This window comes from Triticum urartu, chromosome 2, assembly GCF_003073215.2.
Source record: "Triticum urartu cultivar G1812 chromosome 2, Tu2.1, whole genome shotgun sequence".
NCBI lineage: Eukaryota > Viridiplantae > Streptophyta > Magnoliopsida > Poales > Poaceae > Triticum > Triticum urartu.
In genome coordinates, this window is record NC_053023.1 from 30387328 (window position 1) to 30459416 (window position 72089).

General features: G+C 44.9%; 2 protein-coding genes and 2 pseudogenes across 4 annotated transcripts in view; 1 reads left to right on the forward strand and 3 right to left on the reverse strand.

The window, feature by feature from the left end:
- Positions 1-289, reverse strand: part of LOC125535405 (disease resistance protein RGA5-like) — a 9059-nt gene extending 8770 nt beyond the window's left edge. For 2 of the 3 annotated variants that reach the window (XM_048698457.1, XM_048698459.1), the window contains exon 1: positions 1-288. This exon is cut by the window's left edge and continues 136 nt beyond it. The gene's annotated coding sequence lies outside the window, so the exon portion shown is untranslated. The other variant, XM_048698460.1, reaches the window with a different exon arrangement.
- Positions 290-8366: 8077 nt separating this feature from the next.
- On the reverse strand, positions 8367-13300 carry LOC125534861 (annotated as a pseudogene).
- A 19727-nt stretch (positions 13301-33027) lies between these two features.
- LOC125540819 lies at positions 33028-36280 on the reverse strand (annotated as a pseudogene).
- A 9470-nt stretch (positions 36281-45750) lies between these two features.
- On the forward strand, positions 45751-47431 carry LOC125540820. Its single transcript, XM_048704370.1, has 2 exons — positions 45751-45903; positions 46081-47431. The coding sequence occupies exon 2, from the start codon at positions 46210-46212 to the stop codon at positions 47323-47325; it is 1116 nt and encodes a 371-aa protein (XP_048560327.1). The 5' UTR covers positions 45751-45903; positions 46081-46209; the 3' UTR covers positions 47326-47431.
- Positions 47432-72089: the final 24658 nt, after the last annotated feature.

Genomic DNA, 72089 nt, shown 5'->3' on the forward strand with positions numbered 1-72089 from the left:
CGGAGAAGGAGGCGGACGCTGGATCTCGCGCGGAGGGTAGGGGGTGGAGAGTGAAGCAGCTAGCGAGTGAGGCGGGCGCTCTCATGAGAATCTAGTTTGGCCGACATGAAATGGTGGAGAGACTGTTGAGAGCGACCCTTTCCTTTCTTTTTCTGATTAGTCTCGCAGCAATGATGGAAAGAAAGATTCCGTGTACGTATCTATCCATCCATAAAGATAGATAGAGCTTTGCGCGGTGGAGTGGAGTGAGGGACCAAGGAACACTGTTCTCCTCGGTCGGAGCAGTCAGGGTCACATGTGCACTCTACTTCATTGCGTTGCATGCACACGACGAGCAGCAATGTTGACACATGGGCAGCTGGGGAGGTGATGTAAGAGGAATTTTATAGCCCTCCTTGTATTTAATTACCCGGAGACTACACGTCTTCTTGATATCTGGCAGTACGACCGGGTCGTACGCACGCACACATGAGACCACCCCAAGCACTTGACATCTGGCAGTACAAATCTCAAAGCATGCAGCATCACCTTATCTAAACTGGAGACCACCCAACCTCTCCCACGCCCCCACTCCTACCGCCGGTGTGCTCTGCTCCGGCTGCTCAACACATCGCCGCCGGTGATCGATGCTCAGGACAAAAAAAGCTCCTGCCGCCGGTGATCGCCGTCGGTGTGCTCCTTGACGCTCGGCATACTCCATTCCCGCATTCGTTGGCGACCCAGGCCGCGGCACCGTAGAAGCTGCTTGCCGCCGTTCTCCTCAGCCACCCTCGCGGCGCGATCGACGTACTATGCAGAACAAGTTCATGTAGATTTTTTTTTGTGTGTGATCTGAGCTGTAAAATATGAATAAAGGTTGCGCCTGTTTATTTTTCTTCTGAATTTTATTCCCATACAAGATGTGGCATATGATGTAAACAAGATCTGCAATGTATATATTGGTGTCCACTCTTGGCATAAGTGTGGTGTGACGTTTCCATATTCTGCTGTCAACTCTTGGATAAATGTACAGATGCATTTGCATTTGCCCTGGTAATCTGATACAGTGTCAACTGTTTGGCATGAACAAACATTCATGATTTGCTACAGAGGAAAATGATAGCTTCAGTTTTATATTGTAGCAAGTAAATAGCACCATTTGCCAGGTGAAATACACACACAGCAGCAGAAGAAAATGATAGCTTCAGGTGAAACACTAGCACATAGCAGTAGAAGAAAATGATAGCTTCAGTTTAACAGAATATATGTCTGATAACAGATGTTCAGCATTGTCCGGTGACACACACACAGCAGCAAAATAAAAGGATAGCTCCAGTTTTATGCTCAACCAAATACATAAACCATATAGCTGACATGCCCGGCTAACTAGCATTGAGAAACCAACAGGACATTATGCATCGACGCACGATCGGGCTCGTCACGGCTGAAACCTTGATGTACTAGCACCATCGTTGAAATCCAGTTGACGAGCGGCCGGCAGCGTTGTGCCATCTCCATGAGCTTCAACTAATAGTCTTGTGAATTCTCCTTGGATAGGTGGACCTAAAAATAATGGATACTCTCCAAATGCCATGGATATTGATGGATTTATAGTACCACCAAAATCATATTCTGAAGGGCCAGCTGCGGACGGAACAAACATGGACTCCTTTACTGGATAGTTTGTATCTTTTCCTGCAAATTGTATGTAGATATAAGAAATAGAAATGAAACATTGCTACTTATTCACACAGAACAAGCAAAGGGTACCCTTTTTTTGCCTTTCTTTGCTCCCTCTAGAACATCTTTTGATCTTTTTTGCTTTGAACCTTTTATTCGTTCAGGAGCCCTAAATGGCACCGTTGTTTTTGCAACTTATCCAGTCATTTCGGAGGAACTTTCAGAGTCCTCATCTTCACCCAAGTTTAAATTGCTAAGTAATTCTAGTGCTTCCAAAGCCAACTTATCAATACCATTGTTGAGATGTGTAAGAACCTCCTTTGATGTTTTGCACTTCAATGCAAGTGAAATCATCTTTCGAGAAGTATGTGCAAACATGGATTCTAAGCTATCATTGCAATTCAGTTTTGATGTAAAAAATTCTTGTTTTGCATACTTCGTCCATCTGTTCGATATGTACTGACTTGGCAGGATGATGATATTGCAGCATGTGAAAACCTTATGAGCGTGCTTGCACAATATACCTACAACATTTAGAACAATTTCAGAAGAATTGCACAATATACATACAACATTTAGAACAATTTTAGGCAAATGAGGAAGCATGTATTACGTACCTACACAACCATACAATTTGCATGAACAAGATATCTCCAAAGTAGCTGGGTTGAAAGCCACTATGGCTTCATCATTCTTGTACTCGAAAGATGTCACCTTGTAAGTGCTAATTGTGCCGTCGGTGCTCAGGAAGATACATGATAAACTGAATTGCTTCTTGAATTCCTCTTGGAACTCGGAATAGAGTGTCCTAGTATATGATTCAGCCGCAGTCTTCAACAAAGGTAGGTTTGGTAGGCAGGGTACTGGAATGGTATGGCGTGACTTGTAGTCTTCATATTTTTCTTTCCGGCAAAGACGAGCAATGGCCTTATCATATGCTTCTATCAATTCTGAAAGACAAAGCCTTTTGCGGAAAGTTTTCTTGAACACGGTGTTCATTCCTTCACTCCTCCGGGATGATGTCATATATGCACTAAAAGAATCCCGGCGATAGCTAGTAGCCCCCTTCTCACGCAACTTGTACAGATTGCTTATCCAAGAATTATCCTCAATCTGATACTTAAGCAATAGCTCATGCCATCTATTCTCAAAATGTGCCAGTGATCTATCTTCATACACACACCTTTTGAATTCTTTAAGAAAATTATCATTGTCGCTGATTATTTGACTTAGATGTTTTGCAGCATTTTGATACAAATGCCATAAACAAAGACGATGTCGTGTTCTTGGTAAAACCCTTCCAATAGCATTTATAATGGCGGCACATTGATCGGTGAATATTGTTTCTGGCTGCTTACCAGACATAGCTTGTAGAAAGGTTCCAGATTCATTAGATAGTAGTGCTGCACCAAAAAGAATAGTCTGCTTGTGATGATTAACACCAATAAACGGAGCAAATGGCATTTGAAACTTATTTGTTGAAAATGTGGTGTCAAAGGAAAGGGCATCTCCAAAGAAAGAATAGTCCATGATAGCTTGTCCATCAGTCCAAAAGATGTTCATTATTGTACCATCATCATCATCTAACTGCATGGCATAGAAAAACGAAGTGTCCTCAGCTTGCTTGTTATTTAGATACTCCATTAATGTTTGTGCATCTTTGGTTTCCAAATACTTTGAGCGCTCACTTCGCAAATAATTGTTGCAATCCATTTGCAAGAAGGGTATAGCATCTTTACCATTCCAAAGCTCACAGAAATCATATATTTCGGCTTGTTTAATTCTCGATGTCCTCATTTGCTTAATCATGTGGCGATCGGCATCTAAGAGTTGATGCTGCAATCTAAGCATGTGCCTCTTATCTGGACTTACAAGCTGGTGATTGTGGTCGAGCGTAACTTTTTGAGCAGTCCAAATTCCCTCTTGGTTGATGCTGAATTGAACTCGAGCCATACAATTAGTCCTCGAAATAGCTTGTTCTTTTGTTGGATTAGCATTTTTCACACATGCCTTGCTACAAACAAAATATCTGGAACTTAAAGTCCTATCTGCTCTAAACTTCAAGTGGCACTTCCTTATGCTAAATCCCTTGGTTTGAGCATAAGAACTGTAAAATTGGTACGCCTCTTCCTCAGACTGAAAGCACTTCCCAACTCTTGGAGCATTATCTGCATCTTGTATGTCTTGATTATTCACTGGTGTGTTGCTCATTCTCGGCTAGCCATTAGTCTCAATTCTTGGCAATTGCTGCAAGGTAATTGAATCAATCAAGAGATGCTCCAGGAAGAGAGGATCGTGCTAGTTGTTGCATGCGTACTAGTTACTGAACTTACCATGGTTGGAGTATGTTAGAGTACGTAATGGGCCTAATGGCCTTGGCTGGCGGTATAGCCCGTTAGTCTTAGGGTTAATTAGAGATAAGGGTCGCTTGCTTAGGGGTCAAGTAAGTCTTGCTTGGGAGTCAAGTAAACCTCTCTATATAAAGAGAGGAGATGTATCAATCTAATGAAGCAAGAATTAAGAAGGAAATCCCTTCCCTATTGCCCGGCTGTGGGCAAAAAGGCCCCCGGCCGGCCCTCTCGCGCCCTCCTTCTAGCAGCGCCATAACAATTTAGTATCAGCTAGCTTCGGTTCAATCATGTCTTCCTTCGTCGCACCCGCCCCCGTCGTCCTCACCCCGGAGGAGGTGTCCGGGACGCTGCGGGACCTAACCCAGGCGGTGCAGGAGATCCACCTATTCTTGGCCGGGTCCTACGGGCCGCACCCGGCTGCGCCGCCCATCGCCGCCACCGTGCCGCCCTGGCTGCAGTGGCAGCGCCGCACCAGACGGCCTCCGCCGCGCTCACCGGGTCGCACCCGGCTGCGCCGCCCATCGCCGCCACCGCGCCGCCGTGGCTACTGTGGCAGCCGCCACACCAGGCGGCCTCCATCGCGCTCGCCGGGCCAGCTACCATCCACCGCCACCACCGCCCCGCCCTGGCTGCAGTGGCAACTGCCGCTCCTGGCGGCCTCCGCCGCGCCCGGCGCTCCGCCAACGCAGCCGTTGCCACTGTCCGGTGCGGCACCGCAGCAGCCGCTGCAACTGCAGTAGCCACCGCTGGTCAACTCCGGCCCCGCATCATCCGCGCCGGCGGGAGTCCCAATCCACCAGATCAAGTTCCCGCCGTCACCATCACCGCTTCCCCAGGGCGTCGCCATCCAGCAGATCAAGTTCCCGCCGTTGCCGTCACCGCTTCCGGCTTGGATCACTACCCAACACGTGTCGGCGGCGGTAAGACTGCAGGCTGTTGCCCGCGGCCCCCTAGCGCGTCGGCGTGTGCGGGAGATGCGTGATCTGCAGCTGCCGCTCCTCTCAGTTGCGCTTCACTGCGCAAAGGACCTCGCGATTCTCCATCGACAGCCCTCCACTCTTCTCTGTGCGGTCCAGACCAACAGTCGTCCGGTGGGGAGAAGGCATGGTGTCACCGACAAGAGCGCACCATGTAGCACCACTGCATTCCGCCGCTGGCCACCGCGAGGGCGCCTCTGCTGGTCGCTCTTGCGACCACTTCCAGGTGGCCATACACATGCATTCCTTTTGTCCAGATGGTGTCCATGGGATTCAGGCGGCTGTACACGTGCACGTCCGACGTGCGGATGGTGTCCACTTTTTGTTAAGGGGTCCAAAATAAACCACCCCAGTCCATTTTATGTTAAGAGTAATAAAACAAGTCAAGATGTAAAAGGCTTGCTTTTAGGTGTTAGGTTTGTGTTGCGTCGAGTCATGATTATAAGTTGGTTAGGCTGCAGCTCAAGGACAAGCTGCATGTCCAGGTAGGGTGTAGTGTTAGAGTACGTAATGGGCCTAATGGCCTGGGCTGGCGGTATAGCCCGTTAGTCTTAGGGTTAATTAGAGATAAGGGTCGCTTGCTTAAGGGTCAAGTAAGCCTTGCTTGGGAGTCAAGTAAACCTCTTTATATAAAGAGAGGAGATGTATCAATCTAATGAAGCAAGAATTACGAAGGAAATCCCTTCCCTCTTGCCCGGCCGTGGGCAAAAAGGCCCCCGGCCGGCCCTCTCACGCCCTCCTTCTAGCAGCGCCATAACAGAGTAGCTGTGGGCAGAGAGGATTCTGGAGCAGAAGCCGCCGGCGTGCTGCTCATCGAGGGCTGGCCATTAGTCTCAGTCGTCGGAAATTGCTGCAAGGTAATTGAATCAATCAAAAGAGGCTTCGGGAAGAGAGGACTGTGCTTGTTGTAGCATGTGTACTGATTATTGAACTTACCATGATTGGAGTAGCCGTGGGCAGAGAGGTGGTCTCCCGATCCAATGCCTCGTCGCCCTCGTCGGGCTGCGCCATCTTGGCACGCCGTTGCCGGCGAGATGGAAGAGACGGAGATGGGTTTTTTTGTTTTGGAAGATGAATCAGATTAGAAGCTGAAAGGACGGGGCGTGGGGCGCGGAAAACAGAAGCGGGGTGGGCTGGGCTGGAAGCCAGGTGAACGATGCATTGAGATTTGTATTGCCAGATGTCAAGCGCTCGGGGTGGTCTCATGTGTGCGTGCGTATGACCCGGTTGTACCAGATTTTCTTCCGATCATAGTGGTCGTACGTGGTTAGATGCGTGTCGTGTTCGTGTCTGCGTGGTGTTCCGCACAAACAAAAATAAAAATCAAGCTTAAAGTCTGTCTCCACCCTTTTCCGCGTCCCAAATTCTGGCGCCCGGGACACTACTTAGTAATCGAAAGAGGGAAGAAACGCCGAAGTTGAACAAAGAGGCGAACCGAACTTATCTTAGATGGTTGGATTCTATGTGGTCCAAGTTTTGGACATGGCATTGGTGGTCGCATTTTTCTTGATTTATTCCGGGCCTTTCGATAATATGTGTCCATGCCTGTGCGAAAAACACCCATGCGGGCGCGAGTGACCGGACCAACTGCGGGTGGTGAGCCCGCATCCACCGGTGAAGACGTGCCAGAAGGCGGCGAGGCTATAGCTGAGGCGGCGGCGAAGCGTGGCGCCGCGGGAGCCGAGTCCACGGGCGCGGCCGACCCGTCGGGCGCCAGCAATGATGAAGCGGCGGAGGCCACAGGGCCCACTGAGTCGGAGGGCAGCATCTAGGCAGGGCCCGCGGGGCTGGGAGAAGCCCAGCGCTGGACCCGGAGGCAGCCGCAGGTGGTGGGTGACGCGCCTCAAAGCCAGGGGCGGGCCGAGGGCATCACGCGAGCGCCCCAAGCGAGGCGCCAATGGTCCCACATCGGCAGTGACTGGTGATGGAGAGACGGCCAGCCGGCCAGGGGTACCTGCTGAAATGAAAACACATGCTCATCAAAGTGAACGTGCCAGGAAGTGAACACGCGATGGGATACGGGATCGTAGCACCAATAGCCCTTGGAGTTGGAAGGGTAGCCGATAAAGATGCATGCAACAGAACGTGGTGCAAGTTTATGAGGAGAAGTGCCGGCATTGCTAGGATAACATAAACACCCGAAGACACGCATACCATCATAAGAGGGTGGCATACCGAAGAGAGATGATGAGGCGTGTAGTTCCCGCGCGGGCGACATGGCTGGAGGTTAAGAAGCGACGCGGTAGCAAGTGCGTCCGACCAAAAGCGAGGCGGCACGTTCGCATGAATCAGGAGCATGCGAACGCAGTCATTCAGAGTGCGAATGACGCGTTCGGCTTGACCATTTTGCTGTGAAGTATACGGGCAAGTGAGACGAAAAATTGTGGCATGATGCGACAGAAAAGTGCGGAAAGCAAGATTGTCGAACACTTTTCTATTGTCAGTCTGAAGAGCAAGAATGGGATGCACAAACTTCGTGCTGACACAGGAGTAAAAAGCCGTCAAGATGGAAAGTGCATCCGACTTTTGTCACAAAGGAAAAGTCCACCCATAATGAGAATAGTTATTAAGGATAACCAGATAATATAAAAACTCTGATACCATGTATGATGATGGAATTGCACGATGTATTGATCAGGTGCAATCACACGTATATATGATGTACAGCGGTGGACAACGACCTGGACTATACAAGAAACTAGGAGGTGGACCCAATACACAATATGCGCATAACACATATACTCAACAACTCCCTCTGCCATGAACACATGCCTAGCCTAGATCAATCACAATTTCAAAGTGGTGGCAGAGTTGGAGCCAATGCACCACCCAAAGCACGCTAGTGTGAACAAACCATCTGCAGTAAAGTAAAGTATATATCCGGGAAAACAAGCTTGATCCCCAATGCTTCCCCCCTGTTTCATATTCAATAGCTATGCTCATGAAAATATACAAGTGCTATGCTTTGCTAGTAAATGTTGACAAAAATTGTTCAAGTAATAAGATGACATATTGCCCGATAATTCGCAAACGTAAGAAAATATAACAATACATGGGGTATTTTCAACATCAACATCCGAAAACAACTCAATATGAACGTGGAAAAATGACAATTGTGCAGTCTGGATGTTGGAACAGGAGCACGCAGACTGCTTCAGCTGAGCCCTTGAGGCTATCCAGGGGCGGACTTACATATAGGCCAGTGGGGGCTATGCGCCTATGCCCCCACTCCATTTTCAAACTTCAGTAAAGTTTGCTTTTATTTCACTGAAAATTACTTCAGATATTGTTCAAGAAGTGATAAAACGCTGATTTGCCCCCCACTCCAATTTTTTTCTGGGTCCGCTCCTGAGGCTATCTATTTGTCCAGGTCCGTCCCTTAGGCTATCTTGTTTTCTGGGTCCGCCCCTGAGGCTATCTGTTTCTTGAGCTGACCAAATGACAGAATTACGTCAGTGCCTTCATTTCCAGGAGCAAAGACAGGTTTATTTAAGCTTCGACAGCTACCTCTTACCTGTGCTCTTCGTAGCGTATCGCGATACCGCATTAATGAATCTATCCTCTGCTGCTTCAACTGACCAAACAACACAATTAGGTGGTTTCTAGATAAATACAATCTTAACAAAATTATTTGAATCCACAAAAGCAGGTGTACACAGTAAGCTGCTGGTACTACACTATCACTCTTTCGTTATGTAGGCAGGGAAAAAATTACAATTCGTTTATCATGCATGTTGTTCTTTCCTTCCCTGGGTGAGGTGAGACCCCTTGCATGCTTATAACAAAATGCAAATGACATGCGTGTTGTGACAATTCCCATATCGGCTAATTAAAATTTATCGGTTGCTAGGCAACTACTGTTACAATAGCAAGCCTCTACAAATAATTGAGAGGCTATGTTCAAGCTTTCAGGAAGTTTTTCTGGCACATAAAAGGCTAGCCATGTACGATTAGCATTTTTCAATAATTAAGGAATTTCAAATATAAAAATAGAGCTAGCCATAAAAGGCCAACAAAAGCCTACTCTCCGTGCATGGGGTTACAAGTGTTTTGCCCCGTATTTGATCAGAAAGACTTCATTTTGAATAGAAAAGCAGAAAAGCATCTTCTCCTTTTGAATACAATATAACTGGCTTGATTTGGATGTAATGCTTTGAGAGGTTGTTGAGTTGTACCTGATCTCTGGCCTTATTGATGAAATCATCAGCTCGTGCCTATCATAAAAAAAAGAAACATTATAATGTTTTGTAGTGTCTATGTTTTAGTGTGATTAGCAGAAAACATTTCAGCATGCAATCAACAACATATCATGACAGTCTGGTTACGCATGTGTACTTGGTTACTGTAGATGTGTAAATCTTATGTGACGAGTAAGAACTTAACAATGCTCTATGATACCCTTCATACCTCCTCAGGCGAATGATGAGCACTTAATCTTAATCATGCATTGATCCAGGACAATTTAGCCATGTAAGCACACAAAGTATAACATGTTTTAAAAAGAATGCAAACAAATTTAATTATGTCATCATAGTGTATATGAACGACTTCTCCGGTATCCCTTATATGCTATATCTAGAAATATGTTTTTCTTCACATAAATGTAGACCAAGCTTCAATGGTACAGTGACTTTGGCAGGTCCCCAAGAGAGAAACACTGGGGACGCGTCATCTCAGTGGTATCCAATCTAGCAGCAGCGTGTCTCCGAGCTTGTGATGGTGCTTCAGGGACCAGATATCAGGCAATAACAGCAGATCGAGCCCACAGCCAAGCTGTCTTGAAATCCATGTCTAGTGGTTTTATTGTTGCATTGTGATCTCCATATCTCGCATAGGTATCAATCATGGTTGTACTCATAACTGACAGGGATGTTCTAACAGTCGTGAAATCCGTCAGAGATAGAGGGTACTTCACCCATCACTAAAAGGTGTAAGTGTACCAGTGGTAATCACATGTTGCCTTAATATGCAGCAAAAAATGCACGATATAAGCATTATTTTATAAGTTATTTCCTTGTAACAAATCTCATGTAATAGAATTATTGTTTTCCTGTCTGATTAAAAAGAAAAGTTTTGCGCAGCAAAAACAAGTCAGAAAATAACTTCCTTGTTAGGACGATGTGCAAAGTCTAGTTAATAGTGAATAGGCTCTTATCCATAAGATATAACACTAGAATCATATTATCTCATTACAAAACATGTTATAGTGGGAATTTGCTAGTTGCTACCATATGGGCTTACAAAGGGTGGTCTGACTTCATTCTGGGTAGTTCACCACCCATTGTGCAACCAAGTCGATTCCAGTACAGTTTATTATTGTGGTATCATAGTGGATCACATATGATAAGAACAAATTGCATAGATAAAAAATAGAACACCAAGCTAAATTTATAGTGAACTTATAATGTAAATGATAGAAATATTAACTTATGAAAAAACACTAGATGACAATGTTTCAAATGCATAAATAAGTACCGTAATACGATAAAATTATATAAGGTTAAAAAGAATAGAAGCAAGCGTATACTTCCACTAATTGCATATAAGGTTTAGAAATATACACAAATGTAAAGAAATATTTTACATGTTGCTCGAAAATGTGAACAACTATACTTACATCTTCGTCACTGCCTGCTTCTGTGAATGTTAGTATGGGCATGTTTTGATTCATCTCGACCTCTTTCTGAATAGCATTTCTCACCTTTTGAGTCTCAGTGTCTTCTCCGTGGAAGGGTAGCTCAACAACAATATGCTCAAGCAAAGAGAGATTATTTAAACCAAATACAAGATCTCCAAACTGAAGCATTGTGTCATGCACATTCTCTAAACCGAACAGGAGGGTATTTAGACTTTGCATGGTTCCTTGTGCAAACTTCAACTCCATGGTGTCACCCTTGACACTAAACCTCTTTAGACACCGAAATGGATAAGCATTGTCAATGACCAACCGTTTGTCTCTACCCTGTGTAGGTTTCTTCACTTGTATGTACAGTTCACTGAGAGATGGTACATTCCCAAGTACATGAAGGTCCTCCTCTCCAAGTGTTTCAAGTGTGATACTTAGAGAGAAGAGGAAAGACATGGAGCACATCCACCTAGGCACTGCACAAGAGATGCTATCAGGCATGCAGAATAACAACAATTGTGTTAGTTGAATAAAGGTTGACGGCAGCTCTTCTTCTATTTCAGTGCACCTGATATCCAGCACTTGCAGAAATTGCAGATTTCCAATCTCTTTCGGGATCCGAGTGATACAAGTTCCCTTTAAACTCAAATATCTCAGGTGAAACAAATTGCAGATATCCTTCCAACTATTATTATCCACCTGCTAGCAGTCAGTTAAGTCCAACACACGTAGGACTGGAAAACCCGACAGTGTTGGCAATAAACTAAAAGCTGGACTAGACACACTAAGTGACCTCACATGGGCCAAGCCCATGGTTGACAACTGATTAGCTACTTCTTGAATGCAGGGCTGGATGGACAGTCGGCGGATCTTACTTGGTAGATACTCTGATTGCGGACCACCTATTGTTGTTAGGAAATTTTCCTCATTTGACAAGGAAATGATGAGGTCACGCACCATATCGTGCACACGACAGGAGCGCACTTTATTTGCATTGTCAAATTTTACAGGTTGGACCAAACTTTTATTAATGAGCTCATCCAAATAATCCCCTCCTACTTCATACAAGCTCCTCCCCTGTTCTTTTTTCACAAAACCTTCACCCACCCATTTCCATATCAGTTGTTCTGTTGCAATCTTATAATCCTCTGGGTATAGACTAAGATGCAGTAAACAAGTCTTTAGGTGTGGAGGTAGGTTAGAGTAACTGACTGATAATATCCTTCTCATGTTCTTCACATCATTATGATTATTGTCTAGCCCTGAACTGATAGATTTCTGCACCTTGGACCAATACTCAAGTGTATGTGCTCTTCCCTTTTTGTTGCACAGCAAGCTACCTATTGTAAGGATAGCTAGCGGCACACCCCCACATCTTTTTAAAATGTTCTCAGATACTTCAACCAATTGACTAGGTGGTGACTTGTTCTCCATATCATATATTCTATGATAGAACAACTTTCTTGAGTCCACAACAGAAAGGGGATTCAGCCGATAGACACCACCAGCTTGCTGGGCAACATCAAGGATGCGAGTTGTTGTGATTACTCTACTTTCATATTCATTGTCAATCAACGCATATTTGATGTTTTCCCAGACGGACTTATCCCATACGTCATCAATAACAATCAAGTACCTTCATTTAGTACCAAAACACATATATTATAAGGCTATTTAAGTTCTCATACATTAAGCAGAATTGAGATACATAATAAAGCTTAACTTTAATGGCAAAGCAAATAGAAAACTTGAGAGTTCTGCACTATTGTAGTTTTTATGCCGGTGACACATATGCACATACTTACCTCTTGTTTTCAAGAAATGTTCTTATTTCACGGATGAGTTGTTCTTCGCCCCACAATGCCTCATTGGTGTTCTGGATCCTATGCTTGTCAAGTTGATGGAGCAAGCTCTTGAAAATCTGCTCCATGTTAGGATTAAGAGACACGGAAATAAAAGCTGAACAATCGAATTGCAGTTCTTGATTATCTTCTTGCACTTTCAGCTTCTCATAGACTGCATTAGCAAGGGTGGTCTTGCCTAATCCACCAAATCCAACAATAGAGACCACCTTCAGCTGTTTCTTGGAAACCTCGTCTCCCTCAGTCAGCATCTTGATTACCTCAACGCTCTTCTCGTCAGTCCCAACGAGCTCCGTGGCCTTTCTATACAAGGCTGATAGGCGAAGGGTATCAGTAGTTGGACCAACGGGCTTGGCAGCGGCCACACCGTCAACCTTGTACCTATCACGCCACTCGCTGACCTCGTTGATGCGGCTCTTGATGTCTTTGATATCAATGCCGATCTTGTGGCGAATCTTGCCCTTGGTCAGCAGGCTGAGGCTCTTATCAATGAAATCCCTGAAACCATGGGACTTCTCTGGTCGGCCATGAGTTTCAATGCGCACCATGAACTTGTCGATGCTATCTTCCAGATCGTATGACAAGTCTCTCACAGCCTTGGCCCAAAGCTTGACTTGGATGTCCGGTGGCTCGTCGATTGGCGCCTCAGAAATCCTGAGGAGAGCTGTCTCCATGCTCTCCATCTCGGCTTTGAGGAACATGATCTCGCCCCTGACACCCCTCTGAAGGTTGTACTCCTTGGTTATTAGGTCGGCTAGCTTGGGCAGGAGGGTGCCCATCGCTCCAATCACGGCCTGGGCCATGCTCGGCTTGAGCTCTAGCTCAGCCTCTCAGCATGCTGCAGGTGTTTTCGGAAGCAGCAGGAAGGGAGATGGCCGTAGCAATCTGCTCCGTGGATGAAGCTTCGTCTAGCACTACAACACCTAAAGAATCACACATTGGGTAGTCAGGACCTAACAAGTCAAAAGTTCAGAATGAATTCAAACAGACCGACATCTTGCCTGAGAGAGAGGTGGAGAGTGAATGCACCGATGGAAAAAAATTGGGGAATCTAAAGCTCGGCCTTAGATTCAGAGAAGAGATAGAGCAATCAGAAAGAAAAGAAAAAGGTTGCAACTGAATCGGTTGCGAAAGCAATGATTTCAAGACATTCATCATATGACAAACTAACAACACTTGGGATCTTTCCTGGGTAACATGATGGAACTTAACAGCATCCTGAACATGATTAAGCAGCAGCAGCAGCAGCAGTTTCTTAAGTTAACAAGCTACAATCATGCAACAAGAGCATATGCAAGAGCACCCAACTTAGTTTATCCTGAGAGTTTTTCTCAAAGGGGAGATTACCTAGAGAAGCCCTGCAGCGTGTGAGCTCGGAGATAAGAGAACGGGCACTGTTAGAGGATGATGAAGCTGAGATCAGCCTCTCAGCCGGTTGCAGGTGCGTCAGAAAGTATCATTGGGAAGATGGCGTGTGGAAGAAGCGCGACCTTGGGGATGTACACCACACCACCTGAAGAATTGCGGCATAATCAATTGGTCAGCATGATAAATTAGTCAGGTTGGTAGCAACTAAGTCAAAACCTCTGTAAGAAATTCAGAACAAACGTCCTCTGGACCAAACAAAAGGGAGAGTGAGTGCAGAAGAGTTTGGGGAAATTTAGGGAACTTGCAGCAGATAGATATTCAGCAATTAATCTGTTTTTTTTAATATAGCTGGTAACAGAAAGAAAATTGTGAGAAAGCAGTGATACCAAAGACATTTTGCTTTGCTTAGCACGCCTGATTGGCAACAATATGGAACTTGACTGCATCCGAAACAGCAGCAGCAGATCTGGAGGAAAATTAGTAAGGGGAAACTTAAGTAAGAAGAAAAACGGTGCGATTACTTAGAGAAGGCCTGCTACGCTGCCATTGGATCGAGCGAGAGGAGCGCGCTGACCGGCGGCGGCGGGGATGGAGAGTCGGAGACCTCCGCTGGATCTCGGACCGAGGAAACGAGATGGAGAGTGGAGCAGTGGCTGACTGGAAGTTGCAATGATTGATTGGGGGAAGAGCAGAGACTCTCTTCTTCCCTTATCTTTCACCTGTAGCTACAGTAGCTGTGTGAGCTGTAGCAAAATCTGGTCTTGGTTGGTTGGCAAATCAATCGCCTGAGAAACCAATGGTGTCTTCCATGACGGCAATCTGCGAGGAGAACGATTTCAGCTCTGCCGCCGCCGCCATTGCTCTCCGGCGCTTGAAGTGTCGGCACGCGGCTGTGCCTAGGCGGACGACGGACGTCGAGATTAATTTCCCTCTCCTCTCCTCTGGCTCTGTCTGGGCTCAATCTATCACTGATCCTCCAGACCACCTAAAACCAGCCCGGCCCAGTGCCATTGTGCCAACTCCACCTGCTTCCGGACCCATGACACCAACGGAAGTGCTGCCATTGTCTCAAAAAAACGGAAGTGCTACCTCAAAAAAAAAGACAAAATTTAGGGCCTGTTCTGAACCTCTCTGAGCTTCTCAAACTCCACAAAATCAGCTTCTGGAGCTTGCTTCGAACTTCACATGGCGATTCCATTCGTTCGGCGATGTTCCTAGCTTCTCTCCACGATTTGGCCCAGCTGAGAGCCTATTGGGCTGTTGGGTGCCAGTTTAGGCCGGATGGAGGCAGCACACCTTGTATCGTTGTGTGGAGGAGGACTGGCCACGTGCGCTCGCACAGGATACGAGCGAGGCGAGCATCCCACGAGCGGCTGGGAGTTGTTTCGCGAATCGTTTTTTGCACTTCGCGGTGGCATCCTCTTGTAATTAGTAGGAACTTCTCGCTTCTTCGTATTGTGGAGCTGGGCTTTCGTTGCTTCTATTTTTTGCACTATGGGATCGCTCAGCTTCTGGTTTTCAGCTTCTACGAGCTAAATCGTTCGGGACTGCTTCACTCGAGAATTTTGAAAAGATAAAAGTTGAAGGAGATCAGAACAGGCCCTTACTACAGAAAGATAACAAAACAAAGACCGGCGTTTTTCCCTATGAAAAATGCACCCGGCTTATTGTTTTGGTTTCTGTTAAAAAAAAGCATGTGTTCATTCTTTAAGTAAAAACTTTCGATCTATTCATCGATAGTCATGATAGTACAAAGAACATCAGAAGTAACAGAAATTACGTCGAGGTCTGTAGACTACCTAGCGATGGTTACAAGCCGAAGACACGCTGTCGTCATCGCCCCTCCTTTATTTATAGTAAATGGCTGGAAAGTCGCCGTGCTAAGTCCCTATAGGACCAACACACCAAATCAGCAACCGCCGTTGGTGAAGAGAAGGGTAGATCAGAAATAACCAACATGTAGACATATGAAGGCCGATGAACAAAGATCGGATGCAAGTAAATCGAAGGCAGACACCGACCGAATCCTACCAGATCTTGCAGAGAAATGTTTTCGCACGTCCTTCAATGATGTTAAACATGTTGCTGGGACACGGGCTAGCCGTCTCCACTTGAGAGATAGCATGCCCATACGCATGGCTTCTTTGAATGATAACCTCGACAATATATCACGCGTACCGTCCTGTAGTTAATAGAGTGATAAGCCAAACATTGGTATACACTAGTAGAAAAAGGGTCAAACGTGAAGCACATTAATGCCGGTTTGTATTTGAGCCGGTACTAATGGTACCATCAGTGCCGGTTCGAATGGATTTGCATTAATGCCGGTTCGTGTTGAACCTTTAGTACCGGTTCGTGGCACGAACCGGTACTAAAGGGGTGGTGGCAGGCTGGCGTCAGGCCGGGGCCCCACGATCACCTTTAGTACCGGTTCGTGGCACGAACTGGTACTAAAGGGGTCTGACCTATAGTACCGGTTGGAGACACAAACCGGCACTATAGGGCAATTTTCAAACTCTACCCCCCCGGTGGATCGCCTTTTCAGTTTAAAAAAAATAAACGAAAATGATGGAAATGTCAAAAAATAAAAGAAAATAAGTTTCCCATATGATATGTGGTCTAGTTGTTGGGAAAATTTGCAAATGGGAATTTTGACTTTATTTGCAAAATCTCTCTGAAATTTGTAAAAATGGGCATAACTTTTGCATACTAACTCGGATGAAAAAGTTTTTTATATGAAAAATCATCTACTCGAAAAGTTACATTCAAATTTAACCGGGGGAACCCCGTTAAACATTTTTAAAATCCTCAAAAACCTAATAGAAAAAAAGTTACGGGGCTTTTAAGATCTAGAGTGGAAAAAATTTAAAAATATTCAAACAGTGGGCAAACTGTGGTCAAACAATGGTCAAACTAATTACTCTAGAATATTAGTGTTACTAAATAATTATTTTAGTTATTTCAATTTTGGTCAAATCTGGTCAAACTTTGGTCAAACTATGGTCAAACAATGGTCAAACTAATTATTCAAGAAATATTAGTGTTACTAAATAATTATTGTTTTTTAAAACAATAGTTTTAAACTCAAACAGTGAAATGTGTCACTTCATGCTCAAGCAAAATTCCTGAAGGTTAATAGGATTGACATCTTACTATTGTCAGGAAAACAATAAGTGCAGACTTGGAGCGAGGGAGAATAGAACTTGGAAATTAAGCGTGCTCGGGCTGGAGTAGTGAGAGGGATGGGTGACCGGTCGGGAAGTTAGATGATTTGATGAAATGAGTGATCCACACTTGAGCAATTAAGAGAGGTGATTAGAGACTAAATCTTCAAATAATTCAAAAAAATTAAAAAACAAATTTTTTTCCAAAATTTTCAAAAAAAAAACCTTTAGTACCGGTTGGTGTTTCCCCCGTACCAGGGCGCGAGCTCACGCCACGTGGTGGCACTTTAGTGCCGGTTCGTGCTGAACCGGTACTAAAGGGGGGGGGCCTTTAGTGCCGAAATAATAGTGCCGGTTCCATAACCGGCACTAAAGACCCTTACGAACTGGTGCTATTGCCCGGTTTTCTACTGGTGATATGCATGCACTAGCTTGACGACATCTTGTCAATGCCATGATATTGTATGGTTCAGCTACTTTGGCGCGGCCCGAGCGCTGTGAACAGGTCATGCCTTTGATTTCTCATCTATAATCTATAATATCTAAATAATTCATTCTTATTATATTATTTCTCTTGACATGCAGCCTATCCATCTCAGCACAGCTGTCACATCAACATTTTTTGATTGACCTACATATGGGACCAACCACTACAACACCCCTGCCACATAAGCATCAGTTACTTGCTAAGGACCCACCGCAACCAGCCGACAATCCTGTTTATGGCCTGTGGAGAGAATTCCCCATCTCATCGTTTTTTTTCTGTATATAGTACAACTCCACTCAATTGATCCCGACGCAACGCCTCATGTCTTCCCGACGACAGTGGATTTCGTTTGCTCTTCACCTCCCCATCAAATCCCACTACTACTAATTTGCAACAGAGACTGATCGATTTCCTACTCTGACGATTTGGTTGCACTTCCGGTCGTAATTTCCGGGGTTCCTTTTGATGATCCAGCGTGATCGGAAAACTATAGCTCCGTCTGATAAATACTAGCAGTGTTGTTATATTAGATCCCATCTCACCGAAAAACACTATGAGATGTCTCCCAGCGTCCGTCCCCGCCCTGACACTGGCCTCCCCGGCGCAGGCGCCCTGGAAGAAGAGCGCCTCGCGGAGGATGCTGCCGCCGGCATCGCCCCCGTTACTCTTGATGATTACCTTGCGGTCGAGCGCCGGGTGCCTTGGCAGAAGGCCGGGAAGGCTCCGTGCGGCGGCGGCGAACCCTGCTCGGAGCCGGCGCGTCCTCCGCTCATCTTCCCTATCCCGCAGCAGGCGGTAGCGCAACGGAGATGTGGAAGCCTTTTCCTGTTTGCCGGAGAGGATAGGGGAGGTGCTAATGGCGGACGGCAGCGGTGATGATAGCGAGGTCTCGGAGAGAATGGAGGTCGAAGTGTAGGTTTTTTTTGTCTCGTGGTAGTAAATCACAAACCCACTGTAATTTACGGCTAATGTTGCACAACTAATTAAAACAGGCTTCAAGCATAGATTAGCGATTCTCGTATGTATGGATTAACTTTTGCTGAAATTTAAGAACCGAATAGGTGGCGATCATCCGCCACGGGGAGCAGCTCCCATGGAATGATTCGTTTGCCATGGGGCAGCTCCTAGTGATCATTTCTAACTGTTCGCTGAGGTGACGGGCCACGGGGAGCAGCTCCCATTGAATGATTACATTACAAGTTTATTTATACCCGTGCGTTGGTTCTGCCTAGAAAAAAAGGATGGTTTGATCTTCCCAACAAAAAAAATGGTTCAATCTTGCCACTAATAGAAAAATGGTCAAATGTGAAGCACAATAATGCAGGTTTGAATTTGAGCCGGCACTAATGTGTACATTAGTGTCGGTTTGTGGCGGCGATCAATAGTACCGGTTCGTGGCGAACCTTTAATACCGGTTCATGCCACGAACCGGTACTAAAGAGGCTGTGTCAGCCTGCGGTCAGGCTATGGCCCCACCATCACCATTTTAGTGCCGGTTCGTACCACGAACCGGTACTAATGAGGTTATGGCAAACTGTTTTTAGTCCCACCTCGCTCCCCTAACAAGCCTTTTACCACCTTAAATATGTTATTTCTCAAACTATCACAAGCACTTGGTCTTTATTGAACTCTATGTGTAGAATTTGTGGCCGCAATATGAGTCTTCATCGGTTTATAAATCGTTGATGACTCATATGGACAATTCAGATTGTACACACAAAGATCATTGATGATCAAAGTATTTTTTTGATGTATAAGATCATATTGACAATTTAGACTGTAAAAAAATATAAGATCATGATCTAAATGCTCTTATATTTTTTGTGTTCAGTATGCACCATTCAAAGCGACGCCATCAACTTTCAACCGTTTATGCCTTCATTTGCTATTTTTCATGCATTTAATAATTTGTTTTGAGAACTAAATGACCTGGAAATTGAAAAGCACTATAAATGAACTCTGAAAAAGTTGAAACTTGGCATGGTATCATCATTTCACCCGCATATCATGTTCAAAAAAGTAGAGAGGGTTACGGCAAAAACTGGATGCACTTCGTTTACAAACTGGACAATCTCTTTCGAAGTATTCGGGTTTCTGACGAAATTAAACTCATCTGTTACAAAGGCATTTCATTTTTTTAAACTTATTACAACTCCAGACTTTTTGTGCATTCAGTATGCACCATTCAACTGCTAGGCGGGAGGAGCTCTTTAGTACCGGTTCCAACTGCTAGGCGGGAGGAGCTCTTTAGTACCGGTTCGTGGCGAACCTTTAGCACCGGTTCGTGCCACGAACTGGTACTAATGAGGCTGTGTCAGGTAAGGCTGGGGCCCCACGAGCACCTTTAGTACCGGTTCATGGCATGAACTAATACTACAGTTTCTTAGTAAGCTGTTTTTTAGTCCCACCTCGCAAAGAGAGAGGGACTAGGAGCGGCTCACAAGCCTGAGTGCAGAGACGATGAAAAAGAGGCTCAATGCTCACGTTGCTTAGCTTCAAGCCTTCAGGAATATGGTAGACTGCACGAAGCTATGTGCAGTGTAGTTTACACTATTCCAAAAGGCTTGAAGCTAATTAACAAGCATTGCACCTCTTTTTTATTTTTAATAACTTATTACAACTCCGGACTTCTTCTGTTATGGCAAAAACTAGTTGCACGTCGGCATTTCATTTTTTTAAACTTTGGTTATAACTCCAGACTTTGACCATCAAGTTTTAACCATCAACTTGGCATGGTATACAAAAATAAATGAATAGAAAAAATAAATAAAGCAGAAAAGAAAAAATATAGCAGAAAAGAAAAAACTATATAAAAAACTACTCAGAAATAAATAGAAGAAAATAAATATAGCAGAAAAGAAAAAACTACTCAGAAATAAATAGAAAAAAAAATAAAGCAGAAAAGAAAAAAAATTATATTTGCTATTTTTCATTCGTTTACAAAATGACCGTAAAATTGAAAATCACTACAAAATGAACTCTGAAAATGTTGAATTTTGGCAAACTAGATGAAAAACAACTCACAAATAAATAGAAGAAAATAAATATAACAGAAAAGAAAAAAACTATACAAAAAACTACGCAGAAATAAATAGAAGAAAATAAAGCAGAAAAGAAAAAAACTATAAAAAAATTGGGGCGCTGCCCTGTGGGCCTGCTAGGCCACGGGCGTGCAATTACAGGTCCTAAAGTCCCAGCAGACTCATAGGGCAGCGCGCAGAAGTTAGGCCCACAAGCCTACTATATAGAGGAGTTCAAAGAGGCAGCCGCGACTGGGTTTATAAACCAGTGCGGCTGCCCTTCACCCCGGCGAGGTGGGACTAAACTTTGCGCACTGCTGGGTGGCAGCGCGAGGCCTTTAGTACCGGTTGGTGGCTCCAACCGGTACTAAAGGGTGGTCTTTAGTACCGGTTGGAGCCACCAACCGGTACTAAAGGCCTGCTCTTCCCGCCTCTTCGCCTGGCCAAAGTTGTCCTTTAATACCGGTTGGTGGCTCCAACCGGTACTAAAGGCTCATCCTATATATACATCATTTACGAAAATTTCAGTTACATCTCCCCACTTCGTCTCCAACCTATCGCGACATCGCCGCGCGCCGCTTGATCCCGTCGTCGCCGCTCGTTGCCCGTCGTCCGTCGTCGTCGTCACTGTCCCCGCCGCCGCCCGTCGTCGTTGTCGTCTCGCGCCGCCGCCCCGAAAGCCACGCGTCGCTGTCCGTCGTCGTCGCGCCGCGGTCCAGTACGTCTCTCGCTCTCGCGTACCCGCGCCGCGCGCGCACCCGGCCCGTACGTACGCCGCCGCCCCCGCCCCATACACCGGCGCCCCCGCTCGTACGTACGGGGCAGCGGCGTACGGGGCCGCACTGCAGTGTATACATACACAGACACACACATACACACACACACACATTTTTTTACTTATTTTCTGTTTTTCTGTTTTTTTATAAAAGTTAATTAGATGATCGAATGTTAGATTAATGTCGAATGTTAGATGAATTAGCTAGATAGAAAAGTTAAATATATATTAATGTCAATTGTTAGAGATGAATATAGCTAGATATTAATTAGCTAGGTATATGAGATTTGAACTAGTTGAATAATTAATATAACTAGTTTATTTTTAGTAAGAAAATTGTCGAACTAGTTTATTTAGGTATATGAGATTTGAACTAGTTGAATAATTAATATAACTAGTTTATTTTTAGTAAGAAAATTGTCAAACTAGTTTATTTAGGTATTTTAGTTGAACTACGGTCACATCTATAATCGAAAGATGGTAAATTTTTTACTATTTGTCCTTAATTAGTGCATCTTTTGCATAAATTTTAGGTATCTGAGAATTTGATGGATCTAATTAAAATATTATTTATGAGTTTTTCTGTTTATTTAATTTTTTATATATATTTTGAGTTTATATAAATGTTAGATTAATGTCGAATATTAGATGAATTAGATAGAAAAGTTAAATATATAGTAATGTCAATTGTTAGAGATGAATATAATTAGATATATTAATGTCAAATGTTAGATGAATATATATTTGAATTGGCTAGATATTAATTAATGTTAGATAGTAATATGTTTAATGTTTCACCTATATAAACATAGGAAATGTCATCTGACGACGAAAAAGATTTCATTATGTGCGAACACTGTGAAGACCAGCGCGGCCTGTGCGATAGAAATTTCCTTGTTGATGGTAGGCGCTTAAGCATCAAGCTGAATGAGACATTCGAAGTGGATACAGTAAGTCACAACGGCAATTATTATTTGAATGCAAAACTTATGCTTCATTTGCTTCAATTTATAATTTTAAAGCATGACTTATGCTTCATTTGCTTCAACTTATAATTTTAAATTTTCACTATTCTACTAGTGCATCCCCTGCCATGCAAGAATTTTTGTCTTGGATAAGATAGGTTTTAGTGCTATAGATGATATAGAGGTAAAGAGAGTTTACTTGAAGACCGAGCATGGGTATACTTTCAACTTCAAATTATATAATGGAGACACATACACCCATTTTGAATGCAAAACTTGGCAAGCACTATGCAAGGCTTATGCATTTGAGCCTGATATGGTTATCACCTTTGATATTCGTCCGGAAGATGATATTGAAGGTAATATAGACATCTGGGTCGATGTGCAAACGCCTCCAGTTCTACCATTATGTGAGTTTTTCTCAACCATGCATGCATATGTTTATGTCTTTGATACAGTTTATTCAAAAATAGTTGACAACTAATTTGTATTGTCAGCTTATTTTGGTTCAAGCAAACATGTCCGGCGCTTGGTAGACAGGACCTACTACTGCCCCGGGGCTCAACTAAACTGCGAGGAGATAAGTCATTATGTTTCATGGCTTGAGGATCTCCATACTATCAAGACAATTTTTTTTCCTGAACTTAGAAATGTTAGTACTCAAAACGTGCGATCAATGGTGATCGTATTGAACTACGGTCACATCTATAATCGAAAGATGGTAAGATTTTTACTATTTGTCCTTAATCAGTGCATCTTTTGCATACATTATTTTTGAAGCTAAACTTTCATTGCTAAGTATATTAATTACTATACGATGTTCTTCAACAGGGACTTCCGATGACAGTTGTGCCTCAGTGGATCGAGACAAAAGGTCGCATGTCAATGGTTAGCTTACGACCAGGATTTCCTACATTGCACATGAGTGCATTCAGGATTTTTGAAAGCGAAGAATGCTTAATAGTGAAAGATTGGAGCAAAATTGTTAACGATCACAGAGAAGTACTAGGGGGCAACAAGGAGAAGCGCAACCCAAGATTAGGAGACAGATTCATCTGCATGCTCCAGTATGATGAATCAGGAGAGCTATACATGTTCTATGCTATTCTACCTGAGAGGGAGCAGCAGGAGTGATTTAGCTAGTTCATGCTCTTAGTACTTGGGGCGATTTTATAATTTGCCACCCCTTACTTCCCCCTTTCACAATTTGTCACCCATTGTCTCAATGACGGGCGGGCCCGGGCCCCACCTGTCATTCTCGGGGGGGGGGGGGGGCAAATTATGAAAGGGGGGGTAAGGGGGGGCAAATTATCAAATTTTCCTAGTACTTGTCCTCTCTCATGTCCGTATTGTCCTGAACTTCGATGTTGGTGATGATTATGTTGAACTCGATGATATCTTTGCTTCTGTTACAAAGTGAATGTTTCTTCTTTAGCTAGCCAGTGTTGGTGATGATTAGATAGCGGTAATGACTATGATGATTAAATAGTGGTAATTAATGACGACTACGATGATTTTTAGCTAGCTAGAGTTTATTTATTTATTAATATGTGATGATGAGTTATTAATATTATATATATCATTTATGAAAGAAACCGCAAATTAGTTTGAACTGGATGGATCCTAGCTAAGTGATCTATATTGTTGGGGAACGTAGCAGAAATTCAAAATTTTCCTATGTGTCACCAAGATCTATCTATGGAGAGACTAGCAACGAGGGGAAGGAGAGTGCATCTACATACCCTTGTAGATCGCTAAGCAGAAGCGTTCAAGAGAACGGGGTTGATGGAGTCGTACTCGTCGTGATCCAAATCACCGATGATCCTAGTGCCGAACGGACGGCACCTCCGTGTTCAACACACGTACAGCCCGGTGACGTCTCCCACGCCTTGATCCGGCAAGAAGAGAGGGAGAGGTTGAGGAAGACTCCATCCAGCAGCAGCACAACGGCGTGGTGGTGCTGGAGGAGCGTGGCAATCCTGCAGGGCTTCGCCAAGCACCACGGGATATGAGGAGAAAGAGAGGGAGGGCTGCAACAACGAGAGAGATCAAATCGCGTGTCATGGGCAGCCCCTAGGCCTCACTATATATAGGGGAGAGGGAGGAGGGTGCACCCCCTCTAGGGTTCCCACCCCTAGGGGGGGGGCGGCAGCCCTAGATGGGAAAGGGGAGGCGGCCAAGAGGGGAAGGAGAGGGAGGCACAGCTAGATGGGCCCTAAGGCCCATACCCCCTTAGGGTTTGCCCCCTTTCCACCACTTAGGCGCCTTGGGCCCTTGTGGGGGGGCGCACCAGCCCACCTGGGGCTGGTCCCCTCCCACACTTAGCCCACGCAAACCTCCGGGGTTGGTGGCCCCACTTGGTGGACCCCCGGACCCTCCCGGTGGTCCCGGTACATTACCGATAAACCCCGAAACCTTTCCGGTGACCAAAACAAGACTTCCTATATATAAATCTTTACCTCTGGACCATTCCGGAACTCCTCGTGACGTCCGGGATCTCATCCGGGACTCCGAACAACATTCGGTAACCACATACAAACTTCCTTTATAACCCTAGCGTCATCGAACCTTAAGTGTGTAGACCCTACGGGTTCGGGAGACATGCAGACATGACCGAGACGTTCTCCGGTCAATAACCAACAGCGGGATCTAGATACCCATGTTGGCTCCCACATGTTCCACAATGATCTCATCGGATGAACCACGATGTCAAGGACTTAATCAATCCCGTATACAATTCCCTTTGTCTATCGGTACGATACTTGCCCGAAATTCGATCGTCGGTATACCGATACCTTGTTCAATCTCGTTACCGGCAAGTCTCTTTACTCGTTCCGTAACACATCATCCCGTGATCAACTCCTTGATCACATTGTGCACATTATGATGATGTCCTACCGAGTGGGCCCAGAGTTACATATCCGTCACACGGAGTGACAAATCCCAGTCTCGATTCGTGCCAACCCAACAGACACTTTCGGAGATACCCGTAGTGCACCTTTATAGCCACCCAGTTACGTTGTGACGTTTGGCACACCCAAAGCACTCCTACGGTATCCGGGAGTTGCACAATCTCATGGTCTAAGGAAATGATACTTGCCATTAAAAAAAGCTTTAGCATATGAACTACACGATCTAGTGCTATGCTTAGGATTGGGTCTTGTCCATCACATCATTCTCCTAATGATGTGATCCCGTTATCAGCGACATCCAATGTCCATGGTCAGGAAACCGTAACCATCTATTGATCAACGAGCTAGTCAACTAGAGGCTTACTAGGGACATGGTGTTGTCTATGTATCCACACATGTATCTGAGTTTCCTATCAATACAATTCCAGCATGGATAATAAACGATTATCATGAACAAGGAAATATAATAATAACTTATTTATTATTGCCTCTAGGGCATATTTCCAACAGTCTCCCACTTGCACTAGAGTCAATAATCTAGTTCATATCGCCATGTGATTAACACTCACAGGTCACATCGTCATGTGACTAACACCCAAGAGTTTACTAGAGTCAGTAGTCTAGTTCACATCACTATGTGATTAACACTCAATGAGTTCTAGGTTTGATCATGTTGCTTGTGAGAGAGGTTTTAGTCAACGGGTCTGAACCTTTCAGATCCGTGTGTGCTTTACAAATCTCTATGTCATCTCCTAGATGTAGCTACTACGTTCTATTTGGAGCTATTCCAAATAACTGTTCTACTTGGAGCTATTCTAAATTGTTGCTCCATTATACGTATCCGGTATCTCTACTCAGAGCTATCCGGATAGGTGTTAAGCTTGTATCGATGTAACCCTTTACGGCGAACTCTTTTACCACCTCCATAATCAAGAAAAATTCCTTAGTCCACTAGTTACTAAGGATAACTTTGACCGCTGTCCTGTGATCCACTCTTGGATCACTCTTGTACCCCTTGACCGACTCATGGCAAGGCACACTTCAGGTGCGGTACACAGCATAGCATACTATAGAGCCTACGTCTTAAGCATAGGGGATGACCTTCGTCCTTTCTCTCTATTCTGCCATGGTCGAGCTTTAAGTCTTAACTTCATACCTCACAACTCAGGCAAGAACTCCTTCTTTGACTGATCCATCTTGAACACCTTCAAGATCATGTCAAGGTATGTGCTCATTTGAAAGTACCATTAAGCGCTTTGATCTATCCTTATAGATCTTGATGCTCAATGTTCAAGTAGCTTAATCCAAGCTTTCCAGAAATTCTACATCATTTCTGATCAACAATATGTCAACAACATATATTTATCACAAATTCTATAGTGCTCCCACTCACTTCTTTGGAAATACAAGTTTCTCATAAACTTTGTATAAACCCAAAATCTTTGATCATCTCATCAAATTGTACATTCCAACTCCGAGATGCTTACTCCAGTCCTTAGAGGGATTGCTGGAGCTTTGCATACTTATTAGCATCTTTCAGGATTGACAAAACCTTCCGGTTGTATCATATACAACCTTTCCTCAAGAAAATCGTCGAGGAAACAATGTTTTGACATCCTATCTGCAACATTTCATAATTAATGCAGTAATCGCTAACATAATTTCAACAGACTCTTAGCATCGCTATGAGTGAGAAAGTCTCATCGTAGTCAACTCCTTGAACTTGTCGGAAAAACATCTTAACGACAAGTCGAGCTTTCTTAATGGTGATACTTACCATCATTGTCCGTCTTCCTTTTAAAATCCATCTATACTCAACAGCCTTACGACCATCGAGCTGTTCTGCCAAAGTCTACACTTTGTTTTCATATATGGATCCTCTCTCGGATTATATGGCCTTGAGCCATTTATCGGAATCCAGGCCCACCATCGCTTCTCCATAGCTCGTAGGTTCATTGTTGTCTAGCAACATGGCTTCCAAGACACGATTACGTACCACTCTGAAGTAGCACGCATCCTTGTCATCCCACAAGGTTTGGTAGTGACTTGATCTGAAGTCTCATGATCACTATCATAAGCTTCCACTTCAACTTGTGTAGGTGCCACAGGAACAACTCTTTGTGCCCTGCTATACACTAGTTGTAGTGACGGTTCAATAACCTCATCAAGTCTCCACCATCCTCCCACTCAATCCTTTCGAGAGAAACTTTTCCTCGAGAAAGGACCCGATTCTAGAAACAATCCCTTATTGCTTTCGGATCTGAGACAGGAGGTATACCCAACTGTTTTGGGTGACCTATCAAGATGCATTTATCCGCTGTGGGTTCAAGCTTATCAGCCTGAAACTTTTTCACATAAGCATCGTAGCCCCAAACTTTTAAGAAATGACAGCTTAGGTTTCTCTAAACCATAGTTCATACGGTGTCATCTCATCGGAATTACGTGGTACCCTATTTAAAGTGAATGTGGTTGTCTCTAATGCCTAACCCATAAACTATCGTGGTAACTCGATAAGAGACATCATGGTATGCATCATATCCAATAGGGTGCAGTTATGATGTTCGGACACACCATCACACTATGGTGTTCCAGGCTGTATCAGTTGTGAAACAATTTCCACAATGTCTTAATTCTGTGCCAAACTCGTAATTCAGATATTCATCTCTATGATCATATCATAGATCTTTTATCCTCTTGTTACGACGATCTTTCAACTTCACCCTGAAATTACTTGAACCTTTTAATAATTCAGACTCGTGATTTATCAAGTAAATATACTCAACATCTACTCAAATCATCTGTGAAGTAAGAACATAATGATATCCACTACATGCCTCAGCACTCATTGGACTGCACACATCAAAATGTATTACTTCCAACTAGTTGCTTTCCATTTTACTAAAAACAAGGCTTTCAGTCATCTTGCCCATGTGGTATGATTTGCATGTCTCAAGTGATTCAAAATCAAGTGAGTCCAAACGATCCATCTGTATAGAGTTTCTTCATGCATATCTACCAACAAACATGGTTCGCATGTCTCAATCCTTTCAAAAAATGAGTGAGTCCAAAGATCCATCAACATGGAGCTTCTTCATGCGTTTTATACCGATATGACTTAAGTGGCAGTGCCACAAGTAGGTGGTACTATCATTACTATCTTATATCTTTTGGCATGAACATGTGTATCACTACGATCGAGATTCAATAAACCATTCATTTTAGGTGTAGGACCATTGAAGGTATTATTCAAATAAACAGAGTAACCATTATTCTCCTTAAATGAATAACCGTATCGCGATAGACATAATCCAATCATGTCTATGCTCAACGCAAACACCAAATAATTATTTAGGTTTTAATACCAATCTCGATGGTAGAGGGAGCGTACGATATTTGATCAACCTTGGAAATACTTCCAACACATATCGTCATCTCACCTTTAGCTAGTCTCCGTTTATTCCGTAGCCTTTTGTTTCGAGTTACTAACACTTAGCAACTGAACCGGTATCTAATACCATGGTGCTACTATGAGTAATAGTAAAGTACACATTAACACAATGTATATCCAATATACTTCTATCGACCTTGCCAGCCTTCTAATCTACCAAGTATCTAGGGTAATTCTGCTCCAGTGGTTGTTCCCCTTATTACAGAAGCACTTAGTCTCGGGTTTGGGTTCAACCTTGGGTTTCTTCACTAGAGCAGCAGCTGAATTGCCGTTTCATGAAGTATCCCTTCTTGCCCTTGCCCTTCTTGAAACTAGTGGTTTCACCAACCATCAACAATTGATGCTCCTTCTTGATTTCTACTTTGGTGGTGTCGAAACATCGCGAATATCTCAAGGATCATCATATATGTCCCTGATATATTATAGTTCATCACGAAGCTCTAGCAGCTTGGTAGTAATGACTTCGGAGAACCATCACTGTCTCATCTGGAAGATCAACTCCCACTCGATTCAAATGATTGTTGTACTTAGACAATCTGAGCACAAGCTCAACAATTGAGCTTTCTCCCTTAGTTTGTAGGCTAAGAAAAATCATCGGAGGTCTTATACCTCTTGACGTGGGCACGAGCCTGAAATTCCAATTTCAGCCCTCGAAACATCTCATATGTTTCGCGACGTTTCAAAAAACCGTCTTCAGTGCCTCAACTCTAAACCGTTTAACTGAACTATCATGTAGTTATCAACACGTGTATGTCAGATGTTCGCAACATCCACAGATGACGTTCGAGGTTCAGCACACTGAGCGGTGCATTAAGGACATAAGCCTTCTAAGAAGCAATGAGGACAATCCTCAGTTTACGGACCTAATCCGCATAATTGCTACTATCAACTTTCAACTAAATTTTCTCTAGGAACATATCTAAACAGTAGAACTGAAGCGTGAGCTACAACATAATTTGCGAAGACCTTTTGACTATGTTCAGGATAATTAAGTTCATCTTATGAACTCCCACTCAGATAGACATCCCTCTAGTCATGTAAGTGATTACATGATCCGAGTCAACTAGGCCGTGTCCGATCATCATGTGAGACGGACTAGTCAACATCGGTGAACATCTTCATGTTGATCGTATCTTCTATACGACTCATGCTCGACCTTTCGGTCTTCTGTGTTCCGAGGCCATGTCTGTACACATGCTAGGCTCGTCAAGTCAACCTAAGTGTTTTGCGTGTGTAAATCTGTCTTACACCCATTGTATGTGAACGTAAGGATCTATCACACCCGATCATCACGTGGTGCTTCGAAACGACGAACTTTAGCAACGGTGCATAGTTAGGGGAGAACACATTCTTGAAATTGTTTATGAGGGATCATCTTATTTACTACCATCGTTCTAAGTAAACAAGATGTATAAACATGATAAACATCACATGCAATCAAATAATAGTGACATGATATGGCCAATATCATATAGCTCCTTTGATCTCCATCTTGGGGCTCCATGATCATCTTGTCACCGGCATGACACCATGATCTCCATCATCGTGTCTTCTTGAAGTTATCTCATCAACTATTACTTCTACTACTACAGCTAACGGTTAGCAATAAAGTAAAGTAATTACATGACGTTTATGTTGACACGCAGGTCATAAATAAATAAAGACAACTCCTATGGCTCCTGTCGGTTGTCATATTCATCGACATGCAAGTCGTGATTCCTATTACAAGAACATGATCAATCTCATACATCACATATATCATTCATCACATCCTTTTGGCCATATCACATCACATAGCATACCCTGCAAAAACAAGTTAGACGTCCTCTAATTGTTGTTTGCATGTTTTACGTGGCTGCTATGGGTTTCTAGCAAGAACGTTTCTTACCTACGCAAAGACCACAACGTGATATGCCAATTGCTATTTACCCTTCATAAGGACCCTTTTCATCGAATCCGATCCGACTAAAGTGGGAGAGACAGACACCCGCCAACCACCTTATGCAACTAGTGCATGTTTGTCGGTGGAACCGGTCTCACGTAAGAGTACGTGTAAGGTTGGTCCGGGCCGCTTCATCCCACGATGCCGCCGAATCAAGATAAGACTAGTAACGGCAAGCATATTGTACAAGATCAACGCCCACAACTACTTTCTGTTCTACTCGTGCATAGAATCTACGCAATAGACCTAGCTCATGATGCCACTATTGGGGAACGTAGCAGAAATTCAAAATTTTCCTACGTGTCACCAAGATCTATCTATGGAGAGACTAGCAACGAGGGGAAGGAGAGTGCATCTACATACCCTTGTAGATTGCTAAGCGGAAGCGTTCAAGAGAATGGGGTTGATGGAGTCGTACTTGTCGTGATCCAAATCACCGATGATCCTAGTGCCGAACGGACGGCACCTCCGCGTTCAACACACGTACAGCCCGGTGACGTCTCCCACGCCTTGATCCAGCAAGGAGAGAGGGAGAGGTTGAGGAAGACTCCATCCAGCAGCAGCACAACGGTGTGGTGGTGGTGGAGGAGCGTGGCAATCCTGCAGGGCTTCGCCAAGCACCACGGGATATGAGGAGAAAGAGAGGGAGGGCTGCACCAACGAGAGAGATCAAATCGCGTGTTATGGGAAGCCCCTAGGCCTCACTATATATAGGGGAGAGGGAGGAGGGTGTGCCCCCTCTAGGGTTCCCACCCCTAGGGGGGGTGGCAGCCCTAGATGGGAAAGGGGAGGCGGCCAAGAGGGGAAGGAGAGGGAGGCGCAGCTAGATGGGCCCTAAGGCCCATACCCCCTTAGGGTTTGCCCCCTTTCCACCTCTTAGGCGCCTTGGGCCCTTGTGGGGGGCGCACCAGCCCACCTGGGGCTGGTCCCCTCCCACACTTAGCCCACGCAAACCTCCGGGGTTGGTGGGCCCACTTGGTGGACCCCCGGGACCCTCCCGGTGGTCCCGGTACATTACCGATAAACCCTGAAACCTTTCCGGTGACCAAAACAGGACTTCCTATATATAAATCTTTACCTCCGGACCATTCCGGAACTCCTCGTGACGTCCGGGATCTCATCCGGGACTCCGAACAACATTCGGTAACCACATACAAACTTCCTTTATAACCCTAGCATCATCGAACCTTAAGTGTGTAGACCCTACGGGTTCGGGAGACATGCAGACATGACCGAGACGTTCTCCGGTCAATAACCAACAGCGGGATCTGGATACCCATGTTGGCTCCCACATGTTCCACGATGATCTCATCGGATGAACCACGATGTCAAGGACTTAATCAATCCCTACTTGCCCAAGATTCGATCGTCGGTATACCGATACCTTGTTCAATCTCGTTATCGGCAAGTCTCTTTACTCGTTCCGTAACACATCATCCCGTGATCAACTCCTTGATCACATTGTGCACATTATGATGATGTCCTACCGAGTGGGCCCAGAGTTACCTCTCCGTCACAAGGAGTGACAAATCCCAGTCTCGATTCGTGCCAACCCAACAGACACTTTCGGAGATACCCGTAGTGCACCTTTATAGCCACCCAGTTACGTTGTGACGTTTGGCACACCCAAAGCACTCCTACGGTATCCGGGAGTTGCACAATCTCATGGTCTAAGCAAATGATACTTGACATTAAAAAAAGCTTTAGCATACGAACTACACGATCTAGTGCTATGCTTAGGATTGGGTCTTGTCCATCACATCATTCTCCTAATGATGTGATCCCGTTATCAACGACATCCAATGTCCATGGTCAGGAAACCGTAACCATCTATTGATCAACGAGCTAGTCAACTAGAGGCTTACTAGGGACATGGTGTTGTCTATGTATCCACACATGTATCTGAGTTTCCTATCAATACAATTCTAGCATGGATAATAAACGATTATCATATGAACAAGGAAATAATAATAATAACTTATTTATTATTGCCTCTAGGGCATATTTCCAGCATATATATATATATATATATTATATAATATATATGCCATATCCATATCATATCAAGTATAACAACTCATTATAACGTAAAACAATCCTAAATTAAATTGATAACACAAATTTAAATGAAAAAGAAAAAATAAAACAAAAACCCACAAACATTTAATACTGATTGGTGTTACCAACCGGTACTAAAGGGCTTCCGGCCCCCGGAGCTGGCTCGTGCCACGTGGTTGCCCTTTAGCACCGGTTCGTGCTGAACCGATACTAAGGGGGAGGGCCTTTAGTGCCCACACTTTAGTGCCGGTTACGGAACCGGCACTAAAGGGCCTTACGAACCGGTGCTATTGCCCGGTTCTGCACTAGTGTACCAGTGAAAGAAAAAAACATGGTTCAGTCGGCGGTGTGCCTTCATCCCTTCTGGGACCAATCTCCCCGCCTGTATGACAAACCGACGTGATCCAGGCAAATCATGTGTGCTTGTAAATTGATTGCGGTATTACAGATCCAGGTAATTAACCATCAAGTAACAACTGTGATAGCTAGGTACAGTATATATATGATGAACGAAAATGTAGCAGCGCGCAAAGCCTCATGCTTCACTTGGTATGGGAATAAGGAAAGAGGAAACTGGTGTACTACACACATACATAACACTGATATGTAGTAGGGCCGAACACATGCCAGTATCAATGACGAGGCTGATGCGCTCCTCGTGCTGCTACCATGGAAGCAGAGTAATCCTTCTTGATATTCTTCAGCCTCACAACCACGTCGCTCATGCTTGCTCTCTGATCAAGGGAATCACTTGAACACTCAAGACCAGCTCAAATATCGACACAAGGAAGTCCCCGTTGCAGGCAGTGGAGGACGATGCTGATTCAGCAGTATTTAGTTGGTGATGGAAAACACGACTACTTATCTCATCATCTTGCAGCAGCTTTGCGTCGATGATATCGACAAGCTTAGCCGGAAATGATAGTAAAACCCACTGCCTAAGGCTGGATTCTCTGATGAACATGTGGTCCGTGGGCCTCTTCCCGGTGAAGACTTCGAGCAGCATGATGCCAAAGCTAAACACGTCGCTCTTCCGTGATGCCTTCCCCATGTAAGCAAGCTCTGCTCAAAAGAAAAATTCAACAGTCAGATAACCAAACTACTAGCTAACCTCTTGGCAAAGGAATTACAAGAGCAAGGTCGTAGCAAGTGCATACCTGGGGCCATGTACCCAATTGTCCCTGGCATACTCGCTGAAACCATGGAGTTGTCATCACCTAGAAGTAACTTTGCAATGCCAAAGTCTGCAACATGCACCGTCATGTCCTCGTCGAATAAGACATTGCTAGGCTTTAGGTCGCAGTGTAGGATAACTTGATGGTGACGGTGGTGGAGATATTCCATTGCCTCCGACACACCAAGCATAATGTCCATTCTCTTGATGAATCCTAGTGGTTCACTATTTCCAGTGTGCAAGTATGCTTCCAAGCTACCATTGGGCATGTATTGAAGCAGCAGTGCTCTGAAATCCAAATTGGAACAGGTATTCAATATCTGTATCAAGTTGCGATGCCGAGCCAACCGCAACACCTGACATTCAACATCAAAGCTCCTCACAGCTTGCTCAAATTGCATATTGAGCACTTTTATTGCAACCATCAAACCATCATCTAATTGGCCCTTGAAAACTTTGCCGAAACTTCCAACTCCAAGTAGGTTGTCCTCGTTGAAATTTCCAGTGGCACGAGCAATCTCATTGTAGGATACCAACCTATGGCTGATCGGATCAGCCATGTCAGTAGGAGTCATAACATTTGGTTGCTTCTTTTTCTTTCCCAACATTAGGTATAAAAAGGCAGCAAAGGCAACAACTGTTATGGTGACAGCAGGAAGTATAAACTTGAGGAAGTGTTGACCATGAGTCTCGTCTAGACATGGTGAGAACCCTAGATGAGGAGCACCACACAACCCAACATTCCCAATCAAAGATTGCAGTGTGAGGTTTGTGAAAACACCTCCATCTGGTATTTGCCCTTCTAATTTATTAAAGGATAGGTTCAGATAGGTAAGGTATGTGAAGTTGGCCAGGAACTTTGGTATTGAGCCTGAAAGATTGTTTGATGATAGGTCCAATGTGGCTAAGTTGGTTAAGTGTCTGAAAGAGTCTGGGACTAAATCCTCGAAAGAGTTGTATGAAAGATTTAGTCAGGTTAATGTCATTGCCCCGTAACAAAAAAAGGTTAATGTCATTGCAGCCACCTATCCAGATGAAATTGGGAGCCTACCAGCCATGAGGTTACAAGAAAGATCTATTCGGACCATAGTTTGTATATGGTTAAGGTAATGTACCGGTTAGGAGGTTATTGGACAGTTCGAGTCTGGTAAGGTTATTAAGGTAAAACAAGGTTGATGGTATGGGCGAAGATAGACGGTTATTAGATAGATAAAGGAAGTACAACATGGTGAGGTTGCCAATGCCTTCTGGTATGGAGCTAGACAATATATTGTCGTCGAGGTGTAAATGTACAATATTACTTAGATTTGATAGTGTAGCTGGAAGCCCTCCTGTTAGTTGATTGTTTTGAAGGCGTAGATCAGTGAGTTGTGTCATTTTGCCCAATTCCACCGGAATCTCTCCAGTTAGATTGGAGTATGAGATATCAATGAAGTTCAGCACGGTGAGATTACTGAGCACAACAGGGATTGGACCAACAATACCTTTGCAACCCATAGAAATCCCCGTAAGCTGTGGTAGCTTAGCCAACCATGTCGGCACGACATCTCAAAGAGGTTTCCTGCTATATTAAGTATCCGAAGGTGCTTGCATCTTGCAAGGCCCAATGGAATTTGACCCGTCAATTTGTTCTTGAAGACATCAAATTCTTCCAACATGGGGATACTAAAGCTTCCGTTGCTAGGTATAGGACCTATAAGATTATTGTGTCCTAGGCGCATCTCCACAAGCCTAGACATGTTGAAGATGGTAAGAGGTATTGGACCTGATAGCTGGTTATATTTCAAACCAAGAAACTGAAGCATGAGCAACGAGCCAATACCATCTGGTATTGGCCCAGACAGAGTGTTGTTCCCAATGTCTATGTGGCACAGTGAAGGTGTGGTGTCAAATGAGAAATTCGGTGTGAGGCCTGTCATGTAATTTTTTTTCATAGAGAGGTACCTAAGGCTACCTAGGTTGCGTAGCTCATCTGGGATTTGTCCAGAGAGTTGGTTGAAATCTAGGACGAGAAATTGGAGCCTCGAGAGGTTTCCAATTGAATGAGGGATGATATCTAATAAAGTATTATGGCCAAGATCCAAATATCTAAGGCGTGGTAACCTTCCAAGATCAGCTGGGATGGAGCCGGTGAGGGTCGTGTTGGTGAGGTTGAGTACATGGAGGAAAGAGAGGTTACCGAGGTGAGGGCTGAGCTCTCCTTGGAGGGGCACGTTCGGCAGCTCCAAAGCAGTGACACGCTGGTGGTGGCGGCGGCTGCATGACACGCCGGTCCAGTGGCAGAAGGACACATCACTTGTCCAGTTATTTGCAAGGATGCTCAAAGGATCGGATAACTGGGATCTGAAAACCAGCAGCGCGGCAAGGTCAGTGTTGTTGCTCGGAGCCGGAGATGAAACAACCATGAGCGGGGTCATAAACAAGCTGGTGGCCATCAGCAGCATGGCCAGAGTGTATGAAGGGATTGTCATTTCACTCGAGTGTCGGATGTGTGGTAAGGTCAATTGTGTATGTTCGTTGGCTCAGTACGGGCGGAGTCGGTCTATTTATGACGTGCAGCAACGTCTGGAGCTGTGGCCCATGTTAATCCCAGCTGATTCCTGCCCTTGCCCCTCGGCACCGGTACAGGGACATCGGCATGCCTAACCTCAAGTATATCTTTGTTTGGTTCTACCTAGACGCAAGACCTTGACCACGACCTTGATTTTAAACTCAAGTGAGACAAGTATGTCTTTGCTTGGTGACTGTAGGCAGCACGCATCAGGAAATGGCAGCCACATACTCCTGCTAACGTTCCTCCAGGAGCAAAGAATTTTCTACAGCAATAACGTACACCCAACGATGAGTTCTGTTTGGCCGGAATTTCCTTTTTCCACACATGATTCCAAAACACGCAGTAGGATATTTCATCGCCACTTTGCCATTAAAATGATGATTAACATAGTAAAGTAAAGCAAAATGTGTCGTTAGATTTTAGTATCAAACTGATCTCAACTTTAAAACCAACTTCTAGAGACTAAAACTGAACCGACTGTACCAAAATGTGTTGTTAGATTTTACTAGTACCATACAGTAGGGTATCACTTATATGCTTTCTATATATTTAGCATATGTCGGCCAGTGATATTCTACCTGTAACATAAGTATTCTGTAACCATTTAGCAACCACATTTTAGGGCATCTCCAGCCGCGCCCCCAACAGGGCCTCCCCAGGCGATTTTGCCGCGCCGGCGTCAAAAAAAGGCCCCAGTCGCGTTTCCAGAAGGCCGTTTTTCGCCGGCTCGGGCCAAAACTGGTGCCGGCGGACCCAGGCCGAACCCGGCGCCCTAGGGGGCGCTTGGGGAGCCGGCGCAAGCGAAAAAGGCGCGTGGGCCCGCCCTGGAGGCGACCCGAGGGCCTTTTCCCGCCGTTTGTTGACGCTTTTCCCTCGCATCTCTCCCGCTCGCTCGCCTTCCTCCCGCCATTCTCCCCCTTTCTCCCGCCAAACCCCCTCCCGCTCGCCTTCCAGTCGCCGCCATGCCGCCGAAGAAGTACACCATGCCGCGCGCGGCGGCAAACGCGACTGGCGCCGTGGTCCAGCCGAAGCAGAGGAAGCCGAGGGCGCCGCCATCAAAGCCGCTGGGCATGTCGAACGCCGAGTGGAGGGTGGAAGTTCAGCGGCGCGAAGCAGTCACCGCCGACAGGCGGAACAGGGCCATGGCCAAGAAGGCCCGCGACAACGCGGCGCGCTTGGCGGCGTCTTCCTCGGTCGACCAGGCGGGGATGAATCCACCCGTCGTCAACCACGCCCAGTACGCGCCCCGGGGACAGCAAGGCGCCGGATCTCCATGGGGTTCATCGTCGCCCGGCTACGCCGACGGCGACGCGCACGGTGGGTTCAACCCGAACGTGACCTTCCCTCATGGTCACGCTACGCGCACGCCCCCGCTCGCCTTCGTCGGCGTGCAGTACCCTCCATACAACTACTCGCCGCCCGCCTCCTACGCGTCCACGCCGACGCCCCATCTCTACCGTGGACCTCTGCCCTTCTCGCACCTCGGCGACGCCGACGACACGGGAGCAGACATGGACGACATCATCGCGACAGGATCGACCGCGGCCGCCGCCTCTCCCGGGTTCGCCACCCAGGACGAGGTAGTGGATCTCAGCGGCGACATGGAGGCCGAGCTCGGCTACGTCTACGGCGAGGACGCGCAGGAACCCGAGGAGGAGGAGGAGGAGGAGGAGGAGGAGGATGAGCCGGCTCCTGTTCCGGCGAAGGGGCGCCAGAAGAAGAAGAAGCGGGCGGCCAGGTCAGGCGAACCGCGCATCAAGTGGACGTCCAAGGAGGAGGAATGCCTCGCCGAAGCATGAAAAGTCGTCTGCCTCGACCCGACCACCGGCGCGAACTAGAGCTTGGAGACGTACTGGGACCGCATCAAGGCCGAGTTCGACGAACGGAAGCTCGTCGACCCCTACTTCAAAGGCGTCTACATGCAGCGCGGCTCCAAGGCGATGGCGAACCATTGGGGCCGTGTCCAGTTGGCGTGCAACAAATGGCATGGAATCATCGAGGAGGTCGCGGCTCGCCCAGAGAGCGGCGCCAGCGTCGAGGATCAGCTGATGTGTATGTTCGCCATGTATCGGGGCGACAACCAAGACGCCGATTTCAAGCACCTCCACGTCTGCAAGCGCATTGACAAGTGCGAGAAGTGGGCGGAAGTCCGGCGTGCCCTCGACAAGGCCAAGGAGACATACAAGCCGGACGCGTCGACTCCGGGCGCGTCAGAGGGGCGGCCGGACGGCCACAAGTTGGCGAAGAAGGGGAAAAACGCCGACGCGGCAACCGCGCGAGTGCAGGAGTCCATCGAGCATTGCCTCGCCGACGCGCAGGCCCGGGCCGTCCTGCGCGAAGAGAAGACCGAGGCGCGGTGGTCGTCGCTGATGAAGAACAACGCCATCAAACTCGACCTGCTCCGGACGAACGTCGCCGCGAAGAAGAGGAACACCGACATGGCTTTTCTGATGGGCGGGGCGGACATGCTCCAGAGCAACGACGAGAAGCTCAAGGCGTGGTACCTGGTGCAGCGCGGCCTCATCCTGAACGAGCTGCCGACGGCAACGCCGACGACGCCCACGACGCCCACGACCACCCGGACGCCAATCCCAAATGACGCCTCTACGTCGCCGCCCAGCAGTGCCGAAACCGCGCCGACTCAGCCCAGCACCGAAGCAGCACCGACACCGCCGAGCCCGCGCACGCCGACTCCGCCAACGCCTGGAGCAGACCCCGCCGAGTGAATCATTGCGCAAGCGAACTCTGTTTTTTGTAACGCCAGACTACGTTCGATCGCCGGATTTGCAGCGTCTTTTGTGAGCGGGAACGACCAAGTTTAAAATTCCTGCATCCTGGGGCCGGCGCGTGGGGGCGTGACTGGGTGCTAGGTCGCCCCCAGGGGCCGAACTACCGCCGGCACGCCCCCAGGCCGCTCTATTTAGGCGTCCTGGGGGGCCGAACGGCTGGAGATGCCCTTATGGCGTAGCTCTGCAAGTTTTGGCCCTGAGCCTGAATGCCGCTCTGTTTGAGAACCGACATGAATTTTTAGAGCATCTGCACCCTGGCCCTGCTATCCTATCTTTCCAATATTGATTTAAGATCCGTGCGACACAACTAACTTTTTATATAATTTTTTTTCTTTTTTGTTTCTCTCATATAAAACATATCTTGAAGTTTAAACCTTTGCAGCGTGGTAAAGCTTTCTAACTAGAATTTAGGATAAATCTTTCAAATTTTTTTGTCCGACATAAATACTAAAAATATGATTTTTTTTCATCATACAAAACATATTTTATATATTTATGTTTGACAAAAAAATCTGAAAGATTTATCCTCGATTCTATTTAGAAAGCTTTGCCACGCTTTATAGGTTTGAACTTCAAGATATGTTCTGTGTGGGAGAAACAAAAAAAAATATACTTGCACGAATCGCGATGCGAAAAATGGATGGCTAGATGGAGAGGGCATGCTCTATTATATATTTTTCATTTGAGAGCTTCAATGTTTTATGAATTCAGTAACTGAAAATCGATTTTGATAGAGGTTCAGGTGTTGACCACCCAAATATGTTCATAGAGACGATCACAAAACGATCCTAACCTCAAGCTTTCCGTCTCCTAGCGGTGACGACGAGAAGGGGATCAGAGCTCAGAGGGAGAGAGATCATACCAGGAGATTGGACAGTCAGGCAGTCCCGACACTGCATCGACATGAGGTGGTCGATACGTCGAGTGGCAGCAGCCCCATGATACCTCCGCTTCATACTTAGGCCGAGACGAGGCGCGAGAGGGAGGAAATAGCTCCGCCGCCGCCGCCATCGCGGGTCCCTCCGTCCTCCTTTCCCTGGGTGTCGCTTCCTCGGCGGCCTCTGCACCGTACACCCAGCGGACAACGGACTCTTCAAGGGAAAATCCTATTGGCCGCTCATTGCGGCAAAGTGCCGGCGCTTAGCACAGGGGCGAGCGCCGAGCGATGCTTTTGGGCCGGCCCACTTACAAACTGCCCACTCTGGTTTTGTGAACCTTCAAGAAGGTTCCATGAATTGTCTTTTTTCTTTTATTAGTTTTCCACTTTTTTTGTTTATTTTCTTTTCTTTTTTTCTTTTTTTCTTTTTCATTTTTTCGTTTTGTGTTTCCTTTTATTTTTATTTTTAAGAACATGTTCGCAGTTTCACAAAATATTTTGGATTTCCTTTTTCATTTCTTTTTCTTTTCTTCTCTTTTTAAAAAAAATCAAAAAATTCAGATTTTGTTCGTGTTTCCAAAAAATGCTCTCGAAATAAAAAAAAATTCTCGTCACAAAAAACAGTTCAAAACTTCTGGAATTCAGAAAATGTACTGGATTTCAATTTTTTGTTCACATATTCAAAAAATGTCCGCTTCCAAATTTGTTCGGGATTTTTCAAAATTGTTCTCCATTTCAAAATTTGTTCTCAAGATTCAATATATATTCGTTCTTTAAAAAATTGTTTGTGCTTCCAAATTTGTTCGGGATTTTTCAAAATTGTTCTCCGTTTCAAAATTTGTTCTCAAGATTCAAAAAATGTCCATGCTTTGAAAAATAGTTCACGCTTTCAAATTTGTTCTCAAGATTCAAAAAATTGTTTGTTTTCATAGAATTTGTTTGTTCTCATAGAATTTGTTTGCATTTTTTGAAAGAAAAAAACGTACGTTCATAAAATTACTCAAATTTGGAAGAAAAAAATGGGATTTTGTCAAACTGTGTTCGCAATTTTAAACAATGTTAATAATTTACGGTGCTTCATGTTCAAATACGTTTGGTAGCTCAACCGGTAGGAGCGCATGATCCTTTGTTCGATCCTGTCGGAGGGCGCCTTTCTTTTTTATGCGCGCTGCCGATTTGTTTCCATCATGGGCGGTCCCAGGCAGAGAAACAGTGAAATACGCACGTCGCGGCCCAGAAAGCCCGCCAGTCAGCTGCTCTGTGCGAGAATGAAACGCGCGTGACCCCAGGGATCGAACCTCAGACCAGCTGCGTACTAGCACGCATTAGTAGCCACTCCATCTAACCAGTGCTGTTTCAATAAAGCAGTGCATAGCTTAAAGAACTAACCATAAATGTAAAACACAAACGGTATCCTGTAGCGAACTGGAACCAGTACTGTAGCAAATTAGCTATTGTAGCGAATCTGAATTAGTTACTGGGGTGAACGTTTTTTAATGTATATTTTGAAAAAGTATCAACATTTCTTGAATTCCTGAAGAAGAAAAAAACGGAGACAGGAACATTTTCTGAATATGTGAACAAAAAAATTGAAAAAGCTATGCACTGCTTTATTCAGTTTCCCTGCATGCTAATGATTACAAGTTTTCAATTGTCCGATTTACAACACTAATATCTAAGAATAAAAAGAGTGCCAGAACAAATCTTGGAAATTATGAACAATTTTAAGGTAAGTAATGTGCCAAAGTTTGAACATTTGTCAAACAACACGAACAAATTTTTAAACTCCAAACAAATATTTTGAATACGTGAACAATTTTAAAAACAGGAACATTTTTGAAAATTTCTGAACAATAAGTTGAAAAGCTGACCATTTATTGAATCTGTGAACAATTTTTGAAAATGCGAACAAATTTTTGAAAAACACGATTTTTTTTTTAAAATGGGAACAAATGTGAAATCCAATAAAAATTAAAAAAATGAACAAATTTGGAAATGCAAACATTTTTTGAAAATCACAAACAAAATTTGAAACTACGAACAAATGTTGGAAACACAAACAAAATTTTGTACATTTTTTGAAAAGAATGATTTTTTTTGAAACCTGAAAAAAAATGGAACATCTTTTTTAAAACCGAACAAAGTATCGAATATACTGAACTTTTTTTAAAATTGAGATTTTTATAAAAAAATAAAGAAAGAAAGAAACAGAAAAACAAAAACGCGAAAAAAAAGAAACAGATAATAGACGCCCTCTTGCATGGCATGACACTAGCGTTGTTAAGCTGCAGTGGCTAGCAACCCACCTCCACGAGTGGGGGGAGGTCTGAGGTTCGATTCCTCGCTCGCTCTCTTCGTTTTTTGGGGAATTTTCTCTATAGGAACCATCCGTCATGGGCCGGCCCACGAACGATCGATGGTGTGCGGCAGGTCGACACTTTGCCGCATAATGCGGCAAATAGGGATTTCCCTGTGCGAGGCCGCACCTACTTGACGCAGAATGCTCCCTATGCGACGCCGCACCTACTTGACGCAGAATGCGTCACATAGGACGTCCCCTCTTCGAGGATGACGGCCGGTCCAAGAAAAGAGAAGGCTGGGCTACGTGCGATGGGGTCAGAAGATGACTGGGCCTGGACAATAACAAATGAGGATAGTAGATGGGTTGTGCTTACCTGAAAAATAAAAGAGAAAGTATAGATTTCCCCCTCAAATGTGGCTCTTGGCATCAAATACCCTCCAAACTCTAAAACAGGTTTTTTACCCCCCAAAAATCTGGGAAATCAGATAAATGTCCACCTCTAAGTGGTTTTAATCACTTGATAGGTGGTATTGAGTCGAAGATGACGTCATCTATGGTGTTCATGTTGCACGGCAGATGTTTGACGAAATGGTAGGCGGTGCTGGACGTGTGCCTGACAAGCTTAGCACAGACCAGGTGAAGGAACGATGGTATCGCAGCGGCATGAACTGAGCCGGCGGGCAGGTGGACGACGAATTGCAAGGGGTCCCCGAGCTCGGCGGCGAAGTTGGCGAGGTTCTCGTGGATGAGCTGCACCTCGAGCGGGTGATGCGTGGACGGCAGCACCCTTGAGCGCGGCGGCGCCGGGGCAGTGCTGGGCCAGCTCCTGCATTAGCGACGCCCACTGCTAGCCGACGCTAATGTTGAAGTCAAGCACGTGGATGTAGCCGCCGTGGCCGAGCTCGTCCAGCACAACCTGGATGCAGGTGAAGTCTGGAGCACCGGCGTTCAGACACCAGGGTGAACTACTTGTGCCGTTGCCCATACAAATGGATGCATGTGAACTGCATGTGCCGTTGCCTCAGCAGACTTTCTTTCCTTCGTGATTTGTTGCTAGCTGTATGGACATGATGGTTGCTTTATTTATAAAAGTGAGGCGAAAGCCTATTTCAAGAAATTGCTTATTACATCGAGCTGCAATCAAGTTAATGTCGAGCTGTACCTTGTTTTCCGGGATGGATACTTCCTCTGTTCATTTTTATAAGACTTTGAAGACATTTTAGACGATGTGCAAAACAACCCATTTTGAGTTGTCTGAAACGACTTACAAAAGTGAACGGAGGGAGTAGATTTTTTCTAAAGGAAATTTTTGCAGTGTACAGCAGAGCTACTAGCTATATTTAACTTACTAATATTGTATACGTGACTTGAGAGCCTTCTTAATCAAGCCTGCTTTGCTTTTTGAAGACAGTGGGATTTCGAAAGTAATTAAGGAAAACAACTTACTGGTTTGCAGGGTTTAGAATACTCTTGTGTGTGTATTTTTTTTTCTTCCACCAGCAAAGCACCACTCTTGTTGCATATTTCAGAATACTCAGGTATTAGAAAAAATATAACTAGTGGAGTTGCAGTAATCCGAGGAAGAGAGAAGTAGAGTAGAGGCTAACAAGCAGAGCGCTCCTATGTTTTAATTCCATATAGTGCTCACAAGTGAATAACATTATTTCCAGTCACTTGCAAAGACATACTATAACATTTTAACATAAACTCACTTGAATACTTTAGGTACATGATTTCTAGTGACAGCAAAGTATCTTTGTCCACAATTACAAAGACATACTATAACATTATAATTTATGCTAATGTTTCCTTAAAGAAGGTTAGATCAGGAAGGGGTGTGCTCTTACAGAGAAGAAGGAAGCCAGACAAAACGAACAAACTTGAGCTTCACATTGTGGATGAGTGCTTTCTGATTGATGGGTGGGCTTAATTATTTAGTGTCTGGTGGCTGATACAAATGATGGCTGATACAAAGCTGCTCGCTGCAGTTTGATACAAAGCTGCTCGCTGCAGTTTGAGTTATTTTCCTTGTAGGGGGCTTTATGCTATTTTGCAGGGACCTTATTATAAATTATACTACTGACTATTTTTTTTGCATGGTAATACGTGTCTCATTTATATGATAAAGATCAGAATACAAGTCACATAAAAACCAACATGACAAAACTGAAAAGATAACAGAACATTTCTGAGTTTGACATCAACGTCTATCACCTGCCTCCGGCACCACCAAAGCAGCCACCGAAGAATAGAATGACGAACCACCTCCTCACCCGAACTCGACGCGGCTCCATCGCTAATAAGCAGCTGCTGTTTTGCCAGTCTGTCTGTCCCCAATAATGAACTCTCGCTGACCGCGCCCTGTCTTATTTTAACCTCCATCTTGCTCTTGTGGCTCCTCCTCGACTACCTCAGGTTGCTCTTGTGGTTCTTCATCCAAGACCACTAGCGGTACAAGAAGAAGGGGTCCCGGCTCGGGGGCGGGGGTATCTTACTTCTTTTCCTCTGCGTTCGTGACAAGCTAGTAGGCACTCTTGTGTGGGTTGGCTCATTCCCCTGGAAAACGAATATCTTTGAGGACCTCCAAGGTGGCTCCCTAAAAATGAAGCCACTGACGTTGAACAAATCAGGCCGAGGCAAAACCCCGGACACGTCATCAAACTCCAGATCTGACACCCCACCATGACTAAGACGCTGAAGGAGGAAATCACACCTGCCATCCATCAACCATGAACCCGGCACACGTTCCGTCTTTCAGATGTTGTCGATGCAGACCACAATATGCATCCGCTCCTGGATTATCTTCCAAACTCCGCGCCGACGCTGGAGCAGACGCCGTCGCAACGGTGGAGCCCGAGGACACATATCCACCACGAGGATGCCGCCGCCACACCATCTTTGCTTGAACAGACTGGATTCCAAATTCATCCCCAACGATAGGACCAATCATCTCATCTGAGGAGGATTTGAAGAATTTTTTCGCCACCATCGCCGTCGCCGAAGGCAAGACAATGAACAGCCTAAAAAACTAAGGTATTTCGGCCTAAAACTATCCACACGCGTGGATCCGACGACCCTTCCTCACCGCCGACAACCAGGGTCGTTGACGAGGGGAGCCGCCGGAGAACGGCGGTGGAGCGCGAGCCGAAAGCTAGATCACTTTTCCTTTCGTCGGGAGGAAGATAGGAAAACGATATGGATAGGTAATTATACTACTGACTAGTGGGCTCCACACTTGACGTGAAGGATTTATACGGGATCTCTTCTGTACACACGTTATCCAGTAAAAATATTGTAAAAATGTTTTACAGCATATTCTCTAAAACGATTTTAGAGATGCTGTAACCCGCGCATTAGCGGGGCGATTAGCGAGCGCACGGGAAGGGAAGCGTCCACGAATACTTTTCTGCTAAGAAAACACCAGCCATATATTTCCTGGGTCTTGGGCGGCCGCTCTCCGTCGCGCTAACTCCACCGCCGCCGGACTGATTCTTGGAGGGCTGATTCTGGCGCACCGGTTTGACGGGGAGGCGAGGCGGCGCAGTCTGGCGCCATCGTCCGTCCCCGATTCGCCCTCACCGCAGGCAGGGCAGGTACACAGATCCCTTTCCTTCCGTGATTGCTAGCTGCGAATTGATTTGGGTAGGTGTTCACCACCGATCTCGTCTCATCTGGCCGTCGTCTCCGTCACGCCACCAGATTGCTAATCGTTTTCGGAATCCAACTCATCCACTCCCTCCAATTCCGATTCTAACACTCTGATTTTGCAGGGCGGCAGCGGCATCATAAATTCAAGGCTCGAACGCTTGATTGGTGAACACAGAGCTGCAGCAGGAGGAGAATTATTAGATAGATTACTGTGTTATTATTATTAGGTCTTCTGTCAAGTCGCAGTGGGGATGTCTAATAAGCGCCGGGGACATGCCGGCGATGGTGGTGAAAAGAGGTCGCGGCGGCTCAAGCATCTGTACCTCGTGTTGGATGACTGGACCAAGGGGTACAGCATCCACAAGATCCAAGCCGACAGCTTCGACTCCAACTCTGACTCTGACGACCAGCACAGCAGCGCTGCCCGGCACCTCCCGGAGCCTCCGACCCTGCGGTTAGAGTGCCCGGTTGGCACTGTACCCCATCCCGGCATGTCGTTCTCTGCCATGGGCACCAAGATCTTCACCTTCATGAACCAGCGATGCAGCCTCATCTACGACACCAAGACGGCCGCAATGACGATTGGCGCCCATGCCCCTGCTGACATGGTCTGTGGCTTCGGCATCACCGTGGTCGTTGATGAGATGCTCTATGCATTATCTTACCACTTCCGCGTGAAACAACACTCCTTTGGGGTCATGTCATGGGGGTCCACCGCCCCGGATGTGCTGCAACATCCAACCGAGGGCTGGTCCTGGAAGACTCTGCCGCCACCACCGCCAACGTTCCACCGCCGAGTCAACTCCTATGCACTACACCCGGATGGATGCACCATCTTCATGTCCACAGCTAACTTCATGACGGCACCTAGCAAAGGTTGCATGTGCACCTACTCATTCAACACCAAGGATTCTGTGTGGAGATGGCATGGGGAGTGGGCCTTGCCATTCACCGGCCAAGCTCACTTTGACAGGGAGCTCAACGCTTGGGTTGGCCTTGGGTGGGATGGCTACATCTCTGCTTGCCAAGTTGCCTCCCCCAGCTGCCACAGCACGACTCCAACGTTGCAGCTGGACTGCCAGACAACCAAGGAGAAGTTGTTCTGCAAGGACCGGAAGCCGCACATGGGAGCCTCTCTCACCTACATGGGCACGAGCAAGTTCTGCCTCGTCGAGTGCGTGAAACGGGAGGAAGTGGAGGAGGAACAGGATCTCGGAGACCATGATGGCTGTGTGCTCCATATCACCATATTTGGGCTCAAGTTCAATCACAAGGGAGAGCTGCGGATCACAGATCACCGCTCCACGCGCTCCTTCATAGTGTCTAGTCATAAAGATCACTTTATGCCTGTAGCATTTTGGATGTAGAAACCCGTTTGGCTTGTTCCAAAATCCTTGCTTGACTGTCACTGGTTCATGTTGTGCTTTGTCCTCCTAGAAAGTGGAATCAATAAAAAGTTCTGTTTGCTTGGAAGTTGTGCGATACTTGATCCGTGTATTCTATTTTTTGGTATGCTAGTTATTGATGTACTCCCTCCGTCCAAAAAATAAGTGACTCGGTTTTGAGTCACTTATTTTGGGACGGAGGGAGTATTGTCACTAGATCTCTTGCTGAAACATATATATGTGGGAAGATGGCCATGGTCCTATGGTTGAACAAAACTAACTAGATCTCATATTGAACCTTATTAATCATTGATCCTAGTGCACCTAACAGTGGATAATGTTGTACAGGTATGTGTGGCTGGGCCATCGATCTATTGGGCGCTCATGCGAGGAGCGGTTGAAGGATGTGCAAGGGAGGGAGGGAGGGTGGAAGCGCATGCAGAAAACACGACAACGGCAAAACGCTGGAAGCTGCGCCTGCAAAGGAGCCTGTTGCTGTTGCTAGAGTATATCAAAGGGCAAAAACAAGAGAGAAGAACATGCAAGAAACGTGAGGTGCTTGTAGATGGCAGGTTGTATATGTAGGGGGGATCACAAGCAAACGAGTCCGTGGTCAGACTACTACTGACTATTCATCTTGCAAAATTCGCCTATAGCATGTACAGTTTCAACTAGCAATATTCACAAGCGAACGAATATGAATATGAATCAGTTGGCTAAACACTATAAATCCTGCCGTGAGCCGGAGATTCTATGCATTTCTTCCCTTTGGAGGTCGCCATGATCTTCTCAAGAGTTCCTGCGAGCGCAGATTAGCCCATGCATTATGGCCTCAAGGTTGAAAAGGTGCAGTAGCCCAGCCCTAAACAAGGTGTGCTGATGGCGTGCCACGAGCCCAGGGAAGTCGAACTCTATGATGAGCACCATGAACCGCTCCATGAACCTGGACGCGTGCTGGGAGTTGTTCCTGCACAGTGTCAGAACTCAGAACCCCCGTGACGTCGGGCTCAAAGACAGTGGGCTGTCCGGTTTGCCGGTCGATAAAACCCCGGGTCTGGGTCAGGAGGGTGTTTAGGCAGTAGCTGTCGTAGTCCCAGTCACCCATGTAATCATGCACCCTAGGGATGAAGTTGAAGTTCAGTGGATCGCTATTGTCAACAAGGTAGACTTAGTGAAGGTAACGGTCTTTTAAGGGTTTAGTCCTGTGAACCTTGTTGTACAGTGTGTAAGGTCTCTTGTTCTGTCTTAAGCTTTCGTGAGGCAGTGGCCGTAATGGCAGTAAGATGTTTTTTCTTCCAGGGTTTTTCGCATGATAGTACTCCACTGGTTAATGGAGGCATCCTGCAAGTGTAGGTACCCTCAGCATGTCGTTATAGTCGTAAGCTCATCAAAGTATCAGTCACGTAATTAACCATATCGTCTATGAAATAATAGTGACAGAACCCCTAAGAAACTTGTTTGCCCAGAAGACAACTTTAATTCTATCGATTATATTATATTTTATACAAATTCGGAAGGGTTGGATAAACTTTTTTTAATAAAATCCCTAAAAAAGAAGTTTTACCTCTCATTTGTATTTTTGGATTTATCCTTTGATGGGTGGGGGTCATAATGGCAAAAATTACCTAGGAAAGGACAGTCCTGTTGTTTTTATTAAAAATTCTTATTCTAGAATTTTCTATTCACAAAGCCTAATCATAATCTAGACATCGCTGTCAGGATATTTTTCGAGACCATAAATTCATACCAGAAATGTATAAACTCTATTTATGCAAGTATCATCAATGAATCCATGAAAACATTCAAGACTGTATTTTTTTGTTCTTATTTTCTCTCATATATGGGATTGGATTTAAATCTTTAAGGTGTAATGTGTCAAAACTATCTAATGTCACTTATATTACAAACACAATTAAATTGTGCACAGTGGATGCATATTTTAAACGACGAACAATACAAATGTAACATGGGTTTGTTATTATGTTTAACAACGTTATCACATCATGTTGTCATAAGTTATTAAAACTATATTAGCTCTGAATGTGATATGATAAAATGAGTTAAAAATAAGCATAAAGGTTTAGTATAAACATGTTCAAATTGTGGCTCCTCAACCTCACAAACCATTTTTAAAGATCTCTGTCAAGACGGAGTTCTGGGCCTACAAAGCCATGTCCATGTTCTAGACTTGGCTGTGGAGGGAGTGGATGAAGTCCTGGGATGTCGCCGAGGAAAAAAAACAAAATAAGAAGAGGGTTTTTAGTGCTGCAATGCGTCACAAAGAATAGCCAAGAACAACTCCGAATAATAAACAGACAACAAGAACAGGTGCTCGTGCATGCCGCTCACCTCGCCAAAGCACCTCACCGCCGCTGATTGGATGGCCCGGGATGACCGGCCAATCACTCGCGAGGAGGTGCCGTGGCAAGGTGCACGGCGTGTGCAAGCACCGGCCGCGAGGTGGTCGCGCCCTTCCACAAATTTCCCCAAACTTTCATGGTCGACCTCGTGCGGAAGTCCAAATTGCTGCAGCAAATAACTCAACTCACCTGAATGCCCGGGTCGAGGGTGACTCCATACGCGCCCTTCGGATCTTGGGCGGCCATCGGGAAGGAGGCGCAAGGAAGTCCAAGAACACGGCGGCGTGTCAAAGTAAGAGCCTCCAAGAAGACGGCGGCGGGGAAGAGCAGGCGCCTCCAAGAACACGGCGGAGCGGAGCAGAAGCCCACGAAGAAACCAGCGGGTCGAAGAAGGCGGACTCCAAGAAACCTGTCGGGGCAAAGAAGTGCCCGCCAAGAAACCGGCTGGTCGGAGATGGCGCCCTCCAAGAAACAATGGTGGCGGAGATGTTGTCGGCCGCGGAGCCTGCGGGGTGGACCAAGAACCCTCCGGGCGGGACGATTCGTCAGCGAGCACGTAGTGAGCGGGGAAATGGATGGCGGGCTACGACAGGTACTCGCAGGGCGCGTGAGCGGCGAACTGGATGGAAGGTGAAGGCAAGGACTCGTTTTCCAAACGAAAGGGAGGATTCGATCGGTTTCAAAGCGAGGAATATATATACACTTTCCTTTTGGTTCCGCCCAACGGCTAGGCTGGCTAGCCGACCTTAGCTTCCTACTGCTAATTACATCGCCGGTACATTTTGATACACTAAATGCCACAAATTGATTGCTCCGCAATGCAAATTGACTCTGCATTAGCCAAGTGGGATGCCTGCCACATCGGCTCGAGGCACTTGGCCGTCACTCCAACATTTTCGGAAAACCCTCCGATGCATGCTGAAATTACTTCACACGGTCCCTAACGTTGGAAAAACAAACCTTCCATTTCTCCAACGCCCGAAATCCCTAACCATGTTGCGGGATGCCACATCGGCTCGTGGCACTTGGCCGTCACCCAAACATTTGCGGGAAACCCTCCGATCAAGGACTTCCTCGTCCAGCAAGTCCTTTATCGTACGAGGCTATGGGGGAGCAAGACCAGATTTGGTCGGCGCCCTTACCTCCACGGGGATGGGAATGACTGGCGGCGAGGTCGCAGAGGCACACTGGGGTGGCGGGGTAGGGGCACGGTGAGTTAGGCAAGGTCAGGGATGGGCTTCGGCGAGGCAGCTAGCTCGGGTGCTCAGAGCGGGCATACGCAGGAGAGAAAAAGAGGAATGTTTTTTGAACCGGGCACTGCCAGACGCCTTAATGCTCTCACTATTGTGAATGTTTTTTGTTTTCTTGTCATTCCGGCGCCAATTTGTTTGTAATTCATTCACACACATAATAACTACTGTTCTTGGAACATCTCATCTTTCTTTCTAACGTCCAAACCTTCCCTGGAGTTCATCGGCATGGGCAACCTCTCCTCTCTTATTTCACCGTCTGAATGACAAGTTACATGCTATGAATGACAAGTACTACATGCTAGGTAGCGTTCACAAGCAAGAAAATCCATTTATTTCGGGTCAATAGCTCATGTGCGACATCTTTGAGATGAATTGGATGAGGAGCGACATAGTTGACGAAAATATCTCTGGTGCGACCTATTTGGGGCCAACAATAGCTCCAACGTGACATGGCCCTGTTTAACCATGGAATGCAAAACACAAGGGGTTAGTGGTTTGAGTTATGACACGCAGGACCCATCAGTTATCCACATGAATGTGGGACCCACTACTTACTCACATGCGTGCAGGACCCACAACTTATCCACATAAGCATGCTCGTGCTCATCAGCGTGCCCCGACCCGAGCCATCCACGAGCCCGAGCCAGCCCACCCCCCATTGCCTGCCCTTCCCCTTTCCCCTTTCCCCTTTTCCCCACCTTATTCTTCCTCTTCTCCGGCAACGAAGCGCGCCGCCGGCGAGTGATGTCTAGCTCAACTTCGGCCTCCCGCCAATCATGGCCGCAATACGGTCCAGTGCCATTGACAAGATGCCCCGATTGCCCGTGCATGGAGCCTCTGAAGCATTTGACTTGTGTGAAGGAGGAAAATGGAAACCGTGGGCGCGAGTTCGTCAAATGCTTGAGTAGGCCATAGCCGAGGCAAGTTAGATCCGTGTACCGCACCAAGCAGCTTATCTAAATTCTCCCTATTTCTTTATTTTTCCGTTGAATTTGGGCGGTAGATATGATCTAGGGTTCATGCCGCCGTCGACCCCTGCTTACCCTGTTTATCAGGTTCTGAAGAAATGTGGGCATTTCGAGTGGATCGATGAGTACGTTGAGAGGTTGAAAATGCAGGCTTCAGCACAAGATCTCAATTTCAATTTTGGGGGGCAGCTTGGTGTGGAAGACGCCTCACATTTGGTGGACAGAGCCGATCCGATGATGGACAGTGTTGAAGTGAAGTGTGAATTGAAGAAAATGGGCACGCAACTAAAGCAGCTGATCAATTTGAAGCAACAAGCAAATATGATGGCTGGAGCATTTTATTGTTGTGTCATTGCTATGGGTTTCTTTTACTTGATGTTCATCACTCGCTAGAAATTTTTACCGTTTCATTTTGTGTTTCAAGCTAGTTTCAGAGTCAGGGGTCCCTGGTTTCAGTTACTGTTAGCTGAATTTGAATTTGTGTGGAGCAAATCCTAAATTCTGGTAACGATATTCAGACCCAATGATATTCTCAGTTAACAGAGTGCATGTGTGAAGCAATTGATGAATGAAATGTAGCAATTCATATAATGCAGCAATTCTAGTAATTCATAAAACGCATCAAAAAATGCAGTAATTCTTCAGTTAACAGAGTGCATGTGTAGAGTTCACAGTAAAAAAACGTTATTGGGCCGTGGGCTGATGAGTACTGTGACAAAAAGCAGGCCCAAATAGAAAACAAACCCACCCGCTTGGTGCAGCAAATGTAGCAATTCATAAAATGGCTGCATGAACACATGCATGTATTGTAACTTTTTTGTTTTGCTTTATATATTTGTTGCTTGTCTACGGTTCCATGAAACCCAAATTAAACGGGGATATGTGAAAGCCTCATAAATCATTTTTGGAATATTTATTTGGGCATTTGAGTTAATCCAATAATTATTTGCACAAATAAAATTGCACCCTAGACCTACTAGCTAGGGTGGCTCTAATAGCCAGGGCCTAGATACATGCATGCCCACATGCAGCACACCAATATAAGATTTTTTTTCTTTTTGCAAAAACATTTGAGTACCCATACACTTGCATGTCCATAGTGGAATCCTCCTTGTATTAGTAACATAAGTCTGAAACATTTAAAAAGTTCAAAAAATTTCAGAGTGAAGTGGAAAATCATCGTAACAAGAAAATAAAGTTTCTACGATCTGATCGTAGAGGCGAATATTTGAGTTACGAGTTTGGTCTTCATTTAAAACAATGTGGAATAGTTTCACAACTCACGCCACCCGGAACACCACAGCGTAATGGTGTGTCCGAATGTCATAACCGTACTTTATTGGATATAGTGCAATCTATTGAAGGAAATATGCCCTAGAGGCAATAATAAAGTTATTATTTATTTCCTTGTATCATGATAAATGTTTATTATTCATGCTAGAATTGTATTAACCGGAAACATAATACATGTGTGAATACATAGACCAACAGAGTGTCACTAGTATGCCTCTACTAGACTAGCTCGTTAATCAAAGATGGTTATGTTTCCTAACCATGAACAAAGAGTTGTTATTTGATTAACGAGGATCACATCATTAGTTGAATGATCTGATTGACATGACCCATTCCATTAGCTTAGCACCCGATCGTTTAGTATGTTGCTATTGCTTTCTTCATGACTTATACATGTTCCTATAACTATGAGATTATGCAACTCCCGTTTACCGGAGGAACACTTTGGGTACTACCAAACGTCACAACGTAACTGGGTGATTATAAAGGAGTACTACAGGTGTCTCCAAAGGTACATGTTGGGTTGGCGTATTTCGAGATTAGGTTTTGTCACTCCGATTGTCGGAGAGGTATCTCTGGGCCCTCTCGGTAATACACATCACATAAGCCTTGCAAGCACTGCAACTAAATAGTTAGTTGTGACATGATGTATTACGGAACGAGTAAAGAGACTTGCCGGTAACGAGATTTGAACTAGGTATTGGATACCGACGATCGAATCTCGGGCAAGTAACATACCGATGACAAAGGGAACAACGTATGTTGTTATGCGGTCTGACCGATAAAGATCTTCGTAGAATATGTAGGAGCCAATATGGGCATCCAGGTCCCGCTATTGGTTATTGACCGGAGATTTGTCTCAGTCATGTCTACATTGTTCTCGAACCGTAGGGTCCGCACGCTTAACGTTACGATGACAGTTATTATGAGTTTATGCATTTTGATGTACCGAAGGTTGTTCGGAGTCCCGGATGTGATCACGGACATGACGAGGAGTCTCGAAATGGTCGAGACGTAAAGATTGATATATTGGAAGCCTATGTTTGGACATCGGAAGTGTTCCGGTGAAATCGGGATTTTACCGGATTACCGGGAGGGTTACCGGAACCCCCCGGGAGGCTAATGGGCCTATTGGGCCTTAGTGGAAAAGAGAAAAGAGGCAGCCCTCTAGCTGGCCGGCGCCCCCTAGAGTCCTATTAGGAATAGGACAAGGGGCCGGCCCCCCTTCTCTCTCTTTCTCCCCTTGAGTCCTAATTGGAATAGGAATTGAGGGGGGGAGTCCTACTCCCGGTGGGAGTAGGACTCCTCCTGCGCCCTCTTCCCCCTAGGCCGGGCGAACCCCCTTCTCCCCTGCGCCTTTTATTACGGGGGGCAGGGGGCACCCCAAGACACACAAGTTAATCGTTCCTTAGCCGTGTGCGGTGCCCCCTGCCACCAAATTCCACCTCGATCATACCGTTACAGTGCTTAGGCGAAGCCCTGCGTCGGTAGTACATCAAGATCGTCACCACGCCGTCGTGCTGACGAAACTCTTCCTCGACGCTTTGCTGGATCGGAGCCCGAGGAACGTCATCGAGCTGAACGTGTGCTAAGAACTCGGAGGTGCCGGAGTAACGGTGCTTGGATCGGTCGGATCGGGAAGAAGACGTACGACTACTTCCTCTATGTTGTGTGATCGCTTCCGCAGTCGGTCTGCGTTGGTACGTAGACAACACTCTCCCCTCTCGTTGCTGTGCATCACCATGATCTTGCGTGTGCGTAGGAAAATTTTTGAAATTACTGCGTTCCCCAACAGTGGTATCAGAGCCTAGGTTTTATGGTTTGATGTTATATGCACGAGTAGAACACAAGTGAGTTGTGGGCGATACAAGTCATACTGCCTACCAGCATGTCATACTTTGGTTCGGCGGTATTGTTGGTTGAGATGATCCGGACCAACCTTACGCATACTCTTATGCGAGACCGGTTCCCTCGACGTGCTTTGCACATAGATGGCTTGCGGAAGACTATCTCTCCAACTTTAGTTGAACCAAGTGTGACTACGCCCGGTCCTTGAGAAGGTTAAAACGGAGTCTATTTGACGAACTATCGTTGTGGTTTTGATGCGTAGGTGAGATGTGTTCTTACTTAAGCCCGTAGCAGCCACGTAAAACTTGCAACAACAAAGTAGAAGACGTCTAACTTGTTTTTGCAGGGCATGTTGTGATGTGATATGGTCAAGGCATGATGCTGATTTTATTGTATGAGATGATCATGTTTTGTAACCGAGTTATCGGCAACTGGCAGGAGCCATATGGTTGTCGCTTTATTGTATGCAATGCAATCGCGATGTAATGCTTTACTAGATTACTAAACGGTAGTAATAGTCGTGGAAGCATAAGATTGGCGAGACGACAACGTTGCTACGATGGAGATCAAGGTGGCGCGCCGGTGACGATGGTGATCATGACGATGCTTCGGAGATGGAGATCACAAAGCACAAGATGATGATGGCCATATCATATCACTTATATTGATTGCATGTGATGTTTATCCTTTTATGCATCTTATCTTGCTTTGATTGACGGTAGCATTATAAGATGATCTCTCACTAAATTATCAAGGAGTGTTCTCCCTGAGTATGCACCGTTGCAAAAGTTCTTCGTGCTGAGACACCACGTGATGATCGGGTGTGATAGGCTCTACGTTCAAATACAACGGGTGCAAAACAGTTGCACACGCAGAATACTCAGATTATACTTGACGAGCCAAGCATATACAGATATGGCCTCGGAACACGGAGACCGAAAGGTCAAGCGTGAATCATATAGTAGATATGATCAACATATTGATGTTCACCATTGAAAACTACTCCATCTCACGTGATGATCGGTTATGGTTTAGTTGATTTGGATCACGTAATCACTTAGAGGATTAGAGGGATGTCTGTCTAAGTGGGAGTTCTTAAGTAAATTAACTGAACTTAAAATTATCATGAACTTAGTACCTGATAGTATCTTGCTTGTTTATGTTGTAGATAGATGGCTCGTGCTGTTGTTCCGTTGAATTTTAATGCGTTCCTTGAGAAAGCTAAGTTGAAAGATGATGGTAGCAATTACACGGACTGGGTCCGTAACCTGAGGATTATCCTCATTGCTGCACAGAAGAATTACGTCCTGGAAGCACCGCTAAGTGCCAGGCCTGCTGCAAGAGCAACGCCAGAAGTTATGAACGTCTGGCAGAGCAAAGCTGATGACTACTCAATAGTTCAGTGTGCCATGCTTTACGGCTTAGAACCGGGACTTCAACGACGTTTTGAACGTCATGGAGCATATGAGATGTTCCAGGAGTTGAAGTTAATATTTCAAGCAAATGCCCGGATTGAGAGATATGAAGTCTCCAATAAGTTCTATAGCTGCAAGATGGAGGAGAACAGTTCTGTAAGTGAGCATATACTCAAAATGTCTGGGTATAATAATCACTTGATTCAATTGGGAGTTACACTTCCGGATGATTGCGTCATTGACCGAATTCTCCAATCACTGCCACCAAGCTACAAGAGCTTTGTGATGAACTATAATATGCAAGGGATGAACAAGACTATTCCCGAGCTCTTCGCTATGCTGAAAGCCGCGGAGGTAGAAATCAAAAAGGAGCATCAAGTGTTGATGGTTAACAAAACCACTAGTTTCAAGAAAAAGGGCAAAGGGAAGAAGAAAGGGAACTCCAAGAAGAACGGCAAGCAAGTTGCTGCTCAAGAGAAGAAACCCAAGCCTGGACCTAAGCCTGAAACTGAGTGCTTCTACTGCAAGCAGACTGGTCACTGGAAGCGGAACTGCCCCAAGTATTTGGCGGATAAGAAGGATGGCAAGGTGAACAAAGGTATATGTGATATACATGTTATTGATGTGTACCTTACTAATGCTCGCAGTAGCACCTGGGTATTTGATACTGGTTCTGTTGCTAATATTTGCAACTCGAAACAGGGACTACAGAATAAGCGGACACTAGCAAAGGACGAGATGACGATGCGCGTGGGAAACGGTTCCAAAGTCGATGTGATCGCGGTCGGCACGCTACCTCTACATCTACCTTCGGGATTAATATTAGACCTAAATAATTGTTATTTGGTGCCAGCGTTGAGCATGAACATTATATCTGGATCTTGTTTGATGCGAGACGGTTATTCATTTAAATCAGAGAATAATGGTTGTTCTATTTATATGAGTAATATCTTTTATGGTCATGCACCCTTGAAAAGTGGTCTATTCTTATTAAATCTCGATAGTAGTAATACACATATTCATAATGTTGAAACCAAAAGATGCAGAGTTGATAATGATAGTGCAACTTATTTGTGGCACTGCCGTTTAGGTCATATCGGTGTAAAGCGCATGAAGAAACTCCATACTGATGGGCTTTTGGAACCACTTGATTATGAATCACTTGGTGTTTGCGAACCGTGCCTCATGGGCAAGATGACTAAAACACCGTTCTCCGGCACTATGGAGAGAGCAGCAGATTTATTGGAAATCATACATACCGATGTATGTGGTCCGATGAATATTGAGGCTCGTGGCGGATATCGTTATTTTCTCACCTTCACAGATGATTTAAGCAGATATGGGTATATCTACTTAATGAAACATAAGTCTGAAACATTTGAAAAGTTCAAGGAATTTCAGAGTGAAGTTGAAAATCATCGTAACAAGAAAATAAAGTTCCTACGATCTGATCGTGGAGGAGAATATTTGAGTTACGAGTTTGGTGTACATTTGAAAAATTGTGGAATAGTTTCGCAACTCACGCCACCCGGAACACCACAACGTAATGGTGTGTCCGAACGTCGTAATCGTACTTTACTAGATATGGTGCGATCTATGATGTCTCTTACTGATTTACCGCTATCATTTTGGGGTTATGCTTTAGAGACGGCCGCATTCACGTTAAATAGGGCACCATCTAAATCCGTTGAGACGACGCCTTATGAACTATGGTTTGGCAAGAAACCAAAGTTGTCATTTCTTAAAGTTTGGGGCTGCGATGCTTATGTGAAAAAGCTTCAACCCGATAAGCTCGAACCCAAATCGGAGAAGTGTGCCTTCATAGGATATCCAAAGGAAACTATTGGATACACCTTCTATCACAGATCCGAAGGCAAGACTTTTGTTGCTAAATTCGGAAACTTTCTTGAGAAGGAGTTTCTCTCGAAAGAAGTGAGTGGGAGGAAAGTAGAACTTGACGAGGTGAATATACCTACTCCATTATTGGGAAATAGTACATCACAGAAAACTGTTTCTGTGAGAACTACACCAATAAGAGAGGAAGTTAATGATGATGATCATGAAACTTTAGATCAAGATACTACTGTACCTCGTAGATCAACCAGAGCAAGATCCACACCAGAGTGGTACGGTAATCCTGTTCTGGAAGTCATGCTACTAGATCATGATGAACCTACGAACTATGAAGAAGCGATGGTGAGCCCAGATTCCGCAAAGTGGCTTGAAGCCATGAAATCTGAGATGGGATCCATGTATGAGAACAAAGTATGGACTTTGGTTGACTTGCCCGATGATCGGCAAGCAATTGAGAATAAATGGATCTTTAAGAAAAAGACTGACGCTGATGGTAATGTTACTGTCTACAAAGCTCGACTTGTCGCGAAAGGTTTTCGACAAGTTCAAGGAGTTGACTACGATGAGACTTTCTCACCCGTAGCGATGCTTAAGTCTGTCAGAATCATGTTAGCAATTGCCGCATTTTATGATTATGAAATTTGGCAAATGGATGTAAAAACCGCATTCCTGAATGGATTTCTGGAAGAAGAGTTGTATATGATGCAACCAGAAGGTTTTGTCGATCCAAAGGGAGCTAACAAAGTGTGCAAACTCCAGCGATCCATCTATGGACTGGTGCAAGCATCTCGGAGTTGGAATAAACGCTTTGATAGTGTGATCAAAGCATTTGGGTTTATACAGACTTTTGGAGAAGCCTGTATTTACAAGAAAGTGAGTGGGAGCTCTGTAGCATTTCTGATATTATATGTGGATGACATATTACTCATTGGAAATGATATAGAATTTCTGGATAGCATAAAGGGATACTTGAATAAAAGTTTTTCGATGAAAGACCTTGGGGAAGCTGCTTACATATTAGGCATAAAAATCTATAGAGATAGATCAAAACGCTTAATTGGACTTTCACAAAGCACATACCTTGACAAGATTTTGAAGAAGTTCAAAATGGATCAAGCAAAGAAAGGGTTCTTGCCTGTATTGCAAGGTGTGAAGTTGAGCCAGACTCAATGCCCGACCACTGCAGAAGATAGAAAGAATATGAAAGATGTTCCCTATGCTTCAGCCATAGGCTCTATCATGTATGCAATGCTGTGTACCAGACCTGATGTGTGCCTTGCCATAAGTTTAGCAGGGAGGTACCAAAGTAATCCAGGGGTGGATCACTGGACAGCGGTCAAGAACATCCTGAAATACCTGAAAAGGACTAAGGATATGTTTCTCGTATATGGAGGTGACAAAGAGCTCACCGTAAAAGGTTACGTTGATGCAAGCTTTGACACTGATCCGGACGATTCTAAATCGCAAACCGGATACGTGTTTACTTTAAACGGTGGAGCTGTCAGTTGGTGCAGTTCTAAACAAAGCGTCGTAGCAGGATCTACATGTGAAGCGGAGTACATAGCTGCTTCGGAAGCAGCAAACGAAGGAGTCTGGATGAAGGAGTTCATATCCGATCTAGGTGTCATACCTAGTGCATCGGGTCCAATGAAAATCTTCTGTGACAATACTGGTGCAATTGCCTTGGCAAAGGAATCCAGATTTCACAAAAGAACCAAGCACATCAAAAGACGCTTCAACTCCATCCGGGATTTAGTCCAGGTGGGAGACATAGAAATTTGCAAGATACATACGGATCTGAATGTTGCAGACCCGTTGACTAAGCCTCTTCCACGAGCAAAACATGATCAGCACCAAGGCTCCATGGGTGTTAGAATCATTACAGTGTAATCTAGATTATTGACTCTAGTGCAAGTGGGAGACTGAAGGAAATATGCCCTAGAGGCAATAATAAAGTTATTATTTATTTCCTTGTATCATGATAAATGTTTATTATTCATGCTAGAATTGTATTAACCGGAAACATAATACATGTGTGAATACATAGACCAACAGAGTGTCACTAGTATGCCTCTACTAGACTAGCTCGTTAATCAAAGATGGTTATGTTTCCTAACCATGAACAAAGAGTTGTTATTTGATTAACGAGGTCACATCATTAGTTGAATGATCTGATTGACATGACCCATTCCATTAGCTTAGCACCCGATCGTTTAGTATGTTGCTATTGCTATCTTCATGACTTATACATGTTCCTATAACTATGAGATTATGCAACTCCCGTTTACCAGAAGAACACTTTGGGTACTACCAAACGTCACAACGTAACTGGGTGATTATAAAGGAGTACTACAGGTGTCTCCAATGGCAGATGTTGGGTTGGCGTATTTCGAGATTAGGGTTTGTCACTCCGATTGTCGGAGAGGTATCTCTGGGCCCTCTCGGTAATACACATCACATAAGCCTTGCAAGCACTGCAACTAAATAGTTAGTTGTGACATGATGTATTACGGAACGAGTAAAGAGACTTGCCGGTAACGAGATTGAACTAGGTATTGGATACCGACGATCGAATCTCGGGCAAGTAACATACCGATGACAAAGGGAACAACGTATGTTGTTATGCGGTCTGACCGATAAAAGATCTTCGTAGAATATGTAGGAGCCAATATGGGCATCCAGGTCCCGCTATTGGTTATTGACCGGAGACATGTCTCAGTCATGTCTACATTGTTCTCGAACCGTAGGGTCCGCACGCTTAACGTTACGATGATAGTTATTATGAGTTTATGCATTTTGATGTACCGAAGGTTGTTCGGAGTCCCGGATGAGATTACGGACATGACGAGGAGTCTCGAAATGGTCGAGACGTAAAGATTGGTATATTGGAAGCCTATGTTTGGACACCGGAAGCGTTCCGGGTGAAATCGGGATTTTACCGGATTACCGGGAGGGTTACCGGAACCCCCCGGGAGGCTAATGGGCCTATTGGGCCTTAGTGGAAAAGAGAAAAGAGGCAGCCCTCTAGCTGGCCGGCGCCCCCTAGAGTCCTATTAGGAATAGGACAAGGGGCCGGCCCCCCTTCTCTCTCTTTCTCCCCTTGAGTCCTAATTGGAATAGGATTGAGGGGGGGAGTCCTACTCCCGGTGGGAGTAGGACTCCTCCTGCGCCCTCTCCCCCTAGCCGGCCGAACCCCCTCCCCCTGGCCTTTATATACGGGGGCAGGGGGCACCCCAAGACACACAAGTTAATCGTTCCTTAGCCGTGTGCGGTGCCCCCTGCCACCAAATTCCACCTCGATCATACCGTTACAGTGCTTAGGCGAAGCCCTGCGTCGGTAGTACATCAAGATCGTCACCACGCCGTCGTGCTGACGAAACTCTTCCTCGACGCTTTGCTGGATCGGAGCCCGAGGAACGTCATCGAGCTGAACGTGTGCTAAGAACTCGGAGGTGCCGGAGTAACGGTGCTTGGATCGGTCGGATCGGGAAGAAGACGTACGACTACTTCCTCTACGTTGTGTGATCGCTTCCGCAGTCGGTCTGCGTTGGTACGTAGACAACACTCTCCCCTCTCGTTGCTGTGCATCACCATGATCTTGCGTGTGCGTAGGAAAATTTTTGAAATTACTGCGTTCCCCAACATCTATGATGTCTCTTACCGATTTACCACTATAGTTTTTGGGGTTATGCATTAGAGACTGCTACATTCATATTAAATATGGCACCATCTAAATTCGTTGAGACGACACCTTATGAATTATGGTTTGGCAAGAAACCCAAGTTGTTGTTTCTTAAAGTTTGGGGTTGCGATGCTTATGTGAAAAAGTTTCAACCTGATAAGCTCGAACCCAAATTGGAGAAATGCGTCTTCATATGATACCCAAACGAGACTGTTGGGTACGCCTTCTATCACAGATCTGAAGGAAAGATCTTTGTTGCTAAGAATGGATTCTTTTTAGAGAAGGAGTTTCTCTCGAAATAAGTGAGTGGGAGGGAAGTAGAACTTGATGAGATAATTGTACCTTCTCCCGAATTGGAAAGTAGTTCATCACAGAAATCAGTTTTAGTGACTCTTACACCAATTAGTGAAGAAGCTAATGATGATGATCATGAAACTTCAGATCAAGTTACTACCGAACCTCATAGGTCAACCAGAGTACGGTCCACACCAGAGTGGTACAGTAATCCTGTTCTGAAAGTCATGTTACTAAACCATGACAAACCTAGGAACTATGAGGAAGCGATGATGAGCCCAGATTCCGCAAAATGGCTTGAGGCCATGAAATCTGAGATGGGATCCATATATGAGAACAAAGTATGGACTTTGATTGACTTGCCCGATGATTGGCAAGCCATAGAAAATAAATGGATTTTCAAGAGGAAGACGGACGGGGACAGTAGTGTTACTATCTACAAAGCTAGACTTGTCGAAAAAGGGTTTTGACAAAGTTCAAGGTGTTGACTACGATGAGATTTTCTCACTCGTAGAGATGCTTAAGTCTGTCCGAATCATATTAGCAAATTGTCATATTTTATGAAATCTGGCAAATGCATGTCAAAACTACATTCCTTAATAGATTTCTTAAAGAAGAGTTATATATGATGCAACCAGAAGGTTTTGTCGATCCTAAAGGTGCTAACAAAATGTGCAAGCTCCAGCGATCCATCTATGGACTGGTGCAAGCATCTCAGAGTTGGAATATACGCTTTGATGAGTTGATCAAAGCATATTGTTTTATACAGACTTGCGATGAAGCCTGTATTTACAAGAAAGTGAGTGGGAGCACTACAGTATTTCTGATAAATATATGTGAATAACATATTGTTGATCAGAAATAATGTAGAATCTTCTGGAAAGCATAAAGGAGTTTTTCAAAGAAAGACCTCGGTGAAGCTGCTTACATATTGAGCATCAAGATCTATAGAGATAGATCAAGACGCTTGATAAGTTTTTTCAAATGAATACATACCTTGATAAGATTTTGAAGTAGTTCAAAATGGAACAGTCAAAGAAAGAGTTCTTTCCTATATGACAAGGTGTGAAATTGAGTAAGCCTCAAAGCCCGACCACAGTAGAAGATAGAAAGAGAATGAAAGTCATTCCCTATGCCTCAACCATAGGTTCTATAAAGTATGCCATGCTGTGTACTAGATCTATTGTATACCCTACACTGAGTTTGGCAAGGGAGTACAATAGTGATCTAGGAGTAGATCACTGAAAAGCAGTTAGAATTATCCTTAGTGGAATAAGGATATGTTTCTCGATTATGGAGGTGACAAAAGGTTCGCCGTAAAGGGTTACGTCGATGCAAGTTTTAACACTGATCCAGATGACTCTAAGTCTCGATCTGGATACATATTAAAATTGGGAGCAATTAGCAAAAGTAGCTCCATGCATTGTAGACATAGAAATTTGGCAGACCCATTGACTAAACTTCTCTCACAAGCAAAACATGATCACACATTAGTACTCTTTGGGTGTTAATCACATGGCGATGTGAACTAGATTACTGACTCTAGTAAACCCTTTGAGTGTTGGCCACATGGCGATGTGAACTATGGATATTAATCACATGGTGATGTGAACTATTGGTGTTAAATCACATGGCGATGTGAACTAGATTATTGACTCTAGTGCAAGTGGGAGACTGAAGGAAATATGCCCTAGAGGCAATAATAAAGTTGTTATTTATATTTCCTTATATGATGATAAATGTTTATTATTCATGCTAGAATTGTATTAACCGGAAACGTAGTACATGTGTGAATACATAGACAAACAGAGTGTTGCTAGTATGCCTCTACTTGACTAGCTCGTTGAATCAAAGGTGGTTAAGTTTCCTAGCCATAGACATGAGTTGTCATTATTATTAACGGGGTCATATCATTAGAAAATGATGTGATTGACTTGACCCATCCGTTAGCTTAGCATTTGATCGTTTAGTATATTGCAATTGCTTTCTTCATGACTTATACATGTTCCTATGACTATGAGATTATGCAACTCCCGAATACGGAGGAACACTTTGTGTTCTACCAAACATCACAACGTAACTGGGTGATTATAAAGGTGCTCTACAGGCATCTCCGAAGGTACTTGTTGAGTTGGCGTATTTCGAGATTAGGATTTGTCACTCCGATTGTCGGAGAGGTATCTCTCGGCCCTCTCGGTAATGCACATCACTATAAGCCTTGCAAGCAATGTGACTAATGAGTTAGTTGCGGGATGATGCATTACGTAGCAAGTAAAGAGACTTGTCGGTAACGAGATTGAACTAGGTATTGAGATACCGACGATCGAATCTCGGGCAAGTAACATACCGATGACAAAGGGAACAACGTATGTTGTTATGCGGTTTGACCGATAAAGATCTTCATAGAATATGTGGGAGCCAATATGAGCATCCAGGTTCCGCTATTGGTTATTGACCGGAGACGTGTCTCGGTCATGTCTACATAGTTCTCGAACCCGTAGGGTCCGCACGCTTAACGTTCGGTGACTATGAGTTTATGTGTTTTGATGTACCAAAGGTAGTTCGGAGTCCCGGATATGATCACGGACATGACGGGGAGTCTCGAAATGGTCGAGACATAAAGATCGATATATTGAAAGCCTATATTTGGACATCGGAATAGTTCCGGGTGAAATCGGGATTTTACCGGAGTACGAGGAGGTTACCGGAACCCCCCGGTAAGTGTATGGGCCTTATTGGGCCATAGTGGAGAGAGAGAGAGAGAGAGGAGACCAGGGCAGGCCGCGCGCCCCCTCTCCCTCTGGTCCGAATTGGACTAGGAGGGGTGATGACCCACAAGTATAGGGGATCTATCGTAGTCCTTTCGATAAGTGAGAGTGTCGAACCCAACGAGGAGCAGAAGGAAATGATAAGCGGTTTTCAGCAAGGTATTCTCTGCAAGCAGTGAAATTATAGGTAACAGATATTTTTTTGATAGGATAATTTGTAACGAGCAACAAGTAACAAAAGTAAATAAAGTGCAGCAAGGTGGCCCAATCCTTTTTGTAGCAAAGGACAAGCTTGGACAAACTCTTATATAGAGAAAAGCGCTCCCGAGGAAACATGGGAATTATCGTCAAGCTAGTTTTCATCATGTTCATATGATTCACGTTCGGTACTGTGATAATTTGATATGTGGGTGGACCGGTGCTCGGGTGTTGTTCTTACTTGAACAAGCATCCCACTTATGATTAACCCCTATTGCAAGCATCCGCAACTACAAAAGAAGTATTAAGGTGAACCTAACCATAGCATGAAACATATGGATCCAAATCAGCCCCTTACGAAGCAACGCATAAACTAGGGTTTAAGCTTCTGCCACTCTAGCAACCCATCATCTACTTATTACTTCCCAATGCCTTCCTTTAGGCCCAAATAATGGTGAAGTGTCATGTAGTCGACATTCACATAAAACCACTAGAGGAGAGACAACATACATCTCATCAAAATATCGAACGAATACCAAATTCACATGACTACTAATAGCAAGACTTCTCCCATGTCCTCAGGAACAAACGTAACTACTCACAAAGCATATTCATGTTCATAATCAGAGGAGTATTAATATGCATAAAGGATCTAAACATATGATCTTCCACCAAATAAACCAGCTAGCATCAACTACAAGGAGTAATCAACACTACTAGCAACCTACAAGTACCAATCCCAGACTTAGAGACAAGAATTGGATACAAGAGATGAACTAGGGTTTGAGAGGAAATGGTTCTGGTGAAGATGTTGATGGAGATTGGTCCCCTCCCGATGAGAGGAGCGTTGGTGATGATGATAGCGATGATTTCCCCCTCCCGGAGAGAAGTGTCCCCGTCATAACAGCTCTGCCGGAGCCCTAGATTGGCTCCGCCAAGGTTTCGCCTCGTGGCGGCGGAGTCTCGTCCCGAAAGCTTGCTTATGATTTTTCTTCGGACGAAAGACTTCATATAGCAGAAGATGGGCACCAGAAGGCTAACAGGGGGCCCACGAGGCAGGGGGCGTGCCCAAGGGGGTAGGGCGCGCCCGCCACCCTCGTGGCCAGGGTGTGGGCCCCCTCTCATATTTCTTCCGCTCAGTATTTTTTATTATTTTCAAAAACAATTTCATGGAGTTTCAGGACTTTTGGAGTTGTGCAGAATAGGTCTCTAATATTTGCTCCTTTCCAGCCCAGAATTCCAGCTGTTGGCATTCTCCCTCCTTATGTAAACCTTGTGAAATAAGAGAGAATATGCATAAGTATTGTGACATAATGTGTAATAACAGCCCATAATGCAATAAATATCGATATAAAAGCATGATGCAAAATGGACGTATCAGGGGGCGGCGTCCCCCCTTTCCTTCCTCTCTCTCCCCCTTCCTTCTCTCCTAGTCCAACTAGGGAAGGTGGGGATCCTACTCCTGATGGGAGTAGGACTCCTCCAGCGCGTGCCATAGAGGGCCTGTCCTCCCCCCTCCTCCACTCCTTTATATACGGGGAGGGGGACACCCCATAGACACACAAGTTGATCATTGATCTCTTAGCCGTGTGCGGTGCCCCCCTCCACCATAATACACCTCGGTCATATCGTCATAGTGCTTAGGCGAAGCCCTGCGCCGGTAGCTTCATCATCACCGTCATCACGCCGTCGTGCTGACGAAGCTCTCCCTCGAAGCTCTGCTAGATCGTGAGGTCGTGGGACGTCACCGAGCTGAATGTGTGCAGATCGCGGAGGAGCCGTATGTTCGGTACTAGGATCGATCGATCGTGAAGACGTACGACTACATCAACCGCATTGTCATAACGCTTCCACTTTCGGTCTACGAGGGTACGTGGACAACAATCTCCCCTCTCGTTGCTATGCATCACCGTGATCTTGCGTGTGCGTAGGATTTTTTTTGAAATTACTACGTTCCCCAACAATTTACAGTACTTCTAGCACTTATATTGTTCCATTTGAGTTTTCCCCTAATGAGTAATGAACAATTAAGTCAGTCTTCATGTCAAAAAATGACTATTTCCAGTATTTACCCTAATAAGAAGAAAACACATTGATGCATGACCATCAATTTTGTTGATCCATTGGAAACTCCTGAAGAAATGGCAACAGGAAGATATGTATACAAGTGATTAAATGATCCAACTTAATCATTATAACATGGTCATGGTTAATAAATTGCCTTATCTGACACCAACTATTGACATTATTGCATAACTTATGTAAGTCATGATTGCTGAGAAGAGGAACTCTCCTATTGTAGTAAAAGCTATGTAACATCCCAAATTTCAAATTTGGATGTTAATCATTAGGTTATCATATGCATACATACTTTGAGCATTTTGAATTTGGTTTATTTGGACATTTTGATCCTAAAGACCTTAAGCAACTCAAGGACCATTCGAGAGAGTTGGAGGTTTTCATAAAATTCCATTTTTGAATTTTCAAAATTGGTAAATTGGATCAAGGTGATTTTTATTCGAAATTGTTTTTCCAATTATTTAAAAATAAATAAAATAATGAGAGAAGATAATATGACTTCTTTAAAACAGAGAAAATAATGGAAATTTGATTTTGAATAAAAATATATTTTTATTTGAATTTTTATTTGGGATTTTATTCCATTAAATTAGGAGAAATTGCATTTTTAAAAATTGTGTTTTAGCCCAGAAAAATGTTCATGTTGTCCTAAATATTAGGAGAAGACCGTGAAAATTATTTCTGGAATTTTAGGATTATTTTTTTTCTTTTGGATTTTTCTTCTCTGAGGAAAAATTATTTTTAAAAAAAGTTTTCGGACCGAACTGGGCCAAAGGCCTAGCCGGCCCGAGCCGCCGCCGCCTTCCCTGCCGTGCGGGAACCAGACTCGCCGGAGTCCGGGAGCGAACCGCCGCGCCGCCCGACCCCCTTCCCAGGTCGGCCTCGCCCCCCTCCTTATAAGCCGCCACCCTGTCCCTCTCATCAGTCGCCGCCGCCGCCCCGCGCCGCAGCAACAGCGGCCAGTCGCCGCTGCCGCGAGCCGCTGCCGCCTGCCGCGCCGCCTCCCGCCGGCGCAGCCGCCTCGCCTCGCCGCCCGCGCCGTGTAGCCCCGCCGTCGCCGGAGCCGCCGTCTCGCTTCGCCGCTGCCGCGGTCCGATCCGCCGGAGCCCGATCCGCCGCCGCTGGTTTTTCTCACCGAACCGGTATAACCGCCAAAAAACCTGTCCCGGTTTTTTAAGTTTCGGTTTCGTTTAGATCGGTTAATTTGTTAGGTTAGTTAAATTAGCGAATGTTCGCTCGTTTAGATCTGTTAGTGAATGCTTTCGTTCGTTAGGTTCTGTTAGCGAACGTTCGTTCATTAGATTTTCTTTTTAGTTTTATTTTGTCGGCCAGGAACCTATCCGCGAATAGTTTTCTTACAGATTAGTCCCTGATCTCTAAAACCTCACAACTTGTTGCTCGTTTATCCAAATCTAGTGAAACCAATGCCAAATTCTTCGTTACAATCCCCTCTGTTCAGATAAACAACTTGGAAATGATTTTGAAAATTTTAAAATTTGGTTTCAAGAAGATTTGATTTCGAATTTCTTTTGATCATAGTTCGAGTTTCGTAATTCCGATTTGATCGATTTTTTTTTGCAAATCGAAGTTCTTCACTTGTACTTTTTTAGATCATTTATTTTGGTTTTTCCTTTGCATCTTATGCTTGAGTGCTTATGTATGCTATTGTTTGTTCACGATAGTGTTTGCGGAGTGCGAAGCTTGCTACTACGAATCTCTAGGGTTTTCCGATCGTCGGCAAGGCAAGTAACACTTTGATTATATCCCTTTATTACCCAGATTTTATGCATTAGTTTCAACCCTCGAACATTGCATGAGTAGGATTTGATAACATGTGGGTACTGGGAAGTAGTTGATGAGGTAGGAATCTATTGTCTTATATTCAAACCCTTGGGTGTTACTATGTTATGCTTATACTGCTATGCTATGCTCGTATACGTGGTTTGGTTTGAGAGAATTCATGAAAGATGTGAGAGATATTGTTAATTAAGGGTTTAACTTAAGGTGGCTACTTTAATACACATCTGGGTGGATTGGTTGTGGGCACCTGGAGCAATCCAGTGTTGTCCTAGGATATCCCGGAGTACCCGTGTGATCATCCTATGGTTTGACACCCAGACTCAAAGGGATCATAAGATTATTCACGCTAGAAACTTCCGTGTGCAGCCACAAGCCATTATGGGCTCTGGCATAGTTGAGTATGTTGTTTGACCTTTTTCAGTGGTAGGCTAGCAGATGTAGGAGAAGTAGGTGGTACTATCTACCCAGAGTAAAGAGTTAATGCTTCGAAAAGACTGTGTCTCGATCATCCGTTTCTCAAAAATCATGTAGTGCGAGAAATCCAATGGAGGAGATCGAGTCTTGTGAGAAAAAGTGTGCAAACCTCTACAGAGTGTACAAACTAATCATGATTAGCCGTGTCCCCGGTTATGTACAATCTTGAGTATCTAGTACTTGAATTATTTATTTGATCTCATCACTTTACCTAATAAAATTGTTGTGTTGTAATTATTATTTTGGGATTGAGTTGGAGGAACCTTCTCAATATTTAAACAAACTTTGTAGTTAAATAAAATATATTCCTTTGTCGTAGGGAAAAATTGGCTTTATGCAAAAGATAACCTTAGAGCCTCCACCAGCCATATTTGCATGTAGTGATAGCTGCTATTTGTTCATTACTCTATAGTGTTATCTTGCCAGCATATTCCATGTGCTGACCTACACGGCTACAACGTATCATGTTGCAGAATTTTCAGAAAAGGAGTAAGGTGTGCTAGGTCATTGTCGTGCACTCAGTATTGCCGTGGAGTTGGATGGACTCATTTATCTTCGATGCTTCCGCGGTTATCTTATTTAGATGGCCTTCAGCCATATTATTGTAAAAGTACTCTTTTTGAGACACTCGATATAATAAATGTGTGATTGAACTCTGTTATAAATCCTCGAGTACTTTGTGTGTCAGCAATACCGATCCAGGGATGACACTTAAGCACAAAGACTTGACCGTCTGAGGTCGGGTCGCTACAAGCTACCTTGTGCAAGTACACTATTTAAATAGTTCCATATATGTTCAAACTGACATCGCTACTCCAAGTGTAGATGCAAGAAAGATAAAATTATACTTAGATAAATTTAGGAAGCAAATGGCTGACATATGGCACCAGACACAAGTTAAAGATATGGTCAATCAATGTCACAAGTGTTTTTAAAAATGAAAGCATTTTCAACATCATCTTCTATCAATTAAAAATAATTATTAGCAAAACATCATTGAGTAACGTTCTTCGGTGGAATGATGATGAGAATTTATGAGACAAAGTCTAAACAGCAAAACGTACCTTCCAACTCCCAAACAAGACTCTTACTAACTTTCATATGCATAATCACATGGCCATTTTCTGTGTGTATATGACTATCCGATGGGTGTGGCGGTGCTCTGTTTAAACTATGGGGCCGGTTGATCCTGAAAGTTACTATTCACAAGGCAACTAATGGCACATGGTGCTACTCTTAAAGAGCACTGAACTAAGGGGAGGGGGTTCTTTTCTTTTCACAATCACATCCAAGCAAATGTTTCAGCGTAGCTCAGAATGGGGAGGAGTTTGGGAGTAGAGCCCTAACCTGATATCGTGGAGTAAATTGCAAAAAACCACCACAATTGGGGACCCTAATTCAGAAAACCACCACCTTTCATTTTTTTTCTTTCAAAAAACCGCCACGTTTGTGCTGACAGTTTTCAAATGACGCTGCTTCACTCGTTTGTTGCGTCTGAGTGCAAACCTTATCGGTTGGGCCTGCTGTCAGGGGCCACGTGGACAGGAGGCGACGGCGCGCGTGACGGGCGCCATTAGACGGCGTCGCACAAGACCTAGCTGTTGGAAATATGCCCTAGAGGCAATAATAAAATGGTTATTATTATATTTCTTTGTTCATGATAATTGTCTATTGTTCATGCTATAATTGTGTTATCCGGAAATCGTAATACATGTGTGAACACATAGACCACAACACGTCCCTAGTGAGCCTCTAGTTGACTAGCTCGTTGATCAAAAGATAGTCATGGTTTCCTGACTATGGACGATGTCATTGATAACGGGATCATATCATTAGGAGAATGATGTGATGGACAAGACCCAATCCTAAGCTTAGCTTAAAGATCGTGTAGTTCGTTTGCTGTAGCTTTTCTGAATGTCAAGTATCATTTCCTTAGACCATGAGATTGTGCAACTCCCAGATACCGTAGGAGTGCTTTGGATGTGCCAAACGTCACAACGTAACTGGGTGACTATAAAGGTACATTACAGGTATCTCCGAAAGTGTCTGTTGGGTTGGCACGAATTGAGACTGGGATTTGTCACTCCATATGACGGAGAGGTATCTCTGGGCCCACTCGGTAATGCATCATCATAATGAGCTCAATGTGATCAAGTGGTTGATCACGGGATCATGCATTACGGTACGAGTAAGGTGACTTGCCGGTAGCGAGACTGAACAAGGTATTGGGATACCGACGATCGAGTCTCGGGCAAGTAACGTACCGATTGACAAAGGGAATTGTATACGGATTGATTGAATCCTCGACATCATGGTTCATACGATGAGATCATCATGGAGCATGTGGGAGCCAACATGGGTATCCAGATCCCGCTGTTGGTTATTGACCGGAGAGGCTTCTCGGTCATGTCTGCATGTCTCCCGAACCCGTAGGGTCTACACACTTAAGGTTCGGTGATG

Bases quoted from the DNA above. Each gene is read 5' to 3' on its own strand.
- LOC125540820 (XM_048704370.1), top strand. From the start codon at position 46,210: ATGTCTAATAAGCGCCGGGGACATGCCGGCGATGGTGGTGAAAAGAGG.